We start from the raw sequence: 72,089 nt of genomic DNA, 5'->3' as shown, positions 1-72,089 counted from the left end.
AATACCCATTTTAGAGAAGAAAGAATGAAAGATGGTGTTGTTGAATTCGCCCCCACCGTCAGACCGAAAACATTTAATTTTAGTAGAGAACTGGTTTTCAACAAGGTTCTTAAAATTCAGAAAATTGGAGAACACTTCTGATTTACATTTCATGGGATATACCCAGGAAAATCTAGAAAAATCGTCAAGAAATAAGACATAGTATCTAAAACCAGATGCTGAGGGATGAGGAGAAGGTCCCCAAACGTCGGAGTGGATGAGTTGAAGAGGTATCGTGGAGCAAATTGTGGTAGAATGAAATACTAGGCGACTGCTTTTTGCCATACAGCACGAGGAACACAGAGAAGAAGACTGATTGAGCTGAATGCCCTTGAGTTTGGTTATGTGAGTTGCAACATTGCTGGCAGGGTGACCGAGACGAAGGTGCCATAGAGATGCTGAAGTATGAGCCAGCAGAGCTTTAGGTGTTGAAATGGTAGAAGACTGGTTGAAGTGGAAGGGGATTTTGTAAAGACCATTAGAACAGCGTCCCTGAAACAGAGTCTGAAGAGTGTATTTGTCCTTGATAATACACCCAGCAGCATCAAAGGTAAGAATACAATCATTTTCAGATGCAAGTTTGTGAACAGACAAGAGGTTGTGAGATATATCTGGAACAAGTAGAAGTTTGGATAGCTTAAACTTGTGGTTGGGAGTGAAAAGAATACCGTCTCCTGTTTGAGTAACAGGTAGAGTTTCTCCATTTCCAACGAAAACATTGTTGGAGCCAGAATAGGATGAAGCATGTTGAAAAGCAGCCGGAGAAGATGTCATATGAGTGGTGGCCCCGCTATCTATAATCCAGTCAGGGGAGGAAGCTTCAGGTGAAGAAGATGAGAAGAAAGCTTGATGTGCATTAGCATGTGGAGGTCCTCCTTTGAAGCTGGTGTCATGGCGATACTAGCAGTTAACTGCAGAATGTCCAGGCTTTTTGCATATTTGACATTCGATGATGGATTGGCCGCGACCAGAATAACGCCATGCTTCAGTTCTTGGATTGGAAAAACGACTGAAGCGTCCACGGCCTCTGGGAGATGCCTGAGATCTCCAAAAACGTCCTCGTCCTCTGGTGGAAAGTAATGCAAAGGACGAATCAAGAGGAGTTGATTGCTGACTTGATTTATTGCTGAGAATGATTTCTTCACTGGACAACAGAGCGTAGAACTCATCTAGGGGGATAGCAGAGGACCTGGTCCTAATTGCAGTTGCAAAGGAATCAAATGATGCCGGTAATCCATTTAAAATATGAAGAACAATATCTTCAGAATCAATATGGGAACCGGCTGCAGACAGAGCATCGATTTTGGTTCTGACGTTGTTTAGAAATTGAGCCATTGGAAGATCAGCCTTCTTGAGATTATGCAACTCATTCTTGAGTTGAATAATGTGCGACCGTGTTGAGGAGCTCAATCTGCAGTGGAGAGTTTCCCAAATTTGATGACAGTAGTCCAGGTTGACAACATATGGTAAAACGGAAGGGGAGATGGTGGAGTTGAGAGCTGATGCAAGAAGTTGATCAGTCTCCAACCAGGATTCATAAGCAGCTGGATTCGTAGCACTGGAAAGAGTGATTCTGGATGAACCATCTAGAAAACCAAAATAGCCATTGGCCTTGAAAATCCTTGTAATTTGAGACTTCCAGGTTAGAAAGTTATCTGGTGTGAGGGAGGTGGGAACCAGAGAACCAATTCTGTTCAGCAAGAACTTCAACCTGGAAGGGATTTCATGATCTCCTACATTTCTCATTGATTCGTCGATCCTGGTAGCATCGACTGATCTAGGAGAAGCCATGGGGAGGTGGACTTCGAGATCAATGGAATGCTCAGACATGGATTTTTGGAAGAGAAGAAGAGTTAGAGGTATCAAGCAGGACCTTCCTGCTCTGATACCATGTAAACATTGATTGTAATGCTAGGTAGAAGATCACTACATTTCAGAATATTTGCTTACATTATATACAGAATTCTCATGGAGAATTAGTGCTGAAAAGTAATCGGTTATGAGGCTGTTACAAGATGTCAGAGGCTGTTATGGAATGTCAGGTGCTGTTACGCCGTTATGCTGAAACGTTCAGGAATCCGGTACGCTGCTGTGGGTGAAGCCAGAAGCGGTGCGATGAGATGAAATAGTCTGGAAGCATCAGCCGGGATATTCGTTGATTCAAAAGTGATATGAGAACATTTTCGAGCTTAACTAATGTACGTACAAACCCGCATACACATATACATATGCATGCATGCAAACATACATATATATTATGTATGTACATAGACATACATACATAATACATATATGCGCACACATACATACATTATACATATCACATACATACACACATACGTAATAAATGCACACATATACATGGATACATATATACATACATACATGCATGCATGCATACTTATACATATACAAATATACATGCATATATATCTTAATGTTTCGTCACACAGTATCATTTGACCAATCTAGTTTAGTGTATGTTGTATTCCGCGAAGATGTGCTGGGTTGGTCAAGATATGGACCTAGCCATAAAGCTAGTAGTTTTGGTTGTGCTGTGTTAGTCTAGATATGGACCTAGCCTGATCTAGTTGTAGCCCCAAAAATCTAAATGATAATTGGTGCAATGCTCCCCAAAAATTCCTTGTTATTGTATTTGTTCTTGGTTTTCGATCTATTTTAAATTTTTCAGCGCTTGTTTGCTTAGCTTATCAAAATCATATGAACTAGCTTAAGTCAAGTCATGTCACCGGACACCTCAGCCAACTGCAATCTGAATTCAAGTTATGTTGAATTCACTATTTCCACAAGCCCACCCAAAGTTCGGGTTTGGTATGGATTGGCAGCTCTATGAGAAGATCAGTATATGGTACGTAAAATATAACTGGCAAGTGGCAATATGGTATAACTTTATTCCGTGGAATAGTTAATTATAATTCATTTTTTTCAATAAAGAAAAAAAGAAACATTAACCACACTTCATCAAAGTTGAACTTCTAGAAAGTCAAAAAAATATTATTTGATTCCTGATTTTATGGTACGAGTAGGTGCATGCAATATATGCATGGTTTGATCAAAATTACAACCTCACCAAATTATGAATGAAAAAACTAAGAAACATTTATCTCATTAATTTGCAAAAGAGTTTAAATACACTTATCAACACGTTGAATATCTATGAAAGCACATGGGTGGTAAAAAATAAATCTAAAAAGAGTTTAAATACACTTTTCAACTCAATACAATATCTACCTAAGCACAAGGGAGGCAAAATCGCACAACTATAGAAGTCCAAGTGCAAACGCATCCTCTTTAGCTTCCAAGATAGCTGCCCACTCTGAGAAGATTGGAGATCTGGTTGCAAAAAGAAGATGACTGTGCTATTGGGCCATCCTCTGCTACTAAGCTATCAATCCACTCCAAGACATCGGCATCACTAAAGTTTTGACCATTCGATGACATAGGCATCTCTATAGGTTGGCTGCAAGAAGAAATTGATGTAGGAAAAGATGGTGGTGCTAAGATCACGTTGTCGACCCAGTTCAAGATGTCAGAATCGATGAAGCCAACATCGCCAGAAGTGGAAGGGGGGACAGTGGTGTCAGTGGAGTGGTCATCCACAAGTACTCCTAGTGGTGGCACTTCCATAGGTTGGCTGCCAAAAGGAACTGATGTAGGAGAAGATGGTGGTGCTAAGATCACGTTGTCCACCCAGCTCAAGATGTCAGAATCGATGAAGTCAGCATCGCCAGAAGTGGCGGTGGCACCTCCATAGGTTGGCTGCCAGAAAAAACTGATATAGGAGAAGATGGTGGTGCTAAGATCACGCTGTCGATCCAGTTCAAGATGTTAGAATTGATGAAGCCAGCATCACGAGAAGTGGAAGGAGGGATAGTGGTGCTGGTGGAGCGGTCATCGACAGTACTCCTAGCGGTGGCACCAACTAAGATGCAATCTCTTGCTCCGTCCAAGCAGCAGTCACATTCACAACACCATCACTGCTGCTACAATCTTTGGCCTCATAGGCCTAATCGAAGAGCGGCGTCGGCCTTGTAGCATGTATCTGTCTTCTCTTGCGGTCATGTGCGGCAGAAAAATCATCACCAACTTCTTTGTTGTCCTTCTTGGGATAAATTCTGCACAGAGCCATCTCCTGAAACTGCAAAACCAAGGGCAGTAGTCACGAAGTAATAGATAATCAAATATATTAAACAAAACTACAACGGAAGATCATAACAAAATTAGATTCAGAAGAGAGGGGAAAAAATAGAAAAATTACATACCTTGCCATCAGGGGAGTGGAGGAGGTACTCATGCATGATCTAGTTGGGGTGCAGCCTCTTCCTCTAGTTGTCTCTGAATTTGAAGACAAGGGACGTCTTGTGCCCGATCACCTCGGAGGAGCCATTCTTGAAGATGAGTTGGCCTCGGGCATTGCCATGCCAGAAGCCCTCCCCAGCAATGCGGTTTGCCCTGCAGCCACTCCCGTCGGCACTCGCCCTGTGCCTAGAAGTGAAGTAGTACACCTCCTCCCCTACTCCATGCATAAAATCTCCTGTAGATCGAGTCTAGAAAGCAATCCAGCCATCAAAATTTTTTCCTTTCTAAATAATTGAAAATCGAAAAACAAGATTTACGATATTCACATTAATGTAAAAATATAGAACTGACGAAAGAAAACAAGAACGGAAGGCAAGAAGGAACTACAAGAAACTCCACGAAGTCCGGAAGTGAGAGTCGAACCATCGGTTCACTTGCAACCTAAAGAAAAAGGAGGAGAAGGATGGGGGAGAAAAAAGAAGAAGAAGGATCTCGGGTTTTTGTTAGGGTTTTAGGTAACGCAATATATCAAGAACTCATTCTTGCTGGTGACACCACAAAAAGAAGAAGAAGGATCTCGGCTTTTTATTAGGGTTTTAGGCAAAGCAATATATGAAGAACTCATTTTTGCTGGTGATACCAAAAAAAGAAGAAGAAGAATCTCGGGTTTCAATTAGGGGGCGTTTGGTAACCCCAACAGGATCACCACAGTGATCTAAGATCCCCGGTGATGGGTGATTTGATCCTCATTGATCTAAGATCACGGTGTTTGGTTGGCCATGGTCCAGTGATTAAAAATTCCTGGATATCCATAAGTAACTTTTTTGATATGGTACAGGAATCCAAGATCACCGACCACATAATACCACAAATACCCCTGATATATCTTAGTTAGATTTTTTTACATGTTTTTAATTCTCATAAATTAAAAATGTAAGTCAATATGCTAATTTCTATAATAGCTCCGTAATTTTGTCACATATTCTACTTTTAGTAGCCCTTAATAAGTTTCTTTTGCTTATTCCCCTATAAAAAATTTCTTTTTGATTCTTTGACGACCATTCATGCCAATAAAATTTACTATAGAGACAATGACCAAGTGATCTAGCGAAATGCCACATATTTCCAGTGTGACGAATTATCCTTAATGCAATATGCCGCCAATTTTGGTACTGTAAAATTCCAAGATGAGCTGTTGCAGCACATAATTTCTATTTGATCTTAAGAAAAGAGAGGGAAATGGTTCAATATTCTGGATATAGTTTAGATAGAAAAGGCAAAACAGCAGCATATATACTGATAACACTAAGAATGCAGAATCGGCAATGACCAAAAGAGACAAATTACTTATGGACAATCAGCAATGTCCAAGCGATCTAGCGAAATGCCACATATTTTCAGTGTGAGCAATTATCCTTAATGCAATATGCCACCAATTTTGGTACTGCAAAATTCCAAGATGAGCTGTTGCAGCACATAATTTCTATTTGATCATGAGAAAAGAGAGGGGAATAGTTCAATGTCCTGGATATAATTTAGATAGAAATGGCAAAACAATAGCATATATACTGATAACACTAAAAATTATAACACCCGAATCAATAAAAAGCCATAAACATCAAAACTCCACCGAAGCCACAAACATCTAAAGTATAAATGTGAAGATGTCTAGGTAGCATCACACTGGATCAAAGTCAAATGAGGGTCTATATGGACCGCCTTCTAACTGCTTTAGCATATATCTTCTCTTGAACTATTGAGGCAGGGTAAAAAAGAAGTCAATTTTGGACTTATCTTTGTTAATAACCTCGCCAGCAATCAACATATCATCCTCACTCAAATCTTCAATCTTCATAATCTCCTCAAACAAAGCCATACGCCTCTCATCACTTTGCCCCTTCTTCTCAAAAAAGTTTGCAATTTTCTTGAAGTCTTCCTTACTCCCTTCACAAGTTCACATGCACTGCTTATCTTTCCCATCTCAGTGACCAAGTTCTCCATGGCAGTATCATTGTGCTTTCTCTTTTTACTTACTAAGCTTCATTTTTTCTTGCCAATTGTTGCAATACTAGTACCAATGCCTGTAGGTTGGCAAATAGATGGTGGTGAATCTATTGCATTCGGAGAACCTCCCTCAGCATCCATATCATCTTCCAAACTCATAGTATCACCTAAAGCTTCCTCCTCTTTCTCAATTTGTTCACAAGCATCAGCTCGATCCTCTGCACCCTCCCCATTTGCTCTATCCTTACCAAACACAATTGACAAGTCTTCATAATAAGGGAAAGGCTTGTTTCTCAGGCCAGCTACATGGGGATGACTCTGTCAACACAAAACAAAAGTTATTAAATAATTTTAGAAATACAAACAAGTGAAGAATTATATTGAAAAGGCATAAGTTGAAAGCAAACTTAGAAAGCATATATTTATGTAATACCTTCACCCATAGGTCATAAACATCTTTGTCTACCACCACACATTTCTCTCTATCATTCCATCCAAATCTCGAACAGTTTGGTCCTAACATTTCTGCAATTGCATTGTATTGCTTTTTTAGTAACTTCACATGATTTTCAATGTATGGATTTCCTCTCAGTCCACAACCAAGAAGCTTTTTTTCCATCATTCTCTCCAAATGTTGGTGAAATCCTGGCCTAAATGTGCCATTATCACCCTCCCAACCACCAGCATTCACTACGTCAATAAGGCACTCAACCAGCTTTGCATCTTCAGTCTTTGTCCAAATTCTTTTCAAGGAAGTAGTTTTGTCTGCCCTTGTATTTGCTTTTTTATTTTCTTGAAAAAGTTGTTCTTCCATCCTGAAAATTAGACAGAAAGAATAATATATTGCACACATTGGACACAAGTAATTGTACATATTTAATTGAATAAAAGAAGTGGCAAATAAATCATTGAATATTATAAAGCAAACATAATAGATAAAACAACAGCAAAATAGATGATGACATTACAAAAATAACATAAAAAATTTGTTCAAGTACAAATAGAAATTTCATTAAACATATTAGCCTATGCATTTTGACTATTCAACCATTGCTCGAACATATCATTCGCCAAATTCTTCCTGAAAGCAGCCCAAGCATCACTTGTCTCTACATAGGTTATCCTATCACTAACTTCTTCCTCTTGTGAGCTAGTGACATCCTCAACAACCTCGATGTCCATTGGGTCAATAGGCATTTCTTCTCTGTTAAAGTTGTGAAGAAGACAACAAGCACTTATGATTCTACATTGGGTTTTTACAGAGTAAAATGACTTAGACCTTAGAATTGCCCATCTTCCTTTTAGCAACCCAAAGCACCTCTCTATAACATTCCTAGCCCGAGAGTGCTTCATGTTAAAGAACTCATGAGCATTTGCGGGTTGTTGACTCTGTCTCCACTCATTCAAATGGTATCTTTGTCCTCTATAAGGAGCCAAAAAGCCTTCAGCATTTGCGTATCCAATATCACATAGATAATAGTAACATGTATATTGTAAAATACAATAATTACTTTCAAAATAAGTTATGCATCACTTGGTATGAGAATTTGGCTATTCTATTTATCATTTTTTTACTTACCTTGGGGCATCTTCAAGCCATTTCTCCTCAAAATGGCATCTTGAAGCACTCGAAAATCAGTAGCTGATCCCTCCCACCCAGGCAATACATAAATGAATTGCATGTCTCGAGTACAAATACCAAGGACATTAGTAGCAATCTCACCCTTGCAGCTTCGATACCTAGGCTTGTCGACCTTCTCTACATTGACCTTTATGTATGTTCCATCAAGTGCTCCGAGGCAGTTCTATATTTATAAGATAGTTTATTTAGTTTAGTAGTATAATTTAATTGATACAACTAAAAGTAGTGGTAAAGAGTACCTTGAACCACTTCCACCTCTCATCTGTACAGTTCTCCGTCACAGCTTCAGGTTTTCGTAACAACATGGAATGGAGACGTAGCACAAAGTTGAGAACAACATAAAATTGTCTACTTATTGTTTTCGCTAGAACGGGCGCTTGTCTCTTAATTATCCTATTCTTCACATCATGTGAAATTATATATAAAAATATGGCAACCATTTCCTCTACATCCATGTTTTTAAAGGATTTGAGTCTTCCTTGTGTTTTTAGTAAATGACATAATTTGTGAAAGACTCTACTATCCATCCGTATATTTTCAACAAAGGCTAAGTCACTATCAAACACAATTTTACCCAAATTCATAGACCTTATGTACTGCCTACTAACTAAATTCATTTTCCATCTTAATCTCAAATTAGATTGATTCCTAAATATGAGAGTAGTAAGCAATTGTATGCTGAAGTATATGTGCTCCACCATTTTCATTCAAAAAAGTAAGACACCAAGTAACTACAAATGCCTTGACCTTGGAAATCGAGCCATTACTGCAAACAGTTTAATTTTACAGGCCAAGCTTTCTTTTAATCTCAAAAGAAAACCACATAAGGAACTTATCTATGAACTTATCTTTACCATGTCAAGCAAGACCAGAATAGGAATAGGTTATCCCATGGCACTTCATGGTCAAGGTGAAGGAAAGAATTTGTCTAGAAAGGGACAAATTCACAGGTATGGTACAATAACCAACAAGTAGCCATAGAGAGGAGGAAAAAAAGACCCAGACACAAATTCTCTAATAATACAGAACTATAATGAAACATTGACCACTTTAAAAAAATGCGGCTATGTAGTAAAGCATATATACCTACAAGTTTATATTCTTGTTAGCCTATCATGTCTTTAACTATTTACATAATTTTTTGACATGTTCAACTATTAGATGGAATAATAAATCAGTTCATATTTTATAAATGGGCATCATCACAGTCAAGACAAAGCTATGAATTAAGTAAATCCCTTACAAAAATCTTATGAATCAAAGGTTAGCATAAATTGATTTTGAATGCATAAAAGGAATAGATACACCACTTGGCTATGGATTCGTGAATTTAACTTAGGTGAGAGAAGATAGTTTAAGAACTACAGCATTGCTTAGCTCAAATGAACAAAGGCAATGACATTGGAAATCCAGATAATTAGGAATTATTTAAATATAGATAAGATCAGTTCATACCATCCAGGCACACCTTAAGTTACAAATCTGGACAAATTCACTGGCAAGGGCATTATGAGAAATTCACTCCATCTAACTAATAAAAATCTCATCCCACCATCTCCCCTTCGAGTACCCAAGTAGCAACTGCAACATCATAGCATAACAACCATTCAACCCCTCTGCAGGCCAGGAAACTCTCCACCTCCCTTCCATCAAGGGGGAAGACTCGTAGCTAGCTCCTGTTCCCATTTTATATGGGGCCTTTGCTTCACACTGGATTAGGCAAGGAGCCTCCCTCTCCTCCCCCCCCCCCCCCCCCCCCCCCCCCCCCCCCCCCCCCCCTCCCCTCTGCAGGCCAGGAAACTCTCCACCTCCCTTCCATCAAGGGGGAAGACTCGTAGCCAGCTCCTGTTCCCATTTTATATGAGGCCTTTGCTTCCTTTTGGTCTACTTATGTAAAGTAGAATTGTGCCTGAATGGGCACAAGGAGATGGGGCTCACCATGCAAGGAGCCTCCCTCTCCTCCCCCCCTCCCCTTTGCAGGCCAGAAAACTCTCCACCTCCCTTCCATCAAGGGGGAAGACTCATAGCCAGCTCCTGTTCCCATTTTATATGGAGCCTTTGCTTCCTTTTGGTTAGGCAAGGAGCCTCCCTCTCCTCCCCCCTTCCCTCTGCAGGCCAAGAAACTCTCCACCTCCCTTCCATCAAGGAGGAAGACTCGTAGCCAGCTCTTGTTCCCATTTTATGTGGGGCTTTTGCTTCCTTTTGGTCTGGCAAGGAGTCTCCCTCTCCTCCCCCCCTCCCCTCTACAGGCCAGGAAACTCTCCACCACCCTTCCATCAAGGGGGAGCTTCTTTTCTTTTTTACAGATCAATTCAGTCAAAAATAAATAAATAAATAAGAACACGATGGAGAGCAAAGGGTACATGCCTGAATCTTTGAGGCCTCTCGGATCCCCGTCGGAAGTCACCGCTGAATGCCTTCGAACTCCTTTTGCGCTCGCTGGAAAGGAGAGCAGAGAGATGGGAGAGATCGGAGCAAAGATAGGGAAGAGGTAACGACTCAAGATAAAAAATGGTTGAGGGGTATTTTGGTCTATAATTTTCAACTTAGGATCATTGCCATGAGGTGATCTTGGATTTCTGACCTCAAGGACAGGTATCCCATCACCGGGTTTGGGGGTGATTTGAGTAGTGGAGGTGATTTAGAATCACCGACACGTAGGATCACCGTGGTGCAACCAAACGGGGTGATCTCACCACCTCCACCCCCATAATCCTTGATCTTGGGCCGATCATCCCATACCAAATGCCCCTTTAGGGTTTTAGGCAAAGCAATATATCAAGAACTCGTTCCTGCTGGTGATACCAAAAAAAGAAACAAAAGATAATAACATGAAAAGCGAAACCGGAAGAAGAACAAGAAGAGAAAAAAGAGGAGGAATCGTGTACTTGGGAGGTTTCATGGTTCTTGTGCATAGACATCGCACTCATGCATCAACACAGGAGGGAGTGGAGAACCCTCCACTCGCATCCGGAGGTAAGTAATGATTTCCGTATCCGTTGGAAGAAGCCTCATGCCAAGCACCGCTCTGTATATCTTCTCTTAGCCTTCTCTTCTTTACTTTTCTCCTTCTTCTTCTTCTTCTCTTAGCCTTCTCTTCTTCACTTTTCTCCTTCTTTGTCTCCTCTTAGCCTTCTTTTCCTCACTTTTCTCCTCCTCAAGCTTCCACAGTCATTAGAGACACACGGTCACAGCTCCTAGATACAAATATAGATAAACCAAGAAGCCAAAGATCGGAAGTAATAAAATAATAAAAATATTGCACCATCAGATCTGAGATGAACAGGCAGTATTCGTTAGCTATTACTGATGAATTGGTTGGCTTTTTTGGTTTACATGTAATTATATTAAAGTAGAGAGCTCGGTTCACAAGAGATTTTTTTGTTCTCTCTTTGAGTTGTCTTCTTCTCCATCCACCACCTTCCATCCAGTCTCCTTTTTCTTGTTCCCTTGCCCCACTCCTCCAAACTAAGGCCACCGGAATGCCATCAAGGACCCGAACCATGGATGGCTTGGGTTGACCCAAACCGATCCGATCCAAATCTAAATTAAATCCAATAGCTAATCGGCCATTAGATGCGACAATAAATTTCTCATATTAAATCCAATAGCTATCAATAACTATAGGTTTCAAGATACATTTGAAATTCAAAATGCATTACTGATAATTATGTCCGAATCCTACAAATAATATACTCCTAAAAAAAATCGAAATTTCAAATAATTTAACGATACTATAATTTTCAAAATTTCTTTTTTTTTTATTTGTGACGTGCTTAAGATTGTGCATCATAACAATCACAATTATTTAGCCTTTTTTCCTACTATTTAGGGTTAGCTCCAAATAATATCCTCATTCTTGGATCTATTTCATAGTTGTACAAAATAAATATGCAAATCAATTGATCAAAAATTAATACCCAATCTTGTTACACAAGCGATATGATTTGACCTTTGGCATGCAACAATCTAGCTCTTTTTTGTACTAAAAATTTAAAAAAAAAGTAAGCAAGGCCATCAACCCTAAACACCATTTTACCTTCTTTTAGATTGAGATAGCTGCATGTATCTAGGTGCTTTAGTTGTTTTAGACTTTGAGCAAGTTGTTGGACTCTAGATCCTATGATTAGTTTTAATTCAAATTATTTGAACTAAATGCAAGACCGGTATTAGTTCGGAACTTCAGATTGTTTGAGCTAATTAAGGGATTCTAGGTCTTGCAGTTAGCTTTGCTTCCCACTTTCGAGTGAGATAGATTATTTGAAGGCACCTTAATCATGTCCGACGTTACCCTAAGGCTAGCCAACGTACTTAAACAAATGTGACAAGAAAGCGTTCCTTTTACTTTGGGAACATATCTGCCTACAAATGATTGCAAATATCTTTTCATTTTCACTCAAACTCGTTGCCTTCTCCATCGCGAACTGCAATCTACTTCAAAAAAATAGATGGATATAATTATTTCTATCATGACTAGGTATGTGAAACATTTCACTCTCTCTTATGCTTGTCCACCAAAAATTTGTGATGCATTATTATGCATCGATTCTTGAGCTCAAATCCTATTTCTAGTATCCTAGTACGTATCTTTTTCAAGTTAAAACACCAACATGCATTTTTCACTTTGTGCCAGAATTTATATCTGGAAGCTTACCGCAATCTTGCAAAACCCTAAAGAGTAATAAAGTCTTCAAGTTACTACTGTTCTATGTTATTCCATGATTCAACGTCTGTTTTGATTGAGTCGGTAAAGAAATCATGAAACACATTTATTACTGTTACGGGGACGGTGTTTTGGCCGGAGCCTCGCGCAACAGCATAGCCCACATTAAGCTAGCAGAAAAAGAGGATCGCGTTCCTCCCGAGGTATTGTCCGTTTTGGGGATCGTACCCAGAGCCCTCCTCACGGTTTTGCCCTTCAAAAGGCGCCTCGAGAGGAAAGTGCTTTGCCCCCCAATTAAGGCACAGAACATTTCCGCTTCTAGCCGATGTGGGACTATGTTCGGCCCCCTCCCACAACATAGCCCCCCAGCGGGAAGGTTCAGTGCGCCTCCCAGTCTGGGGTAGTCTGCGGCAAGAGGGCGCTTCCCACAGACGACGCCATCTGTTGCGGGGACGGCGCTTTGGCCGGAGCCTCGTGCAACAACATAGCCCACATTAAGCTAGCAGAGAAAGAGGACCGCGTTCCTCCCGAGGTATTGTCCACTTTGGGGGTCGAGCATACCCCGAGCCCTCCTTACGGTTTTGCCCTTCAAAAGGCGCCTCGAGATGAAAGGGTTATGCCCTCCAATTAAGGCACAGAAACTTTCCGCTACTAGCCGATGTGGAACTATGTTCGGCCCCCTCCCACAACAATTACTTTGTAGAAAATGATGAAGGCATTGGATTTGTTTTGTTGTTTTGTAATATTTCATTCTGATTAGTAACTTTGATGTTAGTTAATTTGTAACATGAGAAAAAAGTACTCTCTTTATTCTCCTTAATGTAACATGAGAAAAAATCACATCGTGAAACTTGGATAAGACGGAGAATGCATACATATATTTATGATGATGATGATGACTACATACTAATGCTCATTCGTAATACAAATGTTCGCAATAATCCATGTAGTGACAATAAAGCTAGACTTCGTTTTATTTCGAGAGGACAAGACTAAGCGACCGACTATTTTCTCAAAAAGCCCAGAACCCATACAAAGGCGCAGATAATTCTTGCTGTTACCTCCACAGTCCAGGCGGAATCCAAGACAACCTGCAAGAACGTGCTAAGAAACCTTAAAAACAAAGTAAATAAATTTAGGCTATCCTAGTTAGATGGCATGGGCAACGAAAGCAAGAAGTAAGAACTAGTAGATCTTTCTGAAATAATAAAAGCTAGCTATTCCCATATGCATGTAAAAGCTATTCCTGTTTCGCCTTGAACTATGGGTTGTCAGCCCTCCTCCTCGATCTCCTCGCCTCATCGTGGTGCATCCTGCGGGCGTTCCTCACCAGAACCGACGCCTTCTTTCTCGTTGTCTTCATAATCCGGTATCTCCACTCTTCCGGATTCAATTAACTCCAAGTCATAGATGAGCACCTGGTAATGATGAAACACTTGAGATAGCGTCTTCCCTGGAAGCTTCGCTGTGATCAAGGACCACCTATTTGGCGTTCCCTCTGGGTATTGAACAAGAGCAAGCTCGAAAATTTTATCCTCGGCTCTGCTCCACTGGGTTTGCAATTGCAGGAAACGAGTCTCGTTAGAAGAAGCCATATGTTCTCTCTTTCAAAATAAGAGATTTTGATTGATCGTAACCTTGAGAGTTTCAACTGACGATGCAATGGTGCAACTTATATATAGATTTTGAAACAAATATTTATGGTATGTAGTATTTCCAAATAGGAATCCAACGCAATCAATTCCTAACGGAGCAATTAAGGCTCGGTGACGCATGATGGAAATCTAATTTATAAAAAATAAATACAAAACTAAAAAATCGTTTTTGTGGTTAAGCAGTTGGCATCCTATTCTACTTAGGATATGAAATTAATTTAATTACTTAAAACTATTTCTAATAAAGGAAGCAGTGAAGTTTAAAAATTTGAAGCCTTCTTTACAAAATTCTGATTTTTCGCCCAACTACCATCCAAATTCGAACGCCACGGCTATTGGCAAATCAGCGAGCATGTTTGAATGTCTCATCTGATTGATTGCCTTCCACAGTAGACTCTTTTCTCGTTGCCTTTAATTTAGTTAAAATACGTAATTGAGATCTGCCTAATGTGTTTCTTGGGAATATGGTTATTTATGTCAATAGTCAGCCGCTGCCGAAAGGTTTGTCAAGGTTGCTGCATGTAAAATATTTGTTGCATTATCAAAGATTTGCCTGCTGCCGGCTTCGCTGTTTGCCGCAGCAACACAGGATTATTGCCACATTAAAACACCATTAAAATTAAAACCACTTAAATTTCTGAAGAAAAAACTTTACATTACATTTCTTCTGATTTCATTACATTACATCAAAATTTATATGATTTATTTTTTGCATGTTGGTTATTAGTTGTTTTTTTGATTTTTTTTTTCTTCTGAAGTTACATTTTTTCTGATTTGTGTTGCTTGGAAAATAAAACTTCCTACATATGAACTCGTTGCAAGTGATATATTTTCTGAGATATTGGATATATGTCAAATGGTTCCAGTGTACCCTATGTCAGCATAATCTGTTGAAAGATTGCAGTTATCGTTGCAATTATACTGGATTTAATTTTTTATATGCCACCATCGTTGATTTTTCTCTTCAGATACAAAAATATAGGTTGGTAACTTCTGTTATATAGTATACATGGTTATTCTACGGAAATGAAAATTGTATGGTATTATTTATTGGAGCAAATTCTAGATGATGGCAGCCATGGCATTTGCATGTTTCTGCTGGCTTCACTATCCTTCAGCTAAATTGTGCTTCCTTCCTACTCTTCACCAGCACCTGCAATCTTAGAATAAGAGAATTTTAAGATTAAATTGTGAGGAAAATATTGTTCCAACATTGGTGCTAGCATGGATAATACTGGTTAGGGATGACAATTTATGATCCGATCCACCAACCTGACGCACGAACGACCCACTTTTGGAAGGTTTGGATTTGACATAAACGAGTTTGAATTATAAACAGATCAACCTATCTAGACTTGTTTATTAAATAGGTTGGATTTAGGTATAGACCTTCGACCCGTTTAACCCATTATGATCCTAATAATTGGGTCGGATCATAAGCTGACCCATTTAACATATTTAAAACCTATTCACCCAATAAAATCAGCTTAACTTATTTCTAATCTGTTTAACCCGACCCGCTTAACTTGTTTAACCTATTTAAGCCCATTTAATCTGTTAAAAATATATTTAATCCATTTAACCTGACTTACTTATTTCATAAATAGCTTATGTGGTTTTGGTCGGATTACCTATTGAATAAATAGGTCTAATTCAAATATAAAATTTTGACCTGTTTAATGAACACGTGAGATTCGGGTTGACGAATTTTTGACCCGATCAGCATCCAACCCATTCGTATCCGAACCGAATCAACCCAATTGCCACCCTTAATACTGGTGTGATGCCAACGACGCATTGTTTTGGGAGGCACAATGATCTGGTTGCTATCCTTGATCAGGAATTGAACACAAGAATCAGTATATCTACTTTGAAGCTCATGTTTGTCTTCTCTATTATTGAACTACTTAGTTCCCATAGAATTGTGCATAGTTGGTACAAAAATAATTGTGTCCTAATTTGTGCAAAGGAAGTGATTGCATTATTTCCAACATATTACAACAAAAATGAAGATGAGGAAAAGAAGTTAATAGTGCGTGTAGTATCAAATGAAGCCTTAAGACGTTCCCCGTCTCAAACAGTTGCGAGCTCGTGGAATAGCAACAACTTGCTCATCTTTTTGGAGCAAGATTTTCGGATCGCCGTCAACCCCTGCAATAACTGCTATCACCCTCTTAGCTACTTTTGTTTCCTTTTCTTCTTCTTCTTCTTCCCCTAAAACCCTATATAAATACCCTGATTTCCCTCCGCTCGATCCACCGTGAAGCTCTCTCCTCCCTGCTTCTTCTCCAATACCGGTGTGCCACCTTGGCCAAGCACCACAGCATGAAGCCCCTCCTTCTCTCTGTAGTTTTTCCATTGTCTTATTTCTCTATTTCGAGACCAATCTTCCTTTCAGCCAAAGTCCACTACCAACGGCCAAGAGTTGCCACCATGGTCGCTTGTTGATGAGTTCCCCATCCCATCACCACTCCCTTAGGCTGAGAAAGCCGCCACCAATGCAGCTAAAGGTGCTGCCCCTCCTATTCTCTCTCCTTCTCTATTTTGGCCATGCATGACTGTTCCCACCAACCGTCGCCACCATCTCCAGTCGTGGTTGTGGTCCTTAGTCATCGTCGTCGTAGCCGAGGCAGTCGCCACCTCTGCTGGTAGCTCAACCATGCTTGACCACCGAATCCTGGCACCCCCCCGGCCTCTTCTCTCCTCTTCCCTCTCCTCCTTCCTATTTTCTTCTTCTTATTTCTCCTTTTCTTCCCATTTTGTCCTTATTCATTTGTTAATCTGATTCCTCTTTGGCCTATGGATTAGATGTAGGGATGACTCGTGCCGATGACTGACCGAACCCAGACCTCTGATTAAACCTAGATTGAGACTCTTTCTCTCTCTAAACTGATCTAGGGATCTTAGTTCAAAGCTCTAACTTTCTTTGCTTAAATCTAAGTTGACCCCTAGGTGAAGGCCCTAGACTGCTCTGATACTCGGGCGGCATATCGACCCAGTTTCTCATCCTTCTCAAATATCTCCTAGAATTTGGTTATCTTTGATATTTATTGAGCCACTTCAATTATAGCTCATCTTGATTAGTTTAGTTCATCTTCTTCAGACTAATCCATGCAGTCGGGTATTGCCCCTGATCAACCTTGCATTTGCTTCATCCTGATTTGGGTATGAGGTTGTATTCTCCAATAGTATTTTGATTTGTGACTTTGGTTGGCTACTAAGATAATGATAAAATTAATAGTATTTTAATGATATTAAAACAGGTGAACATGACCCATCTAACTAAAAAGTGAGATTTTGAAGCGAAAAGAGGTAAGTAAACTGATGCTTCAAAGTATGTTTTTTGATCTTTGATAAAGTTTTGATTAGTTTATTAACTTTAAATGTAATCTCTATTTTATACTAGATTAAATGGGTCAGGCATATTATTATTATAATTATTTTAAAATATGTTATGTGTTATGTTATTCTTATAAGATAAAATTTGAAAAATATAACTGGATAAATTATGAAATTTATTTTATATACATGTAGTCTCAGTAAAGCTATGGTCTGGTTCCGCCAATGGGAATTATTCATTGGCTTTGTCGACTTGTAAACTAAGAAACTGGTTTCGACACCGAGCCATTGGTAATTAGAAAAGTGGTATCTGGCACTTTATGCATCCTGTATCTGACCTATACCAACATGGCCATTGCCTGATGTTGGGTCTCTACTATCAGTTTATGAAAATAATAAAAAATAAATTTTAAAAAAATGTATGTATTACAAAAGTTGATTTATTTTCAGTCAGTATCTTACTATTAAATTATTTAATTGGCATGTTTAGACCCCACTCTATTGTGTTATGTTGCTATGGGGCTAGCTCATTATTCTATCTTTTTCTATTTTTTAAATTCTGAATCATGATTGCTCAGGACATGGGGGAAGTGCACGATCTTCTGAAGATATTTGTGATCATTTGGATTTCAAGTTTAGATTAGTTTAGTTCAGTTTGAACATTTTATTCGATTTGAACAATAATAATTAGTTAGCATATTTTGACTTATATTATCTTGGGACAATTGATTATACAAATAATTTTGTGTAGAACTTGATTAAATTAGTTTCTGAAATCGAATTATTATTATGATTCTTTTAAGATTATTATGACTTAATCTGTAGCCTTACATGCTTGTGTGGTCCACCCTGTAGGTATGCGATGTCTGTTACACTCTAGATTCGGGGTGTGACTTCTCATCAAGCTTATCGGCGATCCAGATAGAGGTGAAGATGGTGCCGACAATGAGGGAGAAGGAGAAGACGAAGGCAAGGATGAGGCTGTTGGTGCTCGGCGGCCTGGCCCTCACCATCGCCAGCTCCTTTCCTTGCCTCCTTTTACTACTGCTGCAAAGGCTTCCAACAAGAGCAAGAGCAAGAGCACGAGAATTGGACGAAGCGGAGCAGGAGGAGAAGAAGGTAGCAGCAGGAGATTTGTTGACATATAGTAGGGGTGAGGTCGTAGGTATGGGACTGAGTGTGAAAATGATTCGAGCCATTTGCAGATGTCCCTAGGTGTAGTCGTGGAAAAATTAAAACCTTGCCCCATGCCTCCAAAGGCAAGAGGTCATGTCATCGTACCATTTTAAGCTGAGTCAAGTAACTAGAGGTTTGAGCTCGACTTGGTTCGAAATAATCAAACTCAAAATTTAGACTTGAGATCAATCAAGGCTTAATATTCAAGCTCGAACTCAATAAAAAAAAAAGGTAATACTTGAGATCGACCTGACTCGACTCGAATATCAAGCCATACTCGAACTGTTCAAGCCGGAGCCTTCGATATCATTAAAAAATTAGCTAAAAATTAGAAGTTAGGTCAAATTAAAAAATATAAATAATACATATTAAAATATAAATTAATAATATATATTATAAATTATACACGCACACTTGGCTTGGCTCGTGAGCCTTCGAACCTAGTTTTTTGCTATATAAGCTTGATAATAGCCAACTCAAGTCGAACTTGGACTCAAGTTGAGCTCGAGCAGGTCGTGAGTTGCTCAGCTCGTTTGCTCCCCTATATGGGATAATGGTGGGATATGTCTTGAGCAGATTGTGCTTGAGTCAGGATGTCAAGTCTCCACACAAGCAGATCTTGATGTATTGAGTTAGCTCTCTATTTTCTTTGTTTCAATCAAATTGGGCTCGCTTGATCTCTAGGGAATTCTGCTAATATTCTCTAAAACTTTTGACTTGATAATTTTGAAAGTAAATAAATAGTAACTCAGTGAAACATTCTTGGAAAGTAGCTTTTCTTTAAAGTTAAACATTTGCAGTGGCTTTATGCATAAACACTTCTTTGCAAAAGCAATCCAATAAGCTTTATTTTATACTTGCAATGATGACCTACAGTGCTTTCAATGTTTACAAAACAAAGAATCATCATATGTTAAACTATAGCATGAAGGATATTTAAGGGTTTTGTTGATTTACTCATAGTACAACATTATCCTTAATCAGATAAAATACTAATATCTCCATTATTATATTTATGCATTTGAGTTCTGAGTCACAAACACACATATTTCAATCAAGCCATTTAACATAATCCATACAACCTTCAACTTTAAATTCTTAAAATGGTATACAGAAAATGTCGGGCTTGTGTCTTGAAATCTAATTTGTTGCATGCAGATATTCAAGAGAGGGGTGGCAAGGGATGGATGGAAGAGATAGGAGGTCCAGTATCCCTCCCTGACCAATTGGATAAACGCAGAATGGCTACAAGTGGATTTAAGGCATGAGGACTGTTGTTTTTTTTTTTTGCAATATTTTTTAAATTTGTTTTGATGCATGTTGAAAAATAGAAACTCATTTATATTTTTTATAGGTGAGAAATTATCAAGGGATCATACAAAGGAGATGTGCTTGACTCAACATAATGACAAGTCTCCTAAAAATAGGATTGTTTATGCACAACCAAAGTGGATTAAATAGGAACAAGATAGATGGTTACTTTAGTCTAGGCAAGAAGGGGTAGAGGCTGGTTTTTTGTTTAGATCTAACCCCACTATGCTACCTTTTGCATATACTTGATCCTTTCTAATTATTAACCTCTTATATACAGTTGTACTACTTAGACCTGCAAATAACTATTAATATGAGTGTTAATAATTGAAAGTAACTATCTTGTCCCTTGGATGATTAGGCTACGGATTTAGGGTATATTTGTTCTTTTGTACAATGTGGAATATCATTACATAGTTGCCACTTATTGGAAAACTAATATAACCGCCGGCTAGTTAGCTACTAAAGAAGGAAAAGAAGATGTTAATATAACTTGGTATTTTATTTTGTTCTTCGAGTCTGGATATATTTTGTATTGATTCTGAGAGTTAGGTACTAAGCTAAAGGCATGTGCAATGAGGATCGGTAAAAATATAAAATAAAGGAGAAAAGATCAAAAGAGAGGAAGAGGGAGTTACTAGACCCATACTCTTTCTGAAATTTCCTGCACTCAAGGATTCAGAAATCTTAATTTCTAAAATTTTTAATATGTCTAAGAATTCATCTGCTATTATTTTTGTTTTCTCTTCCTATTTTCATATATCCTAGGAAAAAGGAATAACAAAAATTTTGAGCAAACATTGTCTTTAACATCTATTACCATTTGCTACTTGCCTAATTTGTACAGAAATAGCGGCGCAAAGCAACAACAATACCAAAGAAACTCTTTTTTTTTAAAAAAAATTCTCTACTCTCTTCCATCCCTAATATAGCAAGGCCTGTTGAAATAACAATTTTAATCATTATTGTTGGTGCCGCCGATCCCAGGACATCAAGGTAGACTAACTCCATAGACCAACAAGACAATAAACAAGAACGAGAGCTTGCCAGATTAGCTCCGGCTTGATCTTTCGATGCTCAAGTTAGGGAGAATTTGCAGTGGGAATGAAGAAAAAGGGGTAAAAAAAACAGAGAGATAAAGTCTTCCTTAGCTGAAGTGATTTTTTCATCCTCTTTTCTAAAGAGCCTTTGGACCTATTTGTAGCTAGAGCCCCAAATTTTCTAAAATTGAATCCCAACAAACTCGAGGTCGTATCATGATAAACTGCTGGCATAGCATAACAGCTCTGGAGACATGCTGTAAAAAATTAATATGTGGCTGAATTGCGTGCACCTTTGAGACGAAAGGACCAAGCTGCTTCTTCTGCAAGGAGCACTCTGCTCTTTCCGAATCAGTTGTGGAGGTCACCGAGCTAAGCTGAGAGGTGTTGGTTTCAGAGATTGACCACTTCTGATATGCCCTATCTAGCCTTTTGGCCTGCCTAAAGAAGCTCGACTAGAATGCTTTAGAAAATTTTCGGATGCATGTAATTCGCCACATAAGTCACGAGCTGGACAAATCCTTACATGCCACATCATGTTAGTTATTTATTATCATAATACTTATAATTAAAAATAAAAATTTAATAAATTTACGACAAAATAATTACTTATGAATTTTTATTTTTTAATATAATATATTGCCAATACTTGCTGATTATTATTCGGCTAAAATCAACACAAGCTAGGGAAACCACCTGCCCCTCTCAACGCCCTGCTCTCCACCCACAATAAAGTTTTAATTTTCACGCACCTCCCAAACTAAATCTCTCTCTTTCCTCTTATTTGCGGAAGCCTCCATTCCTTCTTGCGCTTCGCCTCAACTCTCCTGCGGTCGATGCTCCGCTCGGGCGGCGGTATCCTGATCGAGGCGGCCTGGAGAGAGGAGGAGCCCCCTCTTAAATGTTATTCGCCCTCCTCCCTTCTCTCCCTCTCCTCGCCTCGCCTCCTTTCATGTCTTCCCTCGGCCTCACCTTCTTGGCTCGCCTCCTCGGGACCGGGTTCCAAATATTAATTTCCTCTCCTGATCCTTCTTCCCCCATACGGCTCCCTTCCTGCTCCGATCGCCAGAAAAAAGAAGCTTTTTTTGACGTTTTCCCGTTGTTTAGTGGTGGTTCTTTGACTCCTCGGTCAAAATGAGCGATCACAAGGTACATCTTTGTGAAACCCTAGTCTTTGTAATCTTGCCTCTTTGTTTTTGCTCTCTATGCATCACTAAGGAGTAATAAAGTTTTCATCTTTGGACTGTTTAGTTTTTTGGTGTTCGATTTTGTGATTTGGGTATTCCTTGGTTTGTTGAGAAAGTAAGGATTTTCATTACGTTATCATTGAGATTGGAAGCTTGATGAGGATTTCATCTCAAATTGAAAAATTTAGGCATGTAGAAAAATTTGGCTTTCTGTTCCCTGCTACTTTGGTTTAGCGGCCAAGAGGTCAACTTGCCACTTCCGGAACTGCTCCCTTGATGTGCCTGTTTTGGAGGATGCATAGGTATCAACAGGATTTCCTAATAATTTTTGTTATTTCTTATCTGTATATGGAATCTATTATTTATTATTGAATGCAGTATATCAGGTTTCATTCATGACAGCACAGTAATACAACAATCCATTCTTTCATTTAGAGCGCTATTTGGATTGGAACTTAACCTTGTAATAGGTTCAGTAAAACATGGGATGTTGGATAGCTCTAGTCTGTCTTTCATAAATTCAGATGGGATGTTGGGTGTCTCTTTTTACTAATTTGACTAGACAGCATAGCGCAATCAATTCAGCAATTATTATATGTATGGAGACTAAATATGCTTATTCATTATCATAGGTTGGTTCACTTTATTACTGATCATATTACAAATCTATTCTCCTTGTAAATTGGATAGGTATCAGTCCCATATATTCCATATGGATGATGTCTGGCATTTGCATATATCAATGTTGATGGTATCTGATGCACATTCAAGTTCAGCCGTAAACATGATAGGCTAGGTTCTAAGTATGGCATTGGCATGGAGAGTTGGACTAAGGGTGGTGGTTTGATTAGGCTGATTCATGTGGTCCAAATTTACACTATAGGCAAATTTTAGTTTAAGATAAGTTTCATTGCTATTTGATGCATCATTTGGACTTAAATGTTGGTGGAAAATATGCTAAGAAACAAATTTTACAAATATTCATCAATGCTTGCAAAGCTAGTACAGATGTGCTGTGCAAATAAATGCTTCTGGTAGATTAGGTCTCCACTAAGTTAATTGCACAAAACTTTTAAACTCTCTAGATATTCTTCTTCATGTGATTGTTGTAGATCATGGTCGTGCATGCTGGCAACTTTTAATATGTTCATTTTAATATGTGATGTTACTTTATTGTTAATTATTATAATTTCACCTTTTATTTTTTGACTGATTACAGATTTTGCCTCTCTGCAAGAGACATACTTCTATCTCACCGGAATTTGAAGCTTTCAAAAATCTTTACTTTTATGCTACATTATAGTATATCTTTCCCCCTTTAATCTTGTCTGCATTTGCTTTAGTAGGTCCTAATATTTGGGTCATTCACCGAAGATGAGACTAGGTTATTCCAAAGACAGTTAGTCGAAAGCAATGTGCATCCTTTGGAAAAGGCAGGGTTGCAATCCAAATCTTTAGACTTTTCTTCTCCAAAGTCATCTAAATGTTTGATTGCTGAACCCAAAGAAACTGATTCATTTGGAAGATCAAAGGATATCCAAGGTTCAAAGCTGGTTGCAGATGACAAAAAGACCAAGATTGAGAAGGCCAAAGCATGTAATACTTTCAAAAAAGATATGGAGGCCCAAGCAAATGGAGGCCATAACCCTTGTTTTTCCCGCACTGATGGGGTTACTGAAAATGAAAGTGATGCCTTAGATATAGTTCCTTTGCAAATATCTGAAAATGAATCTGCTGATGCAGAGTCATTATCAAACCCAAACTTGCACAAGGATGGAATTCAAACACCTAAATGCAAGAACATATTAGTTGATTCCTCAGCAGTTGTGAATCCTGTGGTGGATGTCCCAGAAACATCAAGGGAGAAAGCATCATTGGCTACACGAATTCTTCCACGAGGCTTAATAAATTCAGGAAATATGTGCTTCCTTAATGCAACACTGCAGGCACTTCTCTCCTGTTCACCATTTGTTCAGCTTTTGCAAGATCTAAGGAATCGAGACATTCCTAAGGTTTTAATAACTCACAACACTACTTATATGATTTTTTTTCTTTTTTTTTGGTGTTTTCCTTATCCTTATTTAGATTACTTGCTTCTATTTAGATTGGCTATCCAACATTAATTGCATTTGTGGAGTTTATCTCTGAATTTGGCATGCCTGATGATTCATGCCTGAAGAATAACGAGCGAGGAGCTCTTGAAACCAAGTCTTTCAGTCCCGTTATGTTTGATCCTGTTCTGAAAAGGTTTACCCCGGATTTACCAACTGGAATATCAGGCAGGCCAAGGTGTGTGCTTGTACAATGCTCTTGTTCTGATTTCCTTCCATAGCATCAAGTGATAACAGTTTGCTTATGTTAATTGTGATTATGGCATGGTTTGTAGCAAGGTTCGCCGTACCGGTACCGAAACCCGTACCGGTGCCGCACTAGTATAGGCGTACCGAGTGTCGGTACGGTACCGTACGCTCGGTACCGACCGCACCGACATTGGTGTACCGATACCGGTACCCATCGGTACGGATATGGTACGCTCGGTACCGACTGGTACCGACCGGTACAGCGAACCTTGGTTTGTAGTATTGAGCTGTACTGGCCTGTACCGAGCATGCCAACTCGTAATGGTAGCAGAAAGATACTCAGTCGAAGGGTGGCAACTTTTGACCCATACCATTTACCCGACCAAGACCCAACCCATCAGGTTCACAAGTCAAGTGTGGGTCAGCCAATCTTAACCTGCCAGCGAGTCTGATGAGGTTCCAATAAAGCCTCCTCAACCTATTGGTTCATAGAGAGAGAGGGGGGAGGGGGGTATATAATCCATATATTTTTAAGATATTTATATTGATATTCATATATATTTTAGAAAATTATGTAATATATGTGTGTTTGGATCATCCAATGGCTTAGAACTAGAAGGAGAGATGAGTTGTAGCATAAATAGTCCGAATGCTATAAAAAAGATAGCCTGCCCATTTTAACATAAAGCCTAAAACTAAATAGCCTTGGGCCTTAAATGGGTCAGTGGGTAGGTTGCAGGTTGGCAGGTTGGCTGTGGGTTGAGTTCGGTTAGAAATTCTTGACCCACTAGCATGAAGGATCGGGTTGGGTTCCGGTCAAGTCCCATGGGTCTTGATATATGTCATCAACCCAACCCAAACATGACCTGACCTGTTGATTGCCAATCCTACTTAGTCAAGTGCTAGTACCAAGAACAAGGATCGTACTGACACTATACCAGTTGGATATTGGTATGGGTATTATAAACAAGTACTACAAAACTTGGCCTAAAAGCTCACTAAAAAATCGATGAAGGATAATAGATCTTGATACTTTATGAACTTATCTCATCGATCATATATCTTTGTTCTTGCTTTTGGTTTTGTCACTTAAACGTATGCAGAATTAATAGTTTCCATTAATAGAAGAACTGCCTGATGATAAAACTATGATGGCTGTATAACCCAAAGCAAGTAGATGAACTTGGTCTAAAGCCTTGACTTCCATGTGTTTGTGCATGTCTGTGTCCATGCATGCTGCATTCTAACAGGGAAGTATTTTAGTTCCAAGTCTATAATTCTTCCTCAAGGTTTTTGATTTACTCTTTGTATAGGCCAAGAAAAGTTCAAAACTATCTAGACAGTGATACTATGCTGTAGTCTTGGTGAATTCTAATTACGTAACCACTGCATGCAGATTTAAGAACAAATTATGTCATTCGCTTGAATATTTCTTGTAAGCATTCATTCATTTTTTATTTGATGGTTTTTATCATCAGATCCATATTTTTCTCTCTGGCGAAAGGCAAACAATAGGCATGTGCCTTTAATGCCTTGCTTAAGCGACTTTATCAGTAAGATGGAGTATTTTCTTAGTCATCTACCTATTATCTAAACATCAATTCTTTTGCAGACAAGAAGATGCTCAGGAGTTTTTGAGTTTTGTTATGAATCAAATGCACGATGAACTGTTGAAACTTGATGGCCAATCTCCTAGTTCTAATGAAGCAAAATTGCCTCTGATTTCTTCTTCTGAAGAAGATGGTTGGGAAACTGTTGGGCCAAAAAACAAGTCTGAAGTGACCAGAACTCAGAACTTTGTGCCATCTGAGTTAAGTGCAATTTTTGGGGGTCAATTAAGAAGTGTTGTGAAGACCACAGGTAGGTTGGCTTTGTTGCATTATAGAGATTAGAGTGCAAGTAGTGTTAAGTGTTTGTATATATTCTTCTCTACTTGTTCAGTAACATCTCCAAATCTGGCAGTTTCCTAATTATAGGTTTCTCTGTTTGGAAGCACGAATATTCAATTCTCTATCTCCTTGGCCAGCTCTTTAACGGTTTTTTTGGGTGATGCTATTGTAGGTTCTTGCATGTGGATTCATGAGAATGATCTCAAATGATATGGCTTTTGATTTGATGGAGATTATTATTTGTTCTAACTTCTAACCATAGACACTTGTGTAGCTGTAACACCTTAACAAACTAATTTTGCTGCTGTCTTAAAATTGCCGTTGCTTGATATACTTTTGTAACCATAATAAAATGTCTGATGCGTTGGCAATATTGGTTATTCTTTTAAAATGACTATTTGCATTCAGGGTGACTTGAAGAAGCAGGTTTATGAACTGATTGCATTTTTCTTATGCTTAATCTCTGTCAGCTAAGGGAAATGCACAGGGGGCTCATATGCTTGGGGAAATTCACTAAAAACATGAAAATTGGTTTTTAATAATATTAATTCGCTTTAGTTGAATGATTCTAGTTAAAAAGTATTATTTGCAGCAGGCTGAGTCACATTAAGTTTGTACCTAACTTGAAATTGTGAATAGTTATTCCTATTACATTTTTTTAACCTTAGGTTCCTATAGAAATTTTTGAATTTAAAAGTGAAGTTGGTAAGAGTATTAATGATGATGTAATTATTTAAAGCCATGTTTTGAATCCCGTATGATCAAATATATTTATTAGCTGGATAGCTCATACTCTTGATGCCCTTCTCCTGTGAATAATACTATATGGATTTGTGGTAGTTTCTTTGAGTAAGATGGTGGTTGCTACTGGTACTTTTGATAGAAAAGTTCTACCTCATTATTTGGATTAATTTTTGAGTAAATCTTTACCTGTCTATGGGTTCCATGCTAAGCATTTATGTTAGCTTCAAAAGCCAGGCTTGCCTTCAAAATTAAAGCATCAGGGCATCTTAGACTGTTTGTTATATTAACACATGATGACTTTTTGTTTTTTTTTTTTTAATCTGATTTTAGTTTTGATGCTGATAATGAAATGCTAATTTTATAACCTTAAGTTAATACTAACCAGTGCCCACCTATAATATATCCCACAACAACTTTATCAAACACACCCTTGCCTACAAGCCTTATCTCAGTTATTTGGAACCTTGTATGAAAATTAATTTTTACCATGTTTCTTTTATTCTGTTATTAGCTCACAAAAGATTCCTTGTCACTTGGAGTCTGCAGGTCCATGAATACTAACTGTAGCCACTCTTCGAAATTCAAAATAGTATGAGCTGTCTTTCTGTTTGAAATGCTAGGTCCTTGTTGTATGTATTTCCTGATAGTGCTTTTATGTCTCTTGACACTTGCTTTATATCTGCTCTTTGATATTTTCATCGTGGAGTACAAGTGGTCATGTAGTTTAGTTGGCAGCCATGTCCTCAAATCCTCCAGCTTGAGAATCAGAGGCCCGATATCTTGTATTCACGTGTCTGTGTAGCTGTGCCCTTGAATTTCCCAGTTATTTAGATACTGTGAGCTGATACTTTGTCATGTCCAGCAATGGATGATGTAGTTTATTCAATATTGATACTGATTCTACTGACAATACATTGATGATATATGATGAATAATTCCTCATGATGCGTAGTTGGATTAATTTTAATGTTTTATGATGCAGGCAACAAGGCTTCGGCTACAGTTCAGCCCTTCCTTTTGCTCCATCTTGATATTTTTCCTGAAGCTGTTCATACTATTAGAGATGCATTTCATTTGTTTTCTGCTCCAGAAACTCTCGAAGGATACAAAACTTCATCTGGCAAGGTATAGATCCGTGCTTTATTATCGATATAATTTGTTATAAAGAGCCATTTGGAAGAAATCTTATTTTCAAATTCATATTCCTCCAATATCCTTGACTAGATTTGGGGAAACCAAGAATTTATCTACCATCCTCTATTGGTCCATACCATATGGTATGTTCTCGGCCAGACAGGTACGAGAATGGTACAAAGGTACATGACTGGTAGAGGGTACAATGTTGTACCTTGCCAGCCCATCAATGGTAGATGATAGCCCTTCGGGGAAATCTATAAATAGTGTATGCTTTAGAATGTATATTCACATATGAACTTTGCAGCAAGGATCACGAAAGCATTGTTGTTAAAATCTTACAATTCACAATCCGGATCTATCCAGATTAGAAAGGCCCTAAATAATCCAGTTCTCATACTTGGATCAGAATCGGTTGGGAATATAGGATATAGATCTGTATGATGAATTACACAGCCCCTTGGTTCATAAATCCAACTCGACTATGCTATTTACTTATTAAATCATGTGTCTGTTTTTTGTGATTTCTTTGAGGTATATAACTTTTAAATTTCTTATCTCTACTAAGTTTCAAGTTATAAAATAAGCAAGCTTGTTATTGGAGTTTGTGAAGTTAAAAATAAGATGCAAAATTTTCATAGTCTGACAAGCACATGTTGAAATCTTGTGTTTTTAGTTTTTCAAAAACCCTACCTAAAAGGGATAATTGAATTTATTGTCGTATTTGAATATCGCAATTCGCAAGTATGTAGACAGTTTTTATTTCATTGAACATGCTATATATGGACTTAGAATTGGTGAAAACTAAATTTTTTATGTGTATGTGCTCTTATTCTCCATTCATCTACATCACAGTTGGCTCTTTTTTTAATATCTGTATATGTTCTATATTTTAAAAAATTTTAAACAAATCAGGAAAAATCTTTGAATCTACAATCTGATACTTGAGCGGATCCGATCCAATCCAATCTAACCTTTATGGTTTACGATTCGATCCCAACCTTATCAACATTGCAGATAAGCACTCAAGATATGAACCAGTTAAACTGCAGTCAAGATATGCTTTCTTTTTAAAATGTCAGTTATCTCATGAAGTTAACAGTAAACTTCATCTTCATGCTTGAGGAGCATTCTTTATTATTAGAACAGCATTATTTACAGCTGACATATCTTTTGCAACAATGAGCATTTGACTAGCCATAAAAACATTGATTGGTGAGCCTGGAGGATGAAAATGAATTTTTGAGAGTGTTACCTCAACATCTGACATTGTAGCCTAATGTTGGGTGTCACATTGCGGACGGCACTTAAAATTCTCCAAAGAAAGTGAAACAAGGACAGTTTAATACAAAGCAAATATACAAACTGTATAAAAGTATATTAGTTTACTAGGTTGGCTACTTAGTGATAATTGTTAATAAAAAATGCTATGTATCATGGAAGAAAAAGAAGAAAAGGTATGTAAACAAAAGTGCTCAAACTTCAAACACACTATCTCAATAAAGTTTTGCATTTTAGATGGTTGAGTAAGAGGGCAGGGCTTAATGATAGGTTGCTTCATTGTGACCTCGGTATCACGGGTTTGAAAGACGAAAACAATTTCTCTGCATGCAGGAATAAAGTTGTGTACATCTACCCCTCCCCAGATCCTGTAGTTGCAGGAGCCTTGTGCATTGGGACATCTTTTTTTATTTTAGATGGTTGAGTGCAAAGTACATTTGCATTGAACTGTCGAATGGCCATGCCAAATGCTGACACTTAAGGCTATACAAAGAGTGCTAGGACTGTTTTCTCTTAACATCTGAAAGTGTTCAGACTCTAAAATATGCCATGACAAACCCTAAATTCCAAATATTATTGTGTTTGGGCAACATAGTTAAGAAGTATGAACAATTCATGCAAGTTTGATGGCAGGTTTTACTATTGTTGCCATAATTTTTCTAACAAAGTTTTTTTAATATACAAAGTCAAAAATCTGATGTGATTCCTCGATACCTTCCTCATACTTAGGTCCCTCCTCCCTACAACTTGGAGTTTGCCGTGGAGGATGAATCTTTAACTAAAAACTCTCCGTGAAAAAATCAAGCAGATCTTTACGATTAACTGCCAACCTCAGATTAAACTCTTTCACAAATTGTGCCAACATTTTTCGCTTACGCCACTAGGATCTTCCACAAATTAGTTTAACATTTCTTTGTGCCACTAGGCTTGTGGGAGGTGCGCAGCTACTTCAAAATGCAAAGTTCTTGGTTCTTGGCTAAAGTTGGTTAGTGGGAACTAGGAAGATATGCCTTTAGTTGCAACAGAAAGTTACACACCTGGAATAGAAAGGTACATACATGAACTTGCTCATGTGCAAATGCACACACTATTTTTTTGGTTTGTTGTTGTGGGGGGGGTGAGATAGGGAGAGAGGGGAAGGTTGGATAGAGAGGGGGAGATGCCAATCGAACCCTAGACCATAGGCAGGTATAATTCAAGTAACAGAAGACATGAAAGCTGCTATCTGTCTCCATCTTAGATTAGCTCACATTGCTACTCTTATTCTGGCATTTTCATCTCCCTTTGCCAATCACTTCAATCAACAGATAAGTGCACGCATAGGTCTGGAGGGGGATTTGTTTTTGTTTTTGTGTGTGTGTGTGTGTCGAGGAGGGGAGGAGATAGTCTCTCTTAATCCCATATGAGTTCACATTGCTACTGTAGTTGGGGCTTTTGCATCTCCTTTACTATTCATCTCAATCAGCAGATAAGTGCACACATGTACACTTTTTTTTGGGCAGGAGGGGGGAGAGATGCCAATTCAACTCTAGATCATAGCCAAGTACCATGCATGATAGCAGAAGTCATGAAACCTCCTCTTTCAATCCTGCATCAGTTCATAGTGCTACTCTAATGCTAGCTTTTACGTCTCCCTTTACTCTTCGTTTCAAGCAACAGCTAAGTGCACTGCTATTGGGAAGCATCTTAGGATTCTTCCATCTTTCTTTCATTCATTTCTTCTTAGATGTCTCCTCTTTACCTACTCTTCATCAATACCTGTGTACCTCTCAGCATTTCCGATCATCCTTTGACCAAATTATTTAAGCATGCTCGCTGCAAATGCAACTTCAAAGATTCAACTTAATTTTTTCTAACATTTCCAAATATATATATATATATATATATATATATATACAAATTATATATATCCACAGCTTCCTACCACTGCTATACTCAACTCTCATCTGGCACCTTGTTTTCTGCCTAACATTTATAGACACTATATGGGTTTCAAGGTAGGTGGAACTTCTTGCCATACATTACATCATTACAGTATCACATTCACGTGACACTCGACATGTTCTCATACTGGTAGAAACATCTCAGTCCATGTCCTCATTAGAATCAATGTTGCAAAAGTAGTCACTTATGGGTAGTTGTTGTTAGCTAACTGCTATCAGGATTTATATCTGGTTAATCATCCATGAAAGTTGTTTCTACAAGACAATTGCAGCCTTTTTCTTTTAGCCTCTTATGCTCCAAGGTCATCCTCTGCAAATCCTTCTACGAATTGCTTAAGGGGAAATAATTTTTTTTAGATCAATATGACATTACAATTATTTTTTGTCATAAGTTTTTTTCAAAAAAAAAGAGACCAGATTTCAATGTTTCTCAACCGACAAACATCAGTTATTCTTTATGAAAATCATTATTTGGAGTTTCCTTTGTGGTTCGAATTTTTCGAATTCGAATGATCTTATGCTAAACCATTAATGAAAAGATAGGATGCTTATTTTCAGTAGCATTCAGTGCAGAAACTAGCCAAGCAAACTCCTTTTGCTGCAAATGTAATGTGGACTGCATCAGTTATCATTCATGCATGTTTTTTGGGAATACGAGTCTAACCAATAATATAAAATTATGTCTTGAACTATGTCAAACTATTGCTCCCATACTTCATGCTGAGTTAAAGTCCAGACCATTATGACTGCTGGCCATACTTTCATTGAACTCACCTTCACATATTACAGCATAAAAATCGTTAAAGAATTGAAATTCATGCTATGCATAGGCATTCTCTTTTATAGTAATATGTCGTTTAGCAAATTCTTCGTGTTCTATTTTATATCTTTTGTTATGAACCTGTTAATAGAAGAAAGGATTGAAAAGGTCCTTAACCATCGCATCCCTTCCAGTGTCAAATTATTTCTTGATTCTTATGGATTGAAACAATTTTGTGCAGGCTGGGGTGGTTAGTGCTAGCAAGTCTATAAAAATACAGACACTGTCCAAGATAATGATACTTCATTTGATGAGGTTTAGCTATGGAAGAAAAGGAAGCACAAAATTGAGTAAGCCTGTCGGGTTCCCCCTTGAGCTAGTGCTTGGCCGTGAGTTACTTGTCTCTCCATCATCAAAGGTGACATTTTTCATCCTCTTGTATTTCTGTTTGTGCTATTTCCCGATTTCTTTCCAGATTATGCCTCTAAACCTTCTGTCCTTCTTTCCTCCTCTGTTCAATTTTTAGTTACTTTCGATTCCATACCACATCTGACATCTACTATCAGATCGGTTGAATTCCTTTTATTTGAAGCTTAAACAAGGGTGAAAATAGAAAAGATGGGGAACGGGAGAAATCTACATCTGGAAATTCGACACAATTTTTTTAATTACTGTTCTGGATGCCGGACTGGCCTACAGAATCATTAGATTTTCGCTTTTCCCAATTTATTTATGCAGGGTCGGAAATATGAGCTCGTGGCCACCATCACTCACCATGGTAGAGAGCCCTCTAGAGGTCATTATACTGCCGATGCAAGGTATTCTGATGATTGCTGGCTTCGGTTTGATGATGCATCTGTCACGGCTGTGGATACAAACGAAGTCCTGCATGACCAGGCATATGTTCTCTTTTACAGACAAACATAAGTGGGTGGCGTGTTCTTCTATAGTCATGTTGGTGTTTATGCTTAACTGTTATTTAGCTGATCTATATGTCAATAAAATTGCCGAAAACTGTGGACCAAAAGAAACAATGTTGATAATGTATATAAAGCTAATTGAGCTGGATTTTGCTGGTGTACCTTCTTGTTTTTCTAACTCCCAGTGTGGAAATGTTGTAACAAAAAGTCATTAAAAATTTACAAGTTAGTATATATATACATACATATATATATATATATATAGATATAGATGGATTGATAAATAGATGGATAGAGGGATCCTGGGGACATACATCTTGCCGTATGGGAATGGGTATGTGGGGTTGGTGGTAAAGCTTCTAATCTTGTATTTTTGATAGTGTATTTTTTGGCACTACTAAGTTTAGGCATGCTTTAGTTTGAATGAATTGAGATTATTGGCCGCATAAAAGAGCTAGGCAATGAAATGATTGCTAAAACTCGAACAGATTATTCCATCCTAATTTGATGGCCATTACTTAGTCTTTAAAACAACAGATTTCTCAAAATTGAACCCATCATGGTCAACTCTAAAGGTGTGGTGTGGAATTGGCTTGAGCGCTTGCCATGAACTGTCCTGACGTACCATATTGGTTCTTTTGAGTGAAGCTAAATAATGGATGCTTGGATGCTTTTCTTTGTTTCTGATTTTGAAAATAATGATACTTTTCAATTGCAATTGCTTCAATACCTGCAACACTTTTTAGGCAATCAACAGCGAAAAACTTTGACATATTTCCAGGCCTTCTGCTTTTGCTTAACTCCTTTCTTCTTGAGCCACACTCATGAGCTCAGGTAAATAGGGGCCGTAATCGGAGACTTTTGAACTTTAATAATTGCATACATGCAAATTTTACCGTTGCTTAAATAGGTGGACGTTAACATAAACATTCAATAAACTCAGGAGGCCTATGTCATAATTATGGTCTCAATTTTGGATTGGAGAAGATTCTATCCCACCATTAAAATGACTCATAATGATATATTCATGCGAGTTGGTTTTTTTCTGACGATTTTGATTAGGGATGGGCTGTATCTTTCTTTTCAAAAAAATAAAAAACAAAAGTTTGTGATGAACTTAAATAAAACTGGACCTTAGGAACGGTGTTGCTGGGACCAACCAAAAATAAATAAATTATAAAATCCTTCTTTAAGTTTATATTTTTTATACTTATATCTAATAATTTGTAAAAACTATACTAGTTTGTAAAACCTACACTTACATCTGGTTAAAATGTTAAAATAACGGCATTAGTAAATCCGTTTACCTTAAGTCAAAATTATTCTTGAATGAGAAGGAGGATGCATATATTTTGTTATGCACTTGAGTGGCTATTATGTCATGTTAGATTATTTGGATCTTTTTTTTTTCTGACATGATATTTGAGTCTCATTTAAAGTTAACAATTTGATTAATATTCTATTAACTTATGGATTAAAATATTAGATAAAAATAAATCTTAGGAAAGTAAGCGTTGGTTTTTTATAGTGTAATTGTAATTTATCTCTAATATTAAAAAAGTTTTTGTAATTTGTTTAAAAAAAAAAAAAACAAATCACATAAGGCATTAGTGCAGTTAAAGGCATAAGGTTATATGGTTAAGAAAGGTTGGACCCATTTTGGTCCCTCAAATGCATGTAGGTCCATGGATTGATTGGTGCTGAAGACCATTTAAACCAGCCACGTAAGACTTGTCGAAAGAATCAAAATGGTACTTCTTTGGTCGATATAGGTTTCCAATCACGGTTGTTGTATTTGCAAACCAACAACAGAGATTGAGTGAACTTTTCTATGATCATTTACAAGACATGTCCTGTAGTTCAAATATCTCTACCTCATGTCTCTCTCTCTCTCTCTCTCTATATATATATATATATATATTGGCCATGGGTATCACACATGCCATATTTGGATACTAACTTAGTCATATCCAAAAAATAAAAAATTAAAAAAAAAAAAAGCAAGACTCATCCATCTTAGGAGCCTTTGACTTCTCAGTGCATGTATCTCTACATATAATGATTATATTAAGGTAACGCTTCACTCTTCAGTGCAATAAATTGTAACTTTAGAATGTATTATCCATGTGAAAGATTGCAAGATAAAATCGATGGCAGGGTAGATTAACTTATACAATGATGCAATAAGTCTTTATTAAAGTAAAATTCACCTCTTCTTTTTTTTTTTTTGGATATATGAAAAGGGGAAGGGGGAAGAAAGGGACAAGCCCACTTCCGCATAGCAGCTCCCACTAGGCCCCCATCCTGCCAGGAGAATATTCGATACAGACAGAAATGACCGTGTGTTGGGCACGCTGGCCGATTTTACTCGTACTCTCCCCACCCGTGGGCTCAGGACGGTTAACTCTCTGGGCTCCGGCACAAACCCACTTTACCTCTTCTTTTTGGCGACGCATTGTGATATGGGTTGGTTAATAGAGTAACGCTGGTTCGGTCCCGCAAATTAGGTAATTGGATTACTTGTGCACTGGTTAGCCATGTGTCTTTCTTGAAATGCCGAGTGCATATGGAGTTTTTATATGGTCTCCAAGTCTGTCCCCTACTTTGCTCGTGAAAATTATCGTATATGTTTGTTTATTATCATGCAGCTTGAAGGGGAGTGAGGGTTTGTGTGATACCAACTTAAGCACCTGCACATGAACTCAGATGCACGCAATAATAATATAGTTTAGCGGATAGAGTTATTTCCTCCCTTTTCTCAAAAAAGTTAAGAAACTAGTTGAGTGTCTATACAATTAATTTTGATGTATTTGGGCATTAGAATAACTAAAACACAACCATTAACCATAGTATTTGATCCAATAGGTCGCGCAGAATCGAAGGAATCCATGTCTCCTGAACACTAAATTGTTTTTGAGATAAATGCTTTCAACGTGAAGCGTCTTTATTTTGCAAATTAGGCAACATGAAATGGAACATTTTGTCAAGATCAAGGATAGATGGTGTTGGAGTTTTAATTAAAAGAAAATTTAAATTTTCTTATCCCCTAAACTCTAGTTGTTTTAAATGCTTTAAAATATTCTTTTGTGAGATGCCCCTATTTTGCTTAGAGTTGTGACTCTTCAAAGAAAACATTGACTTCCAAAAAGCTATAGCCCTTCCGAAACATTATGTATCTTTAGAACTATTGCGTCTCTTCGGTCGTCGGATAGAATCTATAAATAGACTTCACTAAAATTAATCCAATCCAATCTCTTTCTCACTGGTACTTTGTCTTCCGAGAGTTTCTTTCACAAACACAGTTCTTCCATCCTTCAACTTTTTGTTTTTCATCTTTTCTGGGCAACTAAAGGAGTCGGTCGGGTCAAGCCTCCATAGCGATCGTGCTCGTTAGAGAAGAATCGAACTAAGCCGGATTGTTGTATCTTGGGGACGAAATTGCCGCAAACCTGCACGTAGGGGGCGAATCATATTTTTAAGATAGTGTATATCACACGTCTCAATCCAGACAAACTCTTTTCAATTTTTTAATATATTTTAGTAGATTATTCTTTTATAAGACTTTTCAAAATAAAAATATAATAGTTTTAGGCAAAAATATTTCCAACCGATGGAAGTCCTGATAAACTGGCAAATATATTGGGAAAATAGCCTACTCCCGACCATTAGTTGCCGACGCTACGAGAAGATGCTGGACCTGATCACTAACCATATCATGGAACGATGCAGGGCCCACCTTTGCTTGCATGTTTTCTTCTTAAAATTTCACATTTTGATGATCAAGAAAAGATAATCTACAAACAAGAAATACTTTAAAGCTCATCTCGCTTCCTGTCTCCTTTTTTCTCGTGTTGCATCGCACCAAGATTTGAGTTTGGTTCATGTAGTAATGCTAATCAGTCATGTGATCCGGTGGTGAGGTAACTTGGATTGCTTGCCCACTGATCAGTCTCACAAATTGAACTAAATTAAGTTCTCAAAAAGTCCTGCATGCCCATTACTACAACAATAACAACAACAAAACAAAAACAAAAAAAAAATACTTGGATGGTATAAAAGTGAGGCTAGAATAGCTAGCTAATAAGCTGGTATAATTAGTCTATCAGAGTGTGATTCACATCTCGTTCTCTACCTCTCCCTTTCTAGTGTCACATCGGACTAGATTTTAGTTGGTTCATATGGTAATGCCTATATTCATCATGTGATCTTGTGGGTTTTGGTGACTTGGATTACTTGCCCACTTGTCAGTTTTGTAAGTAAATTAAGTTATAAAATGATGCTGGATTTTGTAGACTTCAAATCCATTCCTGGTCTTGTTGACCATTATGTTTACTCATAAATGGCCCATGTTTTGATATCTGTAACAACTACTTTGATGCCATATATTGAGTGGCAGGGAATGTGTCTTGAGGCACCATTGAAGACAAATAATGAAAATTTTTTACAGTATTTCAACTCCATTCTATCAACTTTTGTATGGTTCACATCCCAAAAGGAAAAGGAACACTCTTGTGCATGCCATGTATGGCCAAATTAATGGCAGGTGTTCATAGGATAGTCGAGATGGGTCAAAGCATCATATTTAAAAGGTAGCCTAATCTCTTCCTCTTGAGAAATATTTAATATAATATTTTAGAATTTACATGGCAAATAAAACTTTTTATGGCTACATGGCTCATAGAGGCCAAACCAATAAGATACACTAGTCAAAAACCAAGTCAATTTGTACACTACAGCCAAACTCCATGTCATGGCCGGCACCATTCCTTACCAATCTAGGTCATCGATACCAACCTCCAAAAACTTAGCTAATTGTACTCGTGATAAGTTGCTAATTACTGTTATCAACTTGTTGCATCAATATTCCTAGAGAATTTATACAACCATTGCTAGATTCACTGTAAGAGAAAGGAAAGAATAATCCAAGATGCAATCTTGAAGAGAAGAGGAAGAAAAATTATTTTCCAATTGACATGAGGAAATAGCAAGAGAAAAGTTAAACCTATTGAACTTGAAGACATGAGTATACTATATGATCCGGTAAATTTTTTAGTTTCACGTATACTTTTGCCTACATCCAAACTTGAATCATTAAGACTTTGAGTCTAATTCTAAGACTCATACTTAATCCAATATCTTATTTGGCCTCTTTTCCATGCTCCAAATCTATATTCTAGGTCGGTTTTAGGTTGGTTAGCCAGCTATCAACTCTCATTACCGCCCCTACATACCCATAGTCATATATGTGAAGTTTCCAAATCTAGAGCTCCTCCTACGTAGACTATTTAAAATTTATTATCCAGTCAAGTTGCTGGGAGTTGTTAGTGCATACCTATGTTTGAGCCCCACCTATATCATTTAAAATTTATTATCTAAAGTTGGATAGGAGCCTAAAACCTTCTTCCGTCCCAATCAAAACAAAAAAAAAAAAAGAGAAAGGCCTAAACCTTCTTCCTATTCAAGCATGTTGTTAGAGATGGCAATTTACTCTGTCCCATCAGATATCCGATCGGACCCGACTCGAATAAGATAGCTTTTATCCAACTTGCAATGGATGTATATAACTCTTCACAAATTTCTTTTTAAAATAAAAAAAATAATTTTTATATTTTTATCTGACCCGATCCATTCAATCCACCACATTTAACTCTACTCCTCCCATTCCACTCTAAGACTTTACCCGCCCGTCCTACCTGAGTCAAGTATGGGATAGATCTGGATAATGACCTATCTGATCTATATCCGATCCGTTGCTATCTCAACATTATGGGATATAAATAAATCTTTTCATGTATCTTGGATGCAAATTGTCAAAAAAAGTTGAGCAGATTAGAGTACTTAAAATCATGAAAACCTATTGTTCTTCCCAGCTAGCAAAACTAACCATGTCCAAAACCTAAATGCTATGAACCCAATGTTAGAGCAGATGAATCATGTGTAAATAGTAGGTACAGTACCCAACACAATGTTTGCCCACCAGATTACACCTTTCTGATTCGAAATTAAATGTAGGCATCCCACCTCTGCATGTGGGCTTCCTCCCATGGATTTTATAATTCATATGGTGATCAATATATGCAATCGTTCTCCAAATTCCATTTAACCACCCTTTGTAACAGTCAAAACCCTTTTATCTTAGTACCTCTCCTCTCTTTTATTATTATTATTATTATCGGCGTCTATGTGGGAATACGCCACGAAGAATCAAAATACCAAAATACAAAATATGGACTTGTCCCCACAAAATGGAATCAATGCCATTCCAAGAGAAGGCTCCGGAATGATGTGTTGCGAAGGAGGCGATCCAGTCAGCCGCACTGTTCGCTTTTCGGAATATATGTACGATCCTAAATGAGTCAAGACTCACCAATAAGCACCAAACATTTCTAGATGTAGATCTGACCTAGCATGCCCACATTTGATTTACTCAATCTTTATAGCCGAGTCACCTTCTAACAAAATGTGCCAAGCGCTTTCCCCTCCCCCTTTAATGATGCAAACAATGACCGCATAAACACAAATGCCACCACCTTCTCCTGTGATCCGGTGTGACTCCACAAAGTAATATTTCTAGCTTCTACTTTATCTCCCCCATCGCTCCACGGGTACGCACAAATCGTGTGTGGGGCCACCCCCACCTTAGCCTGTACCCACTCCTCTCCACGCGATCATAGCCGTATGATCTCGGCCTGGGCCTCGAATTGGACAATTCTGATTGCTCCATTTCCGTAGGAGTCCTTCTCGTACTCCCACCCATCAACATCGTGGCTCACCGTAAACAAATAACACGCCTCCCCACTTATAAGAGCCGACCAGGTCATTGTTGTCCCATCCGAAATTCTGCATATAAATAACTACGCAAACAATCAAACAAATTTCTGTATATCTGCCGTCCCCATACCATACCCAACTCAGACTCAATACTATACTAGCACTATATCGATATTATATAAAATTTTTTTCACATAAAATATTGATATACATCTATACCAAATATCGGTATCATACGATATGCTTCGTACCATCTCATTCAGATTGGTACAGCAAATTATATATAGGTTGATTACTCCACCGTCAAATTAATTTATTTGCAGCATTGTAGGAAATAGTTTAACAATTTTAAAGACTCTTGCTATGATAATAACTTTCTCTTTGTGCATGTGATGTCAAGGACTTTCATGTTGATCTGCGACAAAGGCTGATGTCAGATGAAAAAAATGCATCACACTTGTCGTATCTTATAGGCACCCAACAGTTGGTTGTTCCTTATATGTTATTTATGATCGTATTTATTGTTATATAATGAGATTTGTGGTTATTATTTGATTTTTTCGTTGTCTACATAAATAAAAATGATATCCTTTCAAAGTAAATAGACAAAATAATTGGACTAAATGGATGGTGGCCATATTTTACTAAATGATTGCAAGGCACAACGTGGGCGGCATGTGATGGGACATCAAAAAATTTTGATACCCTGCTATTTTATCATAGCATGCCTCACATGTTATTGTCGCAGGCCATAATAATGCGACAAAAATCAATAGCGCTTGATGTGCCTTAAAGTTAATTCATCCATTGCGGTCGATATACAGTGAGCATTTTGTAAAGAAAAAAAAATGGTAGCGTCCAAACAAAAAAATGAGATTACAACGGATTTAAATTTAGGTAAAAAAAAGGAGGTTACAGCAATCTTTAATTTTTGCCTCCAAAACATAACAGATCCATGCTCTTATATGTATAAATAGGGCTAAGGGATCCCAAAGGGGGAGGAAAATAAACGGCCAAAGGCTCCCAGGCTGAGCTCCTATACTGAGTATTCTAGACCAAGCTCCTATACCAGGCACTCCAAGCCCATCTCCTAGGTTGCATACTCCAGGCCGAGCTCCCATGCCGAGCACTCCAGGTTGAGCTCCTATGCCGAGCTCCCATGCCGAGCACTTTAGGTCGAGCTCCTAAGCCAAGCACATATGTCGAACATTTCAAGCGGAGCTCCCATGCTGAGCACTCCAAGCTGAGTTCCTAGGCCGAGCTCCCATGTCAAGCACTTTAGGTCGAGCTTTCATACCAAGCACTCCGAGTTGAGCTCCTAGGCCGAGCACTCCCAAACCTAGTTCCGAGGCCGAGCACTCCCAAATCAAGCTCTCAGGTCGAGCATTTCAGGTGGAACATTCCCAGACCGCCCCCCCTAAGGTCCAGCTCCCGATGTCCGAGCTTCTAATAAGCATTTTATAGTGACACATGGTGAGCATTTTGAAAAAATTTGAATTAAAAAGAAAAAAGAATTCTTGGCATAGTCCAAATAAAGAAGGAGATTACAATAGATTTGAATTCAGATGAAGAAGGAGGTTATGGTGATCCTTTAATTTTTATCTCCAGATCATAACAGATCCATACTCTCTCTTCTATATAAACAGGGCCAAGAGATCTCGAAAAGAGGGAAGGGAAGGAACGACGAGAGGCTCCCAAGAACAGATGGCTAGAGAATCCCAAGAAGAGGCTCTGAAGCTCTCATGATGAGAAGCTCCCAAGAAGAGGCTCTCAAGCTCCCATGGCGACAAGCTCTCATGGCGAGAGGCTCTTACAAAGAGGCTCTCAAGCTCTCATAGCTACTTCTGCGCCTAACTCCCCACAACCACCCTCGTATGTTGTCTCCTCTCCAGGGCCGGCTCGGGCCTTAGGCGACTGAGGCGGTCGCCTAAGGCCCCCAACCCACGGAAGGCCACCAACCCATGGTCCCCACCGCACAATTTTTTTTTTTTAATTTAATCCATAGCTAGCCTTCAGCCTTTCGTAAAGGCCCTTTCCCATCCGATAGCTGGAGTCGTAGGCTTGTAGCTGGGCACTAGGCAGTGGGCGACGGCTACCAGTACCGGGCTGCTACGCCGCTACAGTGCATCCGGCATCCCCTTCGGCCCTTCGGCGTCTCCCCAACGACAGACCGGCTGGGCAACGGCTACGGCAGTTGACAAATGACAAGCAACGGGCATTTCCTCCCTCCTTCTCTCCCCCCTTCTTAGTTCTCTGCCGCCGCTGCTTTCTTTTTTATTGCTGAACCAGTGAACCTTCTCCCAATCTCCCATTCTCCGGTTCTCGGCAGCTCGGTTCTCAATGCTCTGAAGTCCTCTCCAGGCTCTACCGCAGCATTGCTCCATCTCTCCTTGTCGTCCTCGGCTCCTCCGAGGCTCCGAGCCTTCGACCTCCGGCCTCCGGCCTCCTCGGCTAGTCGGCTCCGCTCTAAAGTCCACTACTCCACCATCTTCGGTCCTCCTCCTCCGGCTCTAAGAAGGCAGAACCCGGCAAGTGGCAAGCCGCCGGCTGGATCTCCTCTCCAGCTCTTGGACCGCCGGCCGGATCTCCTCTCCTGGCCGACTTCGCCGTCCTCGGCTCCTCCCGTCCTCCAACCTTCGGGCTCCGGCCGACGGAAGACCCGGCGAGTGGCGAGCCGCCGGTCGGATCTCCTCTGAGAGGAGTCCTCTCCAGCTCTCCTTGCCGTCCTCGGCTCCTCCGACCTCCGGGCTCCACCACTCCGGCCTCCTCGGCACTCGGCAGCTCGGCTCACTCCAAAGTCCACCGTCCTCCGTGTTAGACCATGAGCATCCCTCAGTTCCCACTGAATCACTGATCCCAGGCAGTGGTGACCGGTAAGACACTAGAATTAATTTTTTTTTGGGTCCACCGTCCATTTAATTTTTATTTAGTTAATTAGAGATACTAGAATTGATTTTTTTTTGGGTCCAAATGTAGGTTGGTTGTGACTTCGGCGGTTCGGCCTCTTCTTCCCGTCGAGTTCGGCACTATTCGGTCTCTTCTCGACACAATTAAGTTCGGTACTACTTGTCGGAACCCGATTTTGTTTTTCTTGACACAATCAAGTTTTATCATTTTTAACTTTTTTATATTTTGATTTATTTGTGGTGTTTTTTTAATTGCTTAGTTTGATAATATTATTTATAGATTAAAATGTCTAAGTAGAAAATATTACTGTGAGTATGAAAAACTCAAAAAAAAAAAAAATCGATAAACTCATTCAATCTCAAAAAGGAGCTCTAGATAGATTTGTTGTTATATGGATTAAATGGATTAGCTATATTATCGATTGAAAATAGTATTTTAATGGATCTTGAGTATAAAAGTTTAATTAGTAATGTTACTTCTCAAAAAGCTTGATGAATTATTTTTACATAAAAATTTTAAAATATGTTTATACTTATTAAAAAAAATTATTATTTAAATAATAATAAAAAAGGCCTCTTCTAATGAGTTCGCCTTAGGCCCCTAAATGTATTGGGCCGCCCCTGCTCCTCTCTGGACGTGATGCGCGTCCTTGGAGATCAGGACGCATGCCCTTCGAGATTAGGAAGCAAGTCCTTCGAGGTTGCCTTCCGTGCCACCCGAGACACAAGCATCATGCACATGGAATGCGCAATAGCCAACTAATCATGCCGAGCTCCAAGGCTGCTCATCCTTGGAGACCAAGATGTAAGTTCCTAAAGGTTGCCCTTCCATGCCACCCAAGGCACGAGCGCCATGCACACAGGATATGCAACCACTAAGCACTCAAGGCCGAGAACTCAAAGTTGAGCTCACATGTCGAGCACTCTCAGACCAATATCCCATGCGGAGCACTTCAAGACGAGCTCCCATGTTGAGCACTTTAAACCAAGCTTTTAGGTCGAGGACTCCAAGTCGAACTCCCATGTCGAGCTACCATACTGAGCACTCCAGGTCAAGCTTCTATGCCGAGCTCCCATAGCAAGCACTCTAGGATGAGCTCTCATGCTGAGCCAAGCTCCCATACCAAGTACAGGTCGAGCTCCTACACCGAGCACTCCAGGCCGAGCTCCTACACCAAGCACTCTAGGCCGAGCTTCCATGTCGAGCACTCTAGGTCGAGCTCCCATGCCGAGCCCTCCAGGATGAGAAGTTAGGTAAAGCTCCCATGCCGAGCCCTCCAAGATGAGAACTTAGGTCAAGCTCCCAGGTCGAGTTCCCATACTAAGCATTTCAGGCCGAGCTCTCAGGACAAGCAGTCTAAGTTGAGCTCTCAAGACAAGCACTCTAGGCCAAGCACTCCAAACCAAGCTCTCCAGTCTGAGTTCTCATATCAAGCACTCTAGGCTGAGCTCCGAAGCCGAGCACTCTAGGATGAATACATCAGGCCCAATACTATAGGCAGAGCACTCCTAACCGAGCGCTTCGAGTCAAGCTCCCATGCCAAGCACACCAAGCCCAGCTCCCAAACCGAGTAATCTAAGCCAGCTTCCTAGACGATCACTCCAGGTCGAGCTCCCAAACCAAGCACTCCAGGTCAAGCTTCCAAGCCGAGCTCCTATGTCAAGCTCCCATGCCGAGCTCCCAGGCCAAGTTCTCATGCCCAGCACCCATACTGAGCACTCCAGTTTGAGCTCTTAAGCCGAGCTCCCATACCAAGCACTTCAGGCCAAGCTCCTAGGCCTAGCACTCTAAGTCCAGCTCCCATATCGAGCTCCTAGCCAGAGCTCCCATGCCGACACTCAAGGTTGAGCTCCCATGCCAAACACTTGAGGCCGAGCCCCCTTCAGCAAAGCTCTCAATGGCCAAGCCTTCGATAGCCGAGTCTTTGATGGTTGAGCTCCCAAATAGTGAGGCCAAGCACTCCAAGGCATGCACTCTAGGCCGAGCACTCCAAGTCAAGCACGCAAGCTCTAACGATCTAGGGAGATCACTCTACTTTGATGCTTTTCATTATATCTTTTCTTGTTATTTCTCGTTGTTATTTCAAAGCATTGTCTGACTTAAGCATTAAAGGAGGCCCAGCTAAAGCCATCCTGATAGGTCTTTCTTTTTTCTCTATATGCAGATCTATGACTCTCCACGGTAAATTGGCACTCTGTCTTTTACCACCGTGGACCGAGTCGGTTGATCTACATTCTCCATATAAATCATTGATCGAGCAGGATTTTGGGCACCAACACTACCTATTCATCTTTCCATCATCCAAGCGCAACTACTGAGGTAATAACATCATATTAGCCATATTAGAAACCTTCCGAGGACTCTTATAAAAAATCATGGCAGAGATAATATGTTTATTATAGGGTGGCTCAGCGTGGAGCTTTGGTTAGGGCTAGCATTTGGAATAACATTATTCACCTACTCTCATGAGCTTCATCCAACTACATAAAATGCATAATAATGTAACGAACTACCAGATCCTGCATCCTAGCATTTGAAACAAAGATTAATTATCACAATAACTGCTTAAGCTGTCGTAGCAAGAAGCTGTCAAATGAATAACATTATTCAACATAACCATGCTTTATACCGACGCCTACGCATGATCACACGAACATTACAAATATAAATATACAAAAAAAATGACACAAGTATATATTTGTTTATTATAACAATGACCAAAACTGGGACCGGAGCCCCGGGATTTGATGAGCCCGTGACGTGGAAGTTCTCTCACTCCCAGCAATCACGAGGGGCCACGATACCACCTATTGTTATTAAATGCCAAAAAAGAAAAACCATCAAAACATTTTTCTGGGGAAGCTAACTTTGGATCGTACGGCTCTGAGGGGGGGCTTAGCTGGAATTAGTGGACGACAGCTGGCTCGTACTGCGGCGGATACGCGGCTCCCGTCGCCGTTCGCCTGTCCAGAACTGCAGCCGCGCGCACACACCCCAACCTTTTTTTTTTTACCTCATTTCTCCTCCATTCTAATTCTAATATATATATATATATATATAAAAAGGGGGAACTCCCGGTTTCCCTTTGTGCTCCCAATCGTTCTTACAATGCCCTACCACTCCTCTCGGTCATTATTTATTGACCAACCAAAATTACCACAAGGGTGTCACCGGTTTTGGGTTCTGGTTTCATGCTTGGATTTAGCTAAGAATTGGGATATTTGGTTGAATGTTTTATGATGTTTCAAAAACATATTGTGCTAATGCCCACAACTTAGTTTGATGATCTGAAAACAAGGAGGACCCTGGTCAATCTCCTATGACAGAAGACAAAGTGTCGGTTTATAATGGAGGATGCTGATCTATACACAAAGAAAAGAGAAAAGTTTGTTGGATTAGCTCTGACTAAGCTCTCGTTTAAATCGGACAAAATATTGGAAATAACAAGAGAGAAAGAAAGCATGGTATAGAAAAACATGTGCTGCTTCGTATTTGAGTTTTAATGCTTTTTTTATAGATGAAGAACTCTCTTATTAAAGTTGGATTCTTCAGAATTCAAATCTGAGTAGAAGACTATCTCTTAACTTTTCTTATCTGTTTGGAAATAAGAATCACATGTCAAACTATAATAGGCAAGTCCGATTTAGGCCACATCATATTAGATCCCAAACTTAAAACTAAAAATATTTCAAAGTAACGGACCTTTTTACGAGTCATTATGTATCCGCAAATAGAACTTATTTTTGGGTAGCTTAGTTCCGAATTTGTTGGATTTATTAGGAATTTAGAAGAGGATTGAGATGATGATAATTATTTATTGCTGCAAAGAGAATAATGAAAAAGCCAAACTTTGAATTTGTCCTTTATTATATGAGTAAACCTGCTTTCATTTTTTCCAATTGATGTAATAATTTTTCAGCAAAATATTATTCCACTAGGTGGAAGAAGGAAAATTATTGAGATATTTTTTGTTTAAGAAACTAGGTAGGGCTTGTTTTTGTAGTTATATCTCTCACTCTTTTATAATTTGAGATTCCTAGTTTATTTTTTGGATGGCGGAGACTTTGATAATTATACTAAAATTAAATCTCTCTCGTTTTCTATTCTAATACAATTACTTTAACAAAATAACAACTTAACAATAACATCATTGTAATTTAGTATTTTGTAAGCATTAATTCAGTATTTTTTTTTCTAAAACCACTATAATGATAATTACCATTGATGTTTAATGAATTTGATTGTATCATTTTTCATAACTTGCTTCTCTATCAGAGTGTACTAATCATTTTGAGGAGTTGTAGTTACACTAGACCAGTAAATAATCAATCAAAACATTAATCTTTATAATGTAAAAATGGATAATGAAAGGTAAAAAGTGTTTCTGTAGGTATATAGATATATTATTAAATCTGTTAATCAAAGATACAAAAGTTTCATATGCATCCTAACACACACCATCATCACTTTATTTATCAGGTTAATATCCCCAGTGGTAACATCAACTTTAGGGCCCACCTATCACATGCAGGCTGCAGCCTCAGTGATCAAACCTTCTTTTAAAAAGATTTAATTCCAACCATAATATGAAGCTCTTCGAAGTTTCATGCAATCCCAGATCCAGTCAAAGCGCTGACTATAATGTCAGTGTTGCAATTAATACTCGTGGCAGAACCGTAAATGATCTCCATCCAATGGGCAAAATACCTCGCTGATGATGCCAAAAACATCCGCCGCTACAAAGCGCCGGCGTCGCTTTCGGGCCGACTGACACTAGTCAAACGCCGAGTCCCCATCGGCCATTAAATCTTCAACGTGGGGGCAAATCCGTCATTCATGTTTTTTTGGGACGGGAGTTCTCCGGGCACGCACGCCACCTGACCTCGCTGTCCAACGCTACTTAAAAAACCATTTAAAATATTAAAGAAATAATTTAGAATTAATTAAATAATTAAAAAGTTATTAAAAAATAAAACCACCACCCACGTTCCCTTTTTTTCCTTCCTTTTTTTCTTCTCATCCTCCATTCTTTCCCATGCGCTTTCTCTCCTCGCTCTGTTCCATTCTCCTCGGCACTTCGTCGAACATCTCGCCGTTGCCGGAGAGAGCCGCGCGTCTTCTCTGCCGCGGGAGCTTTCGCGTTTCACTGGTTTCCTGGTGGCGAGAGGGGGAGCGGTGTTCGGTTGATGGAGTGATCTGGTGGAGGAGGGAGGAGAGGGTGGTGGTTGTGCGTGGATGGGGAGGGTGGGGTTTGGGGTGGCGGTGGGGTGCGCGGTGGTGACTTGCGCGATTGCGGCGGTGCTGGTGGGGCGGCGGGTGCAGAACCGGCGGAAGTGGAGGCGGGCGGTGGAGGTGCTGCGGGAGTTCGAGGAAGGGTGCGCGACGTCGATCGGGAGGTTGGGGCAGGTTGTGGACGCCATGGCGGTGGAGATGCACGCCGGCCTCGCGTCCGACGGGGGGAGCAAGCTCAAGATGCTCCTCACCTTCATCGATAACCTCCCCGATGGGTATCGCTTCCTTGTCTTGAGATGTTTTTTGATATTTTCTTTCCTTGGTGTATGCAGAAACATCTTGTAGCATTCATCAGGTTCTTGTTTCTGATTTCTACTGGGTTTTACTTGACGGTATCTGTGATTTAGTAGGGACTTGGTTGCATATATCGTGGGATGCTATAAGCTTTGTCGCTTTATGTGGTTGGGAACTGATTTGGAGTTCTTTTTTATTTCTTTGTTTGTTTTTTTAATCGCGGAGGTCTGGGGATGTAGACAGAAATGGTTAATCTTAGTTGGGCTTAGTTCATTTTATTTTTTGAAATCCGAAAAAGGTGTTTTGATTCATTTGTATGGCTTTGGATGTGAGGTAGAGGTGTATGGGTTCCATGATCTGTTACATGACATTCTGGCTGCTTGTTTCCGTTAGCGTTTATATTGTTCTGCCGAACTTTGAAGCAATTAGCCATATATGGTTTGTATCGTGTGCATGTTCACTGTCCATCGTGGCAAGAGGGGATTGGTGTGATTCATGAGGGTTGGGTGAATTAGCAGGCTTCCATGTCAGTGCCGTGTTGGACGGTAAATATAATGGGCTAGAATGGCGTTTTTTTTTTTTTTTGATACATGCTAGAATAGCATCTTTCAAAGTTAAATATAATGAATTTGTGAACATTATTGTTTAACATATTTTAGGTGGCTTGCTTTTGCTTTGCTCCGTATCTGTTGCCATTTACAAAATTAGTTTACTTGTTTCAATTATCCTAAATGAACTCTTGAGTTAGAAGAACAGTTGTAGCTCAGTGCGTAAACTATTTAATTTGGCTTGGAGAGATTTAGGTTGGTTTAATTTGATTGCTTATTAATAAATCTATTTGTTTCTTGCTGATTTACCATTCTGCATCTGCAGTATGGTCAACCATAGGGTGATACAATCTTACCCTATAGCCCAACAAACTCAAAAAATGTGTTTTACGGGTACAATATCAGAAATGAATATCATATTGAAATGCTACTTATTGGATAGCTGCATCTATGTTTGGTGATTTTTGTTGTCATGATTCATTGTTGTCAACTTGTCATCATATTGAGTTGTTTGTAAACAACATATTGATCAACTCAGGGACTTTTAGTTGTTGCTACTGGGCTGTAGTTGACAAAGTTTTTGGTTGGACATGGATAGTTAGATCATTGGTGGAAGTTGCAATCATGGTGGTGTGAGTAGGGATGACAACAAAGGAGAAGAAAGAGTGTATATTTTGTAAGATAGATTCTCTTGTAAATTTTGTATTTAAACCTTTGTAGATACGTTATATATACATTATTATTATCAAGGATTTTTTAATAAATAAAATTGTTATGAACATCCTTATGTAAGATCTTCTCATCTCCTACCTAGTTCAAACTGTGACCAATTAGATAAGTTTCCTGATTCACCAAATAGTCATTTAGGTTTCATTCAAGTTTATTTCTTTTCTCAAGATCTGCTGGCAAAGAATTGGTACTTGTTCTTGTTATTAGGTTAACAACAGCTGGCTACAGATTTTGCTCTGTAACCAACCTTATTTGGTTGAGGAAGGCCTGGATTGCGATGAGTTTCTTTCTAACAACATAATCTAGTATTCTGATGATGATGTTCAATACGTGGAGTATTTTTTAAATTTTTAACTTTTATCATATGCCGATATCTGTACTATGTCAATTGGTGCCACTGCAATGTGAAAAGCACACGTAATGACATATTTGTATTAGTTGTAAGGTCAAATCTGAGGCTTCCTACCCAGCATTAGTATAATGTGTGGGTGTCCAAATTTAACTTTTGTGAAACATTGGAGGTGAGAAGAGCACAGTTGATGTTACATTAAGAGGAAAAGAAATCAGTGCTGGTTCAGTGTTGTCTTCATCATGTTATGCGACCATGCTGACATGGCTAGGAAAAGTCTAATCCTTATTTATTAGTGTACTCTATATGCTTAATGCATTGAAGGTGTTATTGACTATAATTTATTAAATACTAAAGTAAAAGTTTACAATTTATGGTCAGCATGATTACTATTTCTTTGTTTATTGCTCAGTTGCATTTTTTTTTCAATGTGGATAATTTTTACATTCAATAAAAAAGAGGACCCGGCCATGAATATTCATATAAGACCCTGGCTTTCTTAATTATTTTTTAAGAAAATAAAAAAGAACTGTTGGTTTTTTGTACTTTGTCTTTTCTGTTTCAGATCTTTTAGGGCTGAAGATTTTAATCAGATGGCTTCTGGATGTCTCTATGGATATGCATCTTTTGACATTTTGTGATTTTCCTCCTAAAGAGAAGTGAGCAAACTTTGGGCGAGGAGGGAGGGAGAGTTGATTCTTCAGGGTAATGGGATGGATCAGTTTTATGTGGTCTAATTCTAAAATGCTATGCTGAATATGGGTGCTTTTGATTCTTTGTTTATTCATAGAGTTTTTGTGGGAGGGGAGGGAGGGGGAGTTAATTCTATTTTCATGCAATGATATTTAATATGGGTTCTTTCTGGTAACATTCAAGATGCTACTTTCCCACCTTTTTAAAATAATGTCTTCTCATTTCTTTCTCGTAACATTACCTTGATATCAGTTAGAAAAAATCTTTTTGTTATTAACAATTATTTTTTTTTTAAAAAAAAAACAGGAATGCGAAGGGCACTTACTATGCTCTTGATCTTGGAGGAACTAATTTTAGAGTATTGCGGGTTCGGCTTGGAGGAAAAGGGTCAATGATCATAAGTCACCAAGTTGAATACCATCCAATTCCCCAAGAACTAATGAGCGGCACGAGTGAGGTAATCCGGGCTTAGCTTTTTGAGCTTTCATCCTTCCCAGTTTTAATTATTAGGGTTATATTAGATGTTGCATCCTAGTTAATTTCACTGTCCTTCATGCAGGATCTATTTGATTATATTGCAATGACTCTAAAACAATTTGTTGAACGAGCGGATGATGGTTCTGAGCAAAAAGCTGATGAGAAAAAGGAGCTCGGATTTACATTTTCTTTTCCAGTTAGACAGATGTCTGTATCTTCAGGCATTCTTGTCAAGTGGACTAAAGGATTTTCAGTTGAAGATGCTGTAAGTTGTTTTTTTTAATTTATTTAAATTTCAACTTATTGCTGGTCTAATAGTTGCTTAAGTTATAGGTTTACCTTGGAGTTTGTTGATTATATTTCTTTCGGAACAGTTTGTATAGTGAGTTCGTGGTTCTTCTTTTCTTTTCTCTTTTTCAGGCAGTTGTTATACATTAGCGAACATGAATGATCTGGCTCATGAAGTGAAATTAGAGTTGTTTATTTTCTTTTTTATTAATTAAATATAGTGCAATTTGCGAACCTAAAGGTGTTGATGTTGGGCAATTTCTTCAAGATATGAATATAATATTCCTAAAAATAAAACATTCCAAACGAACTTATTCATAGTAAACTCAGACTTTATTCCTATATTATTTATCAAACTGAAAATTCTTTTAGCAAAATAAGCAGATGCTTCATTAAGACATGCAATTTCTTCTCACATCAATTATGTATATGTATTATATATATTAACAGTAATTTTATGTGAAAAATTGCATATGGTAATATTCTAACCTTTTCAGCATTTTATTAATTCACATATTTTTATTAATTATGAGATATATTAGCGGAAACCTGCATGTTCCGACCTCCTTCTGTCCCACTTGCATTTAATTCCATTTTATTTTACATGTTCTGCCCAGTATGGTTCTATTATGAATATCTAGAGCCCCTACCAAGAACTTACAGCAAGCTACAAGAAGTTCCACCATGTTTGCATTTGTATTTCATTGCGATAAGCATAACTTGAGGTTCTACATTACTGTTACATTTGGTAGTTTTTTGTTCCATTTTGATACTTCTTTAGAATCTCATGTACATGACAAAGTTTTGAGAATTAATACGTCTGAGTTCATGAAATAACAACCTATAGGTGCTCTTCTTAGTTAGATTTTTTTAATCAGTTCTGATTAATTTGATAATTGTATCAGTGAAGCTTGCAGTTTTTTTGTGCATGTTGTTATGCTGTATTTCTAAGTTCTTCTCAATGCCTGTTTTAAAAAAGATTTTCACCAGTCACGTTTGTGCACTTGTTTGTCTTACTGGTTGTTAGCCATTTTTTTGAACAATAGTGAGTCTTTTAATTTGATTAGTATTTTTATTGAGTTTTATTATTTAGAATTGCTTGGATGCAGGATAATAATCATATATGTTTTGCATATAGTTTCAGGAATTTATATGCCTGCTTAGGTACAGTATCTCCTATGTCATCGATCGGTCTGTTCGCTAATTGTAGTTCAAATTCACATGTATATAAATTAGCTAATGCCAGGTTTGTAATCCAGGTTGGAAAAGACATAGCCCAATGTTTAGAGGAAGCAATGACCAAGGCAGGACTGAATATGCAGGTGGCGGCATTGGTATGATTTGAGAGTCCTCTGGTTGTTCTATCTTAAAGTTACGCTAAATTGTGGGGATTATCTTCAAAAATACTAAAGTAATTGCTTCAATCTTTCTTTTTTTGCAAGAAAAGGCAAATGCATATACCTGCTCAAAAAACACATGTATAATAGTTACATATAGTCATATGCAATGTAAATCAATGCATCAACCATGTAAGAATTTCCAGCTTTATAAACTAATATACAATCTATGCATCTTTAAAAGAGCTAACAACAGCTTAAATCTCAAGGAACATATTGTTTTAATCTGCTAACTCTTTGAAAGATGTTCTTTTATATTAAAGCAATTGTTTGACAGGTATGGGTGTGATATATCTTTTTTCGGTCATATTTGTTTTTGGATCATGGTGCTACTGATATCGACTTAGTTGTTGGGCTTCTAACTTATTTCTTTGTTCATTTGTACGGCAATACTACAACTGCTAGCTAGCATGGAAGTCAATTGCAATTATTCTTCAACTGCAATTATTCTTTATCAGTGTGGAGGTTTTTTTTTTGGGAAAAAGCTTGTTGGTGCTTGATATCACCATGTTTCTGCTTTTGATTTTTTATGTAACGAAGAGTACTCTATTATTAAGATAGTTTTAGTTAGTTCAACATGTAAGAAACATTTCGGGCTAGATATTTCGAGGTTCTTGGGTTAAAAATGTGCTTTCAAGTCCTTATTTAGGGGTGCAAATGGGTCGGATCGGGTCATGAGTGACTTCGACCCAACTCAGTTTCTTGTTCGGGTCCTAATTTTGGACCCATACAAAATCCAATAGAAAATTAGGTCGGGTCGGATCCACTGCTACAATTTTTGACCCAACGGACCATTCAGATCGGGTCAGGTCCATGTATAACCTGAACCCAACCCAAAAAATTCGGGTCTGGTTCAAGTCAACCCATCTATGGCTTTCTGCACCCCCGTGGGTCCAAATAATTTTACAAATTTGGGTCGGATCGGGGCGGATCGTAGGAATGAAAATCCAAAATTATCCAAATTTCAATTGGAACGGGTCGGATCGGGTCTGAATTCAGTAAACCTAGACCCGACCCAAAAAAATGGAACGGATCCAATTTTAGGATCCAACTCAGACCCACGGGTCCTCCAAAATGGGTTGGGTCTAAATGGGTCAACCCGACCCATTTGCAGCCTTTTCCTTACCTTATGTTTTATGAGTAAATTGTAAAATAACATCCATCTAACTAGGGTCATTGCAGTTTCTTAGTCTTTTAGTTGCCTTGATGGAAAGATAGAAATGAACATTTGCATGAGGTGATAGGGAGCATTTATATTCTCTAAAAGTTAGGGAACATCACCAAAGATATGATTGTATATTAATCAGCAAAAGAGGGACATGAGACTTGCCTGCTTTAGAGTAATAGTAGCCCTAGCAAACTTAATTTTGTTATATTGATTTGCTTTCATAGTAAGTAGTTAGGAAAAGCCTTCGAGAACACATTTCCTCCACATTCATGGATTAGACCTATCATCTCTTAATGCTATATGTTCATGGGAGCTGGACAATAATAATGTATGGGAAGTTTTAAAAATCAGTTTCGGATAGACGTTCTGAAACATAAGGACTGCATGGTTGCTCGTGACAGCATTGACCAGAACTCACATGTTAACTTCAGAGATCTACTCCTTAAGAGTTCCACGCAATCCCTGTTTGGAAATGATAGAATCTGTGGCCTTAAGAAACTATGGATATTGTCTTTGAAGCATAGATGACATACAAGCTGCTCCTAATGAGGAATTTGAAGACATGATTGCTGGAGGACACAGGCAACCAAAGAAACTAGGACGAGAAGATTTAATCCAACTTATATTGGTTATTGGTGAATGTTCAAAGAGCAAGTATTGGGACGAGACAGATCTCCAATTTTACTTTGGGATAAAAAAGTTTTGAGATGGTAAAAGGGGGCTTGTAGGGAGAATAGACAGGAGGGGGAGGGGGTGGCAGTAGTTCTTCCCATTGTCTTCACATAAGAAGTTTCAGCATCTTCTGAGGATCTCATTGCACATATGTCTCTCTCTCATCCTCTTTGACATTGAGGTGTCTGCTATGGATGGAAATTTCTTCTAGGTTCAAGACTATAGATCCGAACATCATTTTCATGGCATGGTTTGCCTAATTTATTGAAAATAGAATTTTGTGGGCTTTATCCTTTACATCAGATGTGGTGGTGATGTAGTACTTGTTTCCAAAGGTGCTGACATGCTTGTTAGGTTATATGGGGCAAAAAAAATGTACTTATATCTGGATCTTTTTGATAGGAAAAGATACCATCTCCAATTTTTCCTTACTTTACATCGTTTGAATAATTCCTGCTGTCTATTCTAAAATGTTAACTTGCTCCCCCACCCCCTCAACGACCCATGGTGCTTCATCTCTTCTGCTGTTGAAGACCACCTGTGGATATCTGGTGCCAAGCCCAATGGGAACAGAAATGTTCACTTTAAGACTTTTTGATGCCTTCCACCACTCTTGACTGGGGCAGCCTCCCTCCAGTTTTTTATGATAACACCAAGTCTCCTATGCTGCCAAAGCCTCCCTCCAGTTTTTTATGATAACACCAAGTCTCCTATGCTGCCAAACCATGGAAGTTTGGATCAATGAAAGTTAGTATTACTGCTTTCCGTGGAGATTCCTTGGATGCTCTCCAATGTTATTGTCTGTTGATTACTAGGATATCAAGAGGAATATCGATGCAGACATTTCTGCCCATCCCTACTACCTATGCTATTAATATTTTCTCTGTTCATAATGAGCATAGTACATTGTAAATTAAGAATGGTAATGCAATATGTTGCTAAAATATTTAATTTATAAGCTTTATGTTTGTGTTAGCAGGTGAATGATATTGTGGGCACATTAGCTCTTTGCCACTATTATGACAAGGACACTGTGGCTGCAGTGATTATTGGAACGGGCACCAATGCCTGCTATGTGGAACGCACTGATGCAATTATTAAGTGTCAGGGCCTGCTTAAAAATTCTGGAGGCACGGTATCTTTTATTTGTAACCCGAGAGAAAATTGCTGCATTGGCAGAATGACTCTGTTAGTTATGGTTCAGAATATCTGCTCATATATGTCAACTGCATTTATTATGCTGATTAGGTTGTCAACATGGAATGGGGAAATTTCTGGTCATCACATTTACCTAGAACTTCTTATGATATTGCTCTAGATGATGAGAGCCCGAACAGTAATGATCAGGCAAGATCCTGCTAACTTTTTATGCTAATGCACTTGCACTTTTTCAGCTGAGAAATATTATGACAGACCTCTCTAGCTACAGGGTTTTGAAAAAATGATTTCAGGGATGTATTTGGGTGAAATTACAAGAAGGGTGCTTTATAGGATGGCACAGGAGTCGGATATATTTGGAGATGGTGCTTACAATTTGTCAATACGCTTTATCTTAAGGTATGTGACTGGTGGTATAACATTACATGTCATTGAATTATTTCTGCACAAGATCATACATGCAGCTTATTCCTTGTCTATGACTGACACTTCCACCTAATTGTATTGTTCTTTTACATATTCTTTTAAGTTTCTTTGCTAAAGATTTTATACGACCACTCCAAGAAAAAAATGTTCTTCATGTTGTTTGTATGATTACTTGTCACTGTTTTCATGCTTATTTTCTGGTTGCATCTTTAAAAACATAATATGGCCATTTTTTTAACTATTTCAGCTCGCTGTTATTGAGAAACCCCGTCTAATCAGTGCTATATTTACTTTCTCTCTCTCACCTTCAGCACTACTCTTTGCTTACGTGCTTCCATTTAATGCATATTTTTGTTTTATACAGTGCTGTAGTTGCATGTTTCCATTTAAGAACCCTTACACCATCTTCTTTTGAAGCCTGTAACATAGGTGTCAAGTTTTGTTCATCACGTGCAAGGATGTCAAGTCTAAGCAGCTATTGTGATGCCTAGCTGTACTGTATCTAATACATATATACGAGACATTCTCTCCATCCGGTACATGACCTTGAATCATTAGTATTTAACAGAGCAGTTATGTGTCTGGGTAGAATAGTTTGGCCTTGTTTCTCATCTTCACTTACGCCTTCCCTGGTGCATAGCTAATTTTTCTTCTAAAGTGAGTGATCTTAAATGTACTTTCAGAATTTGTTTCTAAATAATTGGTCCATAATTAACAATCATTAGAATGCCATATTTAATTATTACCAGATAAGAAGTTCTGAAGTTATGGCATTGACAGATGAATTCTTGTGTCTAGCATGCTATTGTTCTTGCTATTTCATGATTTGCAGCACAAGTGCTATTTTGATGTTAGTCAGCCCGCTTGTTGCTTATGACTCCTTATACGAATTTGAAACTTGAGGTATTTTTTTAAAGGTGGAATAATGTGCAGCATTTGCTATTATGAGGGTAATGGCGTGTTGTGTGCATGGCAATGATGTGATGATGATTCTGTCAGGACAATGCTAAGCATATGTAACAAGTGATAAAAACATGTCCCCCCTCTCCTCACCCTATTTTGCTTCTCATTGTGGGCAAAGGCATGGCATGTGCATGGTAATAATGAAAAAAGTGATGCTATCTCAATAAAACATTCAGGAGATACAATGTATGCATGCACAAACTTAGCCTCCAACAACCCCCACCCCCTCTCCCACCCGACACGGGTCACAAGGAGAAAAAAGAAGAGAGAAGGGGAAAAACTATAACATGATGGTTCTTGTACAGAAGTTACCCAAGAGGAAGAAGGAAATAACTATTGACGTGTAAACACCCTAACATGATAGGGAAATCAATCCAATCAGGCAAGGATTTCGAGCCAAATGATGATCATTGTTGTTGTGCATGGATACCAATGGATTAGACTGATAGCAACATAAAAAATGTTTTGTTTTCTATAAAGAAGTGGGGGGGGGGGGGTGTATCAAAATGAAGAAAGGAGGCGGCGCAGAGAGAGAAGTTGTACATATAATAGTAATTTTGAGGTTGAAAAATTAATGTCTTTGTTGCACAGAAGGGTTTTCACATTTTGTCCTTAACGTGAAAGACCACCTCAGGAAGAATCAGCACAGGTGAGACAATTTGAAGTTCAGTGGAAATGGAAATAAGTTTACGCTTAATTGTAGTTGTATTGCAGCCTATCTTGGGTGAAATCAGTTGGGGATATCTGGTATGCAAAATAATACTAGATTTATACTTGTATAATTATGGCTTATGTTGGGTGCTCTTATATCTGTAATTCCTGTCTTTAGCTTATTGGCAATGAAGTTCTATTTGTTTGAATAATATGTTTGTGCATTGACATATTTATAATATTGTTTTTTGTAACTGTTTTGGTTAAATTTAAGAAGCATTATATAGACAACTTTTATAATGCATAACAACAAAAAAATATTTTTCTAAACAAAAATATATTCTCTTTAGTTCTCATGTTCTTGATGATTTAATTAATTACTTTATAAATCATTTTCAAGTACCAATCAACTTTGGCTTGAAACATAAATGTATAACTTGGAAAATATTTTGGCTAAAGGCAAGGCAAATATGAATATTCTGAAACTGAACTCTCAAATGTTGAGAAAGAAAAAGATATAACTAAACCATGTATGAAAGAATAGTTGGCATCACTAGGCTTGATGGTCCAAGGAAGAAGTCCTTGTTTGGTGGGAGAAAAGCAGAGAGAAGTTTTGAGGATATCATATTGTCTATGCTTCATAACCATTGAGAATGTCTAGTAGCAGCAAGAATGATCAAAGTACCCATTCATATCATATAGTATTTACAATATTTACTGTTCATGGATTGTTGGCACAGAAGGTGTCAAGGTGCTACATGCAAAGTCATAAGTTCCATTGATTGAGCTGTCAAGCTGAGACAACTATTGAACTTTAAGGTGAATTTCATTCGTCATCAACTCTGCCTGCTTGAAGAAATTGGAATTAAAAGAAACACAAAAGTTCAAATTATGGTCAATAAATTGATAACTGTTGTCTCAATATATGCATGTGGTGCAACTCAAAATGTGCTGGTGCATTTAGTCCATTATCACAAAACAAAATATGTAGTGATTTTGGTTGACTCGGAACAGATAATTGACACGTGGAAGATAGATGATGCTTGACTGAGTTTTACATAATTGATATGGTAATGAGAGGTTCACGACTACCATCATTTTTTTTGCAAACAAGTTGTAGCCTGCTTATATAAAACCCTATACAAATGAACCATAATGTGACTTCTCTCATCACACAATTTCATAATCATCATAATCATAACCATTTCGCCTCTTCCCAACTAATTGGGTTGGGTTTACAAATCCTTGTTGCCAAGTATTCTTATCTAGGTTGTCATTGAGGTGTTAAGTCAAGATGCGGTGAGATTATCGCTACAACTGGGCATTTACTAGATAAATAATAGAGCGTAACCTCAGGACCTCACTATATGGACCATGGAGAACTTATACATGTTTCTTTTCAAAGATGTGTTCATCTGTGATACTAGGAACCTGAGATGCTAAAATAGTATAAATCAATGGTATCTATTTATTCATGGTGTTATAATAATAATAAAAAAATGTACTTCATTTCATTGGATCAGTGGGTGGTATTGAGTTATTTGTAGCAAATCAAAAACTATGCAGGTAAGTGGGTACCTGCGATTATGTTTCTTCAGTCTTAAAACTGCTGCGCAGGCATAGGATGTGCATTAGTCTTGGGAGTGCATTGCAATTGTAATTTTGGACCCCTTTGTGACAATTGGTATTGATATAAATGAAGCCATGCTCATGTTTCTGCAGTCCATCCAACAAAAGCTTTTGAGTAGTGTTTTTTTTTTTTTTTTTGCTTTGTTTTTGTTGGATCTAGGTTCTACTGATGCTGTAAAATAGTAATCAATACATTTCAGTATGTTGCTATCAGGTTATAAATACTAACAAGATTTTTTACTGTATTTCTTATCTAGTTTAAACAAATTAAAACTTTTTAATCCTTCTCGATTTCCCTTCTCAACAATCTAGGACACCCTCGATGGCTGCCATGCATGAGGATGATTCTCCTGACTTGAGAGAAGTCAGAAGGATACTGACAGAAACTCTGCAGGTATTTTTATCATTTGAATCATTGTTTTGTTCTTTTGGATGCATTGCTGATACTATTTGGTCTCTTAATCTTTTCACTAATGGATGTTACTTCAGGTGCCTCATGTCTCACTGAGGGCACGAAGGCTTATAGTAAGAGTATGTGACATAGTTACCCGAAGAGCTGCCCGATTGGCTGCTGCAGGTATTGTTGGAATATTGAAGAAAATAGGACGAGATGGGAGTGGAGTTGCAAGTGGAAGAGCTAAAGGCACACCAAGGAGAACGGTTGTTGCGATTGAAGGGGCTCTTTATGTTAATTACTCAATGTTCAGGGAGTATCTAAATGAAGCTGTTGTGGAGATCTTAGGTGAGGAGGCTGCCCAAAATGTTGTTCTCAGAGTTTCAGAGGATGGATCAGGAATAGGAGCCGCCCTCCTTGCGGCAGCACATTCTTCAAATCGATAAAGATTCCTATAATTGTGAAATGTATTATCTTTCTGTGCAAATGTAAAAAAAAAAAAATGTTTCATATTATAAAGTTGTTGGTGTTCTGCAGTATCTCATGGCCTCTTGTAGCTTTCTGTACCATGTCACCCTGAGCATTCATCTTGTAACGTCAAATCGAAATGACCTGCTGAAGGTCGAGTTAGCGAGAGGCTGATGTAATGTTCGTATCCAAGTCGTAAAAGCCATACGCAAATCTGATGCAGGAGTGATCATATATATTTATTCTTACATAATAGGTGATTCTTTTTTTTTCTTTTTTTCCTTTTTTTTTGAATCTAGTAGGAATGAGTGAATGCACTAGCCACTCACCATCAGTAGTTTTTGAAGAACTCGAAACACTCGAATCTCTTTGGTATGGTCTACGCCCATCTTTGATCTTGTCCTGCATGCTACCCCCATCCCGCAAGGAGGCCAATCTGCAGGACTCTGGCCTCTTCAAGCACATCTGCAGACCACAACCCCAAATAACATAAACCCAGAAGTATCCTACTTCATCCAACAGCTTCCTAGGTTGAAATTACGGCTGAAATCTGGATAACCAGATATTGCCACCGGCAGTTCGAATAAGGGTTACGCTTCCAGTTTCCATTCAGCCATGAGCTCAGGTAGGAACACAGAAATCATCACACATGCTCCTTCACAACACTAAGTTTTACTAAGAATTTTCTGCAACAAAATTGATGCAAAATATAAGGGGACCAGAATTATCGGCACCGCAAATGAAATATAGCTTGATGCGCTCAGAGAAACATCTAGTCAACCTCCATGGTTGCATACAAGCAAAAGTAACATGCTGAATCCTGCAGCCGGGTTAGAAAATTTTAAATGAAAGTATCATTATCATATCAACTAACGTTTGTTCTTGCCCTTCTTTTTATCTTTCTTCTGGAATGTAGGCTTCTTCCGACCCTTATTGTGTAATTTGTGCTTATGAACTTTCTTCAGTGGCTGCTTCTTCGTAGATAGGCTATTACGCTTTTCGACTCTGCTGGCTGGCTTAGCAATAACATGTGCTGGCCTCGGATCTTCGTCTTCATGGGAAAGTTCACTAGTGGTCACTGTAATTGTTGTGGTGCCATCTTCATACGCCTTTGTTTCTTCATGAGAAAAATAATAGCACAAAAAGTCAGAATCCTATTCAACTGGGAAAAATTCATGATGGCAAAAAATGCAAATTGAAAAGAACTTCTAATAATTCATGATCTTGCAATGACTATATTAATTCATATTTAGCAATATACAATAACTTGTTTCAATGAGTAATTTGTGGTACAGAATATACCTGGAACTGATCCAGCAATGTTTGTTTCATCTTCTTCACAATCATTGCCATCATCAGCTCCTGAATCAGATCCTACTGGATTTTCTGAAGAAATAATTCTGCCATATAGAGCCAATTCTCTCTCTTGCTTCCGCTGCAACAAACAAGAGATCAATATTAAAAACTGTATAAATGAGGCATGATAAATTTTTGTATGATAGTTATAGCAACATTCCCCTGTTAGTAGAAACAAAAGATTTAGGCAGCCACTACTACAAGAACTTACAGCTACAGCATATTTAAAAGAGCGAACACAATTTCTAACAAACAAAGAGTAACATGCTATTAAAACAGAAGAGATGTTGAATGACAGTGATTTTCATCAAATTTTTCAATTAGATTTTGTTGAAATTAATAAGATAAAGCCACTGCCCTTTTTCTATATTATCGGATGTTGTAAGGTCATAAGGATTCATCTCAAACTTTCACGTTGCAGATATCATGAACTGAAATCAAGTAGAAACTACAAACACCTTGATCACCACCATTGGCGCTGTCATCTGTGGCGCTATTTTGCAAGCTGGTCAAGCACCTTCCCTCTGGTGTTCCCTTCTCATGCCATAAGCTCCAACTTTTCTATCTAGTTACTAAATCCCTTGCTCTCTCTCTCACACACTATCTAGATTCTGTCATTTCATGTGCTATCCTCACCTATAGACTGAGAATATATCAAAAAGAGAGTTACCTATTCTTCTGAATAGCCACTTGAGACCTCTTTAGGGCCATTGCTTTGGCCTCCAGAGGATCTGTACTAATTGTCATCCATAATATGCTTCTGCTATTACGCCAACCAAGCTATCTGAAAATAACACCTGCTCCTGCAATTTCTTCTTTCCTTAGAAAAAGGCCCTTCTGTAGACAGTAAAACCACTAATTTGGTATATCATCATGACCGAAGAAACTAAGCTTTCATTATTCCAAAACTAATTAGCTAGAAGCATTGCTCCATTATATATCTTAACCCTTCTACTGATGCCAAAAATAGGGTATTTTTTATACCACGATTTGCATGGATACTAGAACCTTTTTGGGCAAGGCCTTGGTGTAGGCCTATTAAGATTCTGGATTTTCTAATCCCCAAACAAGTTATTAACAGTTCTCACAGTGTGTAAACCCAATGTTCTAATCACTCTGCATCTTCAGAATTTCCATTGAGCACTTGGATACACCATATGAAAGCCGTCAAAAGTGTAAGGTGTCAAAAGTTAAACCAACATATTCACAAGGGCCTTAATTCAGGCCTATTCAAAAATTGGATCCTCCAATCTCCAATGCAGTCATTACCGATTTGTGGCATCCCTCCACTGCTTATTCTCCTCAAGTCCAGCTCAGATGTGGGCCAAATTGCAGCTGCAAAAACTATTTATGCCCTTCTCAAGGTGGAGCAAGGGATCAAGTTGGATCAAAGATCTTTGCAACTGAACCAACCCAATGAGCCAATCATTCCACATGATCCAAATTATTGTTGAGCATTACGATACACCATTGAGAGAACAAAGATGTCAAAGATGTGAAGCGTCAAAGTTGAATAATCATATTTGCAACATCCTATCCAACATGTGTTGAGAATATTCTATCAAATTAGGATAGCATGAATGGATGGGAGAGCAGAGTACATGAACATAATTCACATGTCATGCCCAAACAGAAGAAAGAAAGCAACAAAAATAACATAAGGTATATCAACATGAATAGTTGAAAATTCCCTTAAATCTTGAAATGCACATCCAAAATGACACCTCATTATAAGGAGAACCAACTTTCGGTCTAAGCTATTTTAAACGCCAATCAGCAAGAAGGATTAAAGGTTAGAAGGCATTCAGCACAATCTTGCTTCATCTGTAATTCATAGAATAGTAGATTACGTACATTATAGATACATTTCTAGTAAGATTTAGGACCAGAAAACATTTCGGACAACAATATGGACGTGATGCCTTCCTAGCTATTTATTGCAAAAGTATGCAAGCACAAAGAAGTTCTGACTCATTAGATGAAGAGGCTCTCTTTTGTACATTTTCCAGCACATGGTAACTAACTAGCTCAAAAAAAATAAGGCTGTAAATTGATAATAATGTATTTAGTGATTGCTCATTCTTCTCAACAAGAAGCATCAAACGTTTCTGGATATAATTAATCATTAACACTGCCACATGTATTTTTCTCTATTTATCCTTACATCACTATCTCATTCAAACCCAGACTCAAGATCAATGCTTCAAAAAATTTTACTCTGTAGTTAATGAAGCAGCACTATGACAAGACAAAAAATAGCAAAAATATTATGAAACTAAAGCAATTGATGCTTCCTTTGTGAAGTGTAAATAATCCATGATATGACATAGCTAAGGACATACTAAGGTTCAAGTTTCTAACAACAAAGTACACCAATTTTGAAATCGATGCTGTCCTAAGATGTTGAGATAGTTTTCGATCATGAAAGCTAACTATATCATTTTACTTCCAAACATTAACCCTTTCTAAAGAAGCTATCTTATCTATATTCCTAATTTCAGATGGCATACTTGATTATTTACTATCAAACAGTTATCTTGAAGCACATAGTCATTTCATTTGTTGAATCATTTCTTTCACTGATTTTCTTCATAGGAGCATCTCCTTGCATATTCACATGATTTTGAATTATAAAGTTAAGGAACAAACATTTATCATGTTCGTGTATATATTAAGTAACAATTTTTCTAATAGGATTACAATATTCATCGGCTAGGCTTTTATATAGCGCATGCTCAGATGACTGCAAACCCTGTCTACAAGACAAGCTAGGTTAGGGTTAATGATGAGAAAAGAGGTAACAGCACACGCACACAGGGACACACACACTAACACACAGAGAGATTCTTGGAACCAGGGATGCCTCAATCAAGCTATCCTGAAAAAAATACAGATACAGGACTCCTCCTTCTGAAGTCGACTTTTGGCATCTCGATTTTCAAAAATTGGATAATCCATGGTTTCCTGTCCCAACCACTAACAGCTTCTCATGATTAAACCTGTTGGAATTCTTGACAGATAAGCAATGCAAGCAATGAGCCAGCCAAGCAGGCCCTAGGTGAACTGACTGACTCAAACAAAGCTCACAGGAACTTAATAGTAACGGAACATGAAAGTTTGCGATAATTATTTCAAATTAAAGATAAAAATGTTACTACTTCAATTAACAATGTAGGAATCATGGATCATATTATGATCTCAAAAAGTATGTCTTGTGACAACATTTTCTTTAGATAATGCAAAAAGTACTTCTCAAAATAAGGAAATTAAAAGTAAAAAATAAAGTGGTAATATGAGAGAATCATTCTTTAATAACCAACAAAAGCAACAAGCTTGTAAAAAATACTCATATTGTCAGATATTCTTTTTCAAATATAACTTATTACATCTATGGATTTACAAAGGATATGCATGTGGGAGGCCAACCTTTTTACGAGCCTGGATACGCTTCAATCTCTCCTTTTCTTTCAGTTGTCTCTGAGCCTCTTTTCTCCTTTTCTTCTTTCGCTTGTGGAAGCCAGTAACAAAGTCCCTGTCACATTAGACTTTGGTTAAGAATATGTAGAAGAAAATAACCCCACAAAACAACAGAGCTGCAGAGAGTTGCCTATCACGTTCAATTTTAGCTAAGGAAATGAAATTTACGATGGCAACGGCGATGACGATGACGGCGATGCACCTTAGCAAATGTTCTAAATTTTTGAATCCACGACTATCAGAGAAGAGGGAGGCAAACTTGATGGTGGTGGTAGTGGTGATGATGATGATCTAAATTTTTGAATCTACGACTATCAGAGAAGAGGGAGGCATACTTTACAAGAAACTGAATTGCTCCATAATATTGAAATTTGAGACTTCTATAGAAAATAAATTCTCAGTTAAGATATGGTAAGAGTTTTTGTGAGCTTCTTCACCTAACATCTCAAAGCCCCTAGAGAGAGAGCTTCAAGCATTCAACCAAAGCTTAACAAACAACAGCATATTCACATAACAAATTCATTTTACGATTCAAAAGAATATATACGTATTTTTCGCCGATAACATGAACTATATATATCTGTTGGGTTTTGGAATGGCAATCATACAATATGTTAAATCCAAGAGAAGTAACAAATTAGCATCAGAAATAGAACGAAGGTAAGTCCTTAACTTTTTGTTTTCCAACTACCACAAAACTGAAAGTAAAACACCTTGGATTGCCATGAAAAAATTGTGCCCATTAGTATCATAATTATTGTGCCAAAACTTGAAAAATATGTTCCCGTCATGTAATAACTAAATTAAAAAAAAAAAATTGGCCCTTTTTTACTTCAATTTCTAACCGCCCATAAGAAGGAAACGCATTCACGATGGAGAAAAGGACTTATATTGGGCATAGCGCGATCTCTAACCATCGTCCACCAGGGTTTCTCACTACCCAGATTAGGGTTTATATAGGTAACCATACCAAATAGAAAAAAAGCTAATTCGCAGGAAAAAAATCAAAAAAAATCGTTGGAAAACACAAGAAAATAACCAAAAAAAAACATTTTTTTGAAAAAAAAAAGTGATGCAAAAGCGAGGAGGAGGTGCCTTAGCTCTTTGTCGTCGAAACCGACGGTGAGGCCTTTGTTCCTAAGAGACCTCTTCTTGATGTGGCGCGGGACCAAGACCGTGGGGATTTGCCCCACCACCACTCCTCCCTCGATCTCGTCGTCTTCGTCCATCCCTCTCCAACGCCGCTGAGCCTCCGTCCCCTTGCGACACACAGGTTTTGAGCGACCGCTGCAAACCGAGACGGGTTAACTAAAAGAACAGTTGGAACCCAACCTAATGTAATTTGGGCTGCATGGGCCACTATATGTACCAAGCCCAGTCTTGTTTGAATTAGGGCAGGGTACCCCGGACAGACATGCATGATTGCACGCACGCATGCATGTGCATGTATACATAAACATACAAATAAACAAATAATAGAATAAATAAATAAAATACTATAGGTCTGATTATGGAATTAAAAAAAAAAAAATAGGAGTTCCATGTCATATGGCTTAAGAGAATTGGTGCAATTCACTTACACATAGTACTAGTTTTGTGTAGCATGAAACCTCAATCTCACGTGGTAAGGAGCTTTTCAATTTTTTTCCTTTTTTCTTTAATTCTTTTTAAGAACTAGCATGGATGGAAGCTTGGCTAGGTGAGGATGGAAATGAATCAAAGTCTCTTACAAAACATAGGAGACTTACTGGTTCTAAGTCTAGGTTATATCCAAAAAGTTTCTCCATTTTTTCTTGGTAAATCAGATGTATTAAATTAAACTAAACATGAATAGATACATCCATAGAAATCAAAAAATAAAATATTTAAAAACCAAACAGGAGGATCAGCTGAAGAAACTCATAATGTTGATCCTATATGGTTTGTCACATAAAATATCATCTAATTAATAGCACTATTAGCCTCTTTAAAAATATGTAAGACATCTATAGAGAATAATAATCACATCGTTCTCCAACAAACCTGTAACAGTGGATGCAGACTACTATCAGCAAAAGATGGATCAGAAAGTCATCTGACAACTATCATAGAGTCACCCTCTAAATGAATTTTGTGAAGCTCCAATTGTATATATAGCATAATTCAGTTCCTCCCAGGCTGTACACAATTCTTTCATTGGAACTGTGGCATTAAGAATCCTAACACCACTTGTTGCAATGAATATACCATCAGCACTTTTGATACAAAGTTTGATCCACTAGAAGCACCTCGTTTCCGTACACTGCCATCAAAATTGATCTCGAAAAAATAGGAAGGTAATGGCTCCCAAGAAAAATATATTGCTTGTAAATTTGCAAAAACTGCAAAAGAAGATCCACATATTGCTCCTCTTATCAAATATCTCTCAATAGCAGCTACTTGAAGGAATTCGTGAGCTCAGATGGAAGTTTTTAGAAAAATTGATCTAGCACGCCATGTCGAAGATGCAATCATTCCTTGCCAAACGGATGTTATAAGCAATATAACATATTAGAATGACTTTCGCCTTTTTTATCATTACTGAAAAAACTTTTTTTAATAGTTTGTAGAAATTCATCCAAGGACTAAGACGAGAAAGTAGATAAATTCGGCAATAAAACTTGTCTCCATACCCGAGATGCTATTCTACATTGAAGTATGACATGAGATAAAGATTCCTCCACCTCTTGATAAATACCACAATAACTCGAAATATAGAAACTACATTGAGATAATATAGCACTAGCCAATGCCATGCTAATTTCCATATAACAAAGCAACTTGGGATGGACCTGTAACCTCCAGACCCAAGCAATATTACAAACTAGTTGAGATTTGGATAGAAAAGCTCAATAAAGATTAGATACCTTAATAGTTAGACTGGAAGATGGACCCCTATCCAACCTGTCTCTAAGATCACCATGGGGTATAGGAATAGATAAAACTCTATCCATAATTCCTCTAACAAGGCTTGAATTAGAATTGGCTAATTCCATTTTCTTTTGTTAGAGATGATGAGGTTTTTAACCATAGTGCCTTCAAGTACCGAAATATTAGCCAAAGTTGGCCATCGTGCTAAATGTAGAGATGACATTTATAAATCCTAGAGCACATTTATAAATCCATCATCCTTTATACACCATTTAATATTAGAATAAATAAATAGAGCATGGGAATTAATCTTCTTCCAAATTGGAGAGGCACTTTGCGTACACGTCGGGCAAGATGCCAATGACTAGAGACCATATTTCACCTTCATAAAGGAGCTCCAAAAACCATCCTGCATCAAAAAATACTTCACAATATGTTTAGCCATAATGGCCTCACTTTTGGTAACCAAAGAGAGAATATCCAAACCACCATCTTGAATAGATTGACAAACATAATCCCAAAAAATTAGATGCACCCTTCTAGAATTATCATTTAAGCCACAAAGAAAATTCTTGATAATGCTGTCCAACTTCAGAAGCACTTCTCTAGAAATAATAGTATGAGAAATTATATAAATAGGAAGTGAAGAAAGTACCAATATAATAAGAGTAACTCTACCCATCACAAATAGAGCCCTCCACTTCTAACCATCCAATCAATTCAAGAATTGCTATATCATACCATTATAGTCAGATGAGGACAATCTCTTACTGAAAATAGGAATTCCCAATTATTGTCATATGCCATCAGATTCCTTAATGTGTAAGTGATTTTTCATGCACTGTCTCGTAAGAGTGTTGACTTTTAGGCTAAATTTCACCATAGATTTCTCAAAATTTATCCTTTATCTAGAAATTGCACCATAATTATTTAAAATAGCCACTAAAGTTTTTGTATTAGATAAAGTGGCTCTAGCAAACAATATGCAATCAACCGCAAATAGGAGATGAAAGATAGATACTCTTGTTCGGCGCAGCTGATACACAAATAATGATTTATTCTTTATCACCATCTTTAATATTCTCGGTAGGGCATATACACAAATAATAGATAAGTAGAATGATAAAGGACAAACTTGTTGCACCCTAATAGAAGAGTGGAAAGAATCCGAAGGAGTTTTACTAACGAAAATAGCAAAGGAGGGTGACTTAATATAGCCCTAAATCTAATTTTTCAGGCATCCTAAAAACTCAAATGTTGAAGAGAAAAGAACAGAAAATCCCACCAAACTCTATCATATGCTTTCTCCATATCCAGTTTAATCGCCATATAAGTATGTCTAACTGAAGCTCGCTATAGATCATATGTGATCTCCTAAGCATTAAAAATAAATGCACTATGTTCCTGATTTATCAATGTATGCGCATATGTTGCATCTTATTAGCCATCAGTTTAGCAATAATTTTATACAGAGTGGTACATAAACTGATTGGGCCATAGTGAGATAAATGGGAGTGATACATCTGATCTTTTAAGGATTCGAGTAAAGAAAGTGTATTTCCATGATGCAGGCATAGAACACGAGGTAAAAAATTGTTTCACTACAAGACACATATCTCTACAGATGATCGGCCCATAGTATTTGAAGAAAACGGTGGAAAATCATCTAGACTGGGCGTTTTATCCCCTAATATAGACCGTAATATAGATTCAACCTTAGCATCCGAGACCGCTCTGAGGAGCATCTCATTGTCAAGCTCAAATAGAATATTGTAGGTAGTGGAACAATAACCGGGTCTATATTATCCTCATCCATCCTCATTCCTCCATCCGAGACCGCTCTGGGGAGCATCTCGTTGTTAGGATCAAATAGAATAGTATTAGGTAGGGGAACTATAACTGGGTCTATATCATCCTCATCCATCCTCCACCAGTTACTTAAGAAATTAAACAAATTATTTCTAATAGCAGCTTTATCCTCAATATTATTTCTATTATCATCTTTAAAAAAAATGGATTCCATCCTTTCTTCTACTAATAATAGTAGCTTAATGAAAAAAAAATCATATTTCTATCACCCTCGTTGAGTCAAAGGACAAGTTCAGACTATGATGTGGTGCATATCAAGCAAAGTCATGATTTGTACTACAATATGTTGCAATGTATACTAGCAGGAAACATAACATGTATCAAAATGAACTAGAGTTTATATAAATGAGAATTATAGTACATACTACCTTCCTTGCAAACCAAAAAATTAATGAGAATTATATGGGATCCAAGGTGTATTGGGCACTATCCTTAGAGATGTTCTAACCACCCCTACAAGTACAAGGCTTTCGACTTTGTTTTTTCATAAGATACGATGGACTTGATTTGCACCAGTAGTGCTAGCACACTAATAGATCCTCAAGAACTTGCACAAAAATAGCTTGAGGTTGTCCGGGAAAAGGTGATAAAAGATGGAAGAAAAAATTCTACACTCAGTGTGTCTATATTTCTCTCCTTTTTGAAAAGAAAAAAATGAATGCATCAGTATGGTCATCTCTGACATCTTTTATAATGGTAGGAGGCTAGTTTAGTTAAGTTTGTAATGAACTACTAATGCCTAGGAAAAAAAGGAACCCAATCATGTAATTGCAAGAAAAGAGCAGTCAAGAGAACTAACAAGGTTATTGGGCACATGAAGGTCTAATAACAACTAGTAAAATTAAATCAAAGTTAATGACTACTAATAACCCAATGAAGCTAGCAAATAAGGAAAGAAATAAGTAGGTGATAGGTTAGAGCATAATCCATAAGTAAAGATGCAAAAGCACAAGTCCAGTTCAACTCAATCCAATCCATAAACAATATTTTACAAATTTTAAAATACTTATAAAAATTAGAAATTTTTTAATATAAATAAACTAAATATCAGTCAAGACTAGGCCATCAGGTTGAGATAGAGTCCGAGTCAGAAACTAAGTTTGCAAGTTGGTGTGATAGCCCTAGTTACTCAATGTAGCTTGTGAGTAATTCTAAAAACAATATGGCTTTGTGGGTCCTAGCATACTCAATCCTAAATTACTTTTTATAATTATCTCATTATCTCAATAATCCAGGTGGGTCTTCCCTCCATCTTTCTCAATAAAAAAAGGAAACAATTTAAGCAAATACATGTTAAAAAAGTGATCACATACTAATCCTCTTATTAAAAAAACCTCAGAACTAGTCATATAGATAGTTACGCATTAAGTGATAAAGGATATGCACCATGAACCATAAAAGCAAATGAGGTTGATACAAATTTGCAACATAAAGCTCCCGACTTTCTCAAGAACTAAAACCACACTAATAGGGCAGAGTGTATGCAAGTAGACAGGAATCTAATCAACATGATTCACCATCCTAATTATACGTCATTTCATGTAGAGGATCAATGCCTAGGTAATCAATTCTTTGGAACCCAAATGCATAATGATGCATTAACTTTATTTTTGTCCCATCTACGCATTTAAAGATTTTTGTTTTTCAAAAATTAAGGTTGGAATGCTACTAGAGTTCGAGTCTTTGGCATCTTTCTAAGTAGAGTGATTCAAATCAGCTGAGATAAGGTTAGATGGTAAACTATTATTTTCTTAAATTATATAGGTATTATGGTAACGAGGGGCTAACATATTGATATTATCTAATTTGGTTTGATGAAATAGTTTCATTTACGGCATTCTATGTCCAAAGTCTGTGGTTTTCTATTTTTGGAATTTTGATGGATTAATCCCCTTCCTTCAAACCAATTCCATAATGGTTCTCTTTTTTCATAAAGA

The 72,089-nt window shown here is 38.0% G+C and overlaps 3 protein-coding genes across 6 annotated transcripts; 2 read left to right on the top strand and 1 right to left on the bottom strand.

Moving 5' to 3' along the window:
* The first annotated feature begins 21,892 nt into the window (after positions 1-21,892).
* LOC103695455 (ubiquitin carboxyl-terminal hydrolase 24-like) lies at positions 21,893-33,508 on the top strand. Of its 3 annotated transcripts, XM_026800536.2 has the most exons (8): positions 21,894-22,338; positions 22,565-22,678; positions 23,723-24,388; positions 24,481-24,665; positions 26,289-26,536; positions 28,292-28,434; positions 32,669-32,845; positions 33,166-33,508. In XM_026800536.2, exons 3-8 carry the CDS (start codon positions 23,993-23,995, stop codon positions 33,352-33,354), a joined length of 1,338 nt encoding a protein of 445 aa, XP_026656337.2. In that variant the 5' UTR covers positions 21,894-22,338; positions 22,565-22,678; positions 23,723-23,992; the 3' UTR covers positions 33,355-33,508. The 3 variants fall into 3 exon arrangements, with proteins under 3 accessions (XP_008775014.2, XP_026656337.2, XP_008775015.2); XM_008776792.3 differs by lacking the exon at positions 22,565-22,678 and having other exon boundaries at positions 21,893-22,338; XM_008776793.3 differs by lacking the exon at positions 22,565-22,678 and having other exon boundaries at positions 23,720-24,388.
* A 14,746-nt stretch (positions 33,509-48,254) lies between these two features.
* On the top strand, positions 48,255-60,632 carry LOC103695457 (hexokinase-3-like). 2 transcript variants are annotated; one of them, XM_008776794.3, is made up of 9 exons: positions 48,255-48,532; positions 51,177-51,327; positions 51,430-51,612; positions 52,895-52,969; positions 55,849-56,007; positions 56,121-56,219; positions 56,302-56,429; positions 60,012-60,093; positions 60,189-60,632. In XM_008776794.3, the coding sequence occupies exons 1-9, from the start codon at positions 48,261-48,263 to the stop codon at positions 60,537-60,539; spliced, it is 1,500 nt and encodes a 499-aa protein (XP_008775016.2). In that variant the 5' UTR covers positions 48,255-48,260; the 3' UTR covers positions 60,540-60,632. The 2 variants fall into 2 exon arrangements, with proteins under 2 accessions (XP_008775016.2, XP_008775017.2); XM_008776795.3 differs by having other exon boundaries at positions 48,261-48,532; positions 55,852-56,007; positions 60,189-60,539.
* Positions 60,633-61,204: 572 nt separating this feature from the next.
* On the bottom strand, positions 61,205-66,718 carry LOC103695458 (ribosomal RNA-processing protein 17). Its single transcript, XM_008776796.4, has 4 exons — positions 66,490-66,718; positions 65,344-65,449; positions 61,864-61,996; positions 61,205-61,678 (listed from the first exon to the last, which is right to left on the bottom strand). The coding sequence occupies exons 1-4, from the start codon at positions 66,621-66,623 to the stop codon at positions 61,431-61,433; spliced, it is 621 nt and encodes a 206-aa protein (XP_008775018.2). The 5' UTR covers positions 66,624-66,718; the 3' UTR covers positions 61,205-61,430.
* Between the last annotated feature and the right edge of the window lie 5,371 nt (positions 66,719-72,089).

The sequence above is a fragment of the Phoenix dactylifera genome, unplaced genomic scaffold, assembly GCF_009389715.1.
Source record: "Phoenix dactylifera cultivar Barhee BC4 unplaced genomic scaffold, palm_55x_up_171113_PBpolish2nd_filt_p 000146F, whole genome shotgun sequence".
Lineage (NCBI taxonomy): Eukaryota > Viridiplantae > Streptophyta > Magnoliopsida > Arecales > Arecaceae > Phoenix > Phoenix dactylifera.
This window is presented reverse-complemented; position numbering and strand designations above follow the sequence as displayed.

Excerpts from the sequence above, each read along its gene's own strand:
- LOC103695457 (XM_008776794.3), top strand. The coding sequence starts at position 48,261 with ATGGGGAGGGTGGGGTTTGGGGTGGCGGTGGGGTGCGCGGTGGTGACT. Across the intron at positions 56,008-56,120 it reads TTAAAAATTCTGGAGGCACG|GTTGTCAACATGGAATGGGG; the intron begins GTATCTTTTATT and ends TATGCTGATTAG. Across the intron at positions 60,094-60,188 it reads TACTGACAGAAACTCTGCAG|GTGCCTCATGTCTCACTGAG; the intron begins GTATTTTTATCA and ends ATGTTACTTCAG.
- LOC103695455 (XM_008776792.3), top strand. Across the intron at positions 26,537-28,291 it reads AAGTGTTGTGAAGACCACAG|GCAACAAGGCTTCGGCTACA; the intron begins GTAGGTTGGCTT and ends TTTATGATGCAG. Across the intron at positions 28,435-32,668 it reads ACAAAACTTCATCTGGCAAG|GCTGGGGTGGTTAGTGCTAG; the intron begins GTATAGATCCGT and ends AATTTTGTGCAG.
- LOC103695458 (XM_008776796.4), bottom strand. The coding sequence starts at position 66,623 with ATGGACGAAGACGACGAGATCGAGGGAGGAGTGGTGGTGGGGCAAATC. Across the intron at positions 65,450-66,489 it reads TTCGACGACAAAGAGCTAAG|GGACTTTGTTACTGGCTTCC; the intron begins GCACCTCCTCCT and ends CTAATGTGACAG. Across the intron at positions 61,679-61,863 it reads CATTGCTGGATCAGTTCCAG|AAACAAAGGCGTATGAAGAT; the intron begins GTATATTCTGTA and ends TTTCTCATGAAG.